Here is a 72,089-nt window from a genome sequence, read left to right as displayed (position 1 = left end):
AAAGGTTCTGCACCACAAGATCCACATCCAAATTGGAAAGGCTTATCAAAGACCGAGGTGAGTGGATAGAAGGAGGTACAGACTGCAGGAGTGGAGACTTATGCACTTTAGATACCGGTTCCAAAACCGGGGACTGGCTCTGAAAGGATAAGATGGTCGGCTCCGAGGTCTGTGGAACCGATGTCGAAGATTTTTTTTTTCAATAATAATTCTTTATTACTTTTACAATTGTTCATATACATATTTCAGTGTGATATACACAGGTAGTTTCCAAACAATACTACAAAAAACTATCCTACAACATATGTACACTATATACATGAATGCTTTCATTTTAACACAAGAAAAGACATCTGAAGAGTCTAGACAATAGGTATTATATCTTATAATAATTTGATTACTATTAAAGTTTACTTTATAGTATTAATATCCAAGGGTTATCCTGGGTTCCACACATTAAGCCAATATAATGTTAAAAATTTGTTCCCAGATCTTCCGATTATTTATATGTTTGGTATGATCAGTGATTAGTAATTTGTGGGCTAGTATGTGCTTTATCGCTAGATTCTTAAAGTTGTCCCATGAAGTTTGCGATGTATTCAACCAATTAGTTGCTATATAGAGTTTTACTAACAAAAAGATATTCATAAGTATGGTCAATTGGGATCTAGTTAGATCATTTGGGGGATTATGTAATATAGTAAATTCCCAGGAAAGCGTGGAAGTTTGATAACCCACCTTCTGCAGTTGTAATTTCAAGGAATTCCATAGTTTATATATACACTTACAGCTCCAGAACATATGAAGGAGATCTGCAGTTTCATTTTTACAGTATGGGCATTTAGGAGAATTTTTAGAGTTAAATTTATGCAAGCTAAGACGCGTATAATAAGCATTATTGAGTATCATAAGTTGAGTAAAAGTTAACTTTTGGAGGGAAATTGATTTAATAGTTAAGATGATTGCTTTTAATATTTTACTATTTTCAATCAAGGGTATTTTTTTCTTTCCAATAATTTGATAAAAGGACTTGATCTTGATATTTAATTTCTTTTATTAGTTTATATGCAGATGTTATATACTTATTATCTTGTAGGAAGGCTTGCCATAAATTTGTACATTTCGTTAAATCCTCATCATTAATTTTTAAATCTTTAAAGTAACTTATAGATAAATCTTTGATCTGTCTCAATATTATTAAGTATGATTTTGGAAGGTTCCATTTCTGTCTTACTTCATGAGCCGAATATTTCAAATAAGGGTATATATCCCGTAATGTTAAATTAATAATAAGTGGGAAATTTTTTAGGTCTATTAATTGATTATTAATTCTCAGGTTTGGATTCCTATGAAAAGGTTGTAGGATCATAAGGTGTTGGGTAAGATTTAATGAAGTGAGGAGATTTTGTAATAATGTGATATATATTTTAATATGCTCCATTAAAGCCAGTGACTTAAACGTATCTTTCCTTAGGAAAGGTAAAGATTGAGGATTAATTTTCAGACTCTCTACATGTTTATGATTCAATCTTAACCAATTTGGGGACCAATTCTTGCTATGTGTATCATAATTAGCAATTCTTAAAATTCTACTGGCATTTATAATGAAGTAATATTTTTCAAAATTGGGTAATTCTAAACCCTCTCTGCCTTTTGGGGTCATCAATTTATCATATGAAATTCTAGTTTTCCTTGGTTCCCATACAAATTTAGCAGATTCCGTATGGATTTGTTTGAAGAACTTTTTTGGGATTAAAACCTGAGCAGATCTGAAGATATATAATAATCTGGGTAATACATTCATTTTAATAATTGAAACATTTGCTAATGGTGGTAATTTTAGTTTATTCCATCTCCTTAGGCCAGATAAAATGTGATCCCAAATTAATTTGACATTATTAATATAAAAGTCCTTATTATCTGTGGAAAATGTGATACCTAAATATTTAATCTTTTCTTCTGATTTTACTTGCCCTACCAATTGTAAAAGCAAAAAGGGTTTCAGAGTTTTTAATGGAAATATCTTGTTTTTTTTTAAGGTTTATTTTATAGTTAGATATTACTGCAAAGTTTTCGACAGCTGTTAATAATTTCTTGGTATCTGTAACTGGTGTTATACTATATACATTAAGATCATCTGCAAAAGCTGCCATAGAAATCTTGGTACCATAAAGTATTGGGGCGTTATGATATACATTTTGTTTAATATGTAAAAATAAAGGTTCCAAATATAAATTAAATAATAAAAGGGATAGAGGACAGCCTTGCCGGGTTCCATTTTTAATTTGTATTCTTTTGGAGAAAATCTTGTTGATATATAAGGTACTGTATGGATTATTGTATAATATTTGTAATGTCCTGATGAATTCTTGCGGTATGTTAAAAAATGGTAAAATATGAAATAAAAATTTTATGTTCACTCTATCAAAGGCTTTTTGTGCATCAATAATGAGTGCATACAAATTTAAATTCTTTTGATTGGCATAAGAAATTAACGTATGCAGAGTTAAAGTATTGTCACTAGTTTGCCTAGAAGTTAAGAAACCCGTTTGTTCATTTGAAATTATTAAATTCATTATCTTCTTCAGTCTATTAGCTAAAATAGTAGTCATAATTTTAGTATCAATATTTAAGAGTGAAATAGGTCTATAATTATCCGGGTTTTGGTGATCCGAATTTTCCTTTGGTATTAAAATAGTTTTGGATGCATTAAAATGAGGGTCGTTAATTTTATTGTTAATAATATAGTTAAAAGTATATGATAGTATTTCAACAATCGTACCACTAAATGTTTTGTAAAACTCAGGAGTAAGACCATCTGGGCCCGCCGCTTTGTGTGATTTCAGCTTATTGATTGTTGTTGTTATTTCTTCGGTGGAAATTGGTTTGATTAAATCTTTTTGCAAATTGTCAACTAATTTCGGAAAATTAATTTTTTGAATAAAATTATTGTTAGTCTCATTTATACGTGACTCATCTAACTCACCATAAATTTGAGAGTAAATCGATTAGCATATCTTGCAAGCATTTTGGTTTCATGAAATGCTAATCTATTATTTTGGCTCAGGAAAAGATCTTTCTGACATTTAAGTAATTCCGTTTCTGTTTGTGTGTTATGATTTTGCCTTAATTCCTGATCTAATGATTTAATTTTAGCCTCTAAGATTTGTTCTTCTTTGAGCTGAATTTTTTTATAATAAGAGGCTTTTTGAAGGAAACCCCCCTTACTTGAGATTTAGTTGCCACCCATTCAATATCAGGTATGTGTTGTTGTTTGACTAATCTAACCAGTGAGGAAGTTAGAATTTCTTGAATTTCCTTATTTATTTATTTATTTTTATTTAACAAGTTTGGATTTAAGGACCAATTATAACTCCTGTGTATTCGACTATTTCTAAGGTCTTTAGCAAAACTTAATGAAATTTTAGAGTGATCTGATAAATAGTGAGCATGTATAGATACTACGTTATCATAATTAATCAATGTTTCTGAAATTTAAAAAAAAGTCTATTCTAGACCACATTTTGTGACAAGTTGAGTAAAATGTAAAACTATTTGTGTTAAAAAGATTGTTTACATATTTAAAAGGATCATATAATTTAAAGTCAAGTTTGAGCTCACTTAATGTTGATACTACTTGATTATTAAATTACCTTTGTGGGCTTGATTTATCTAACTTAGGGTTCTGATAAGCATTCCAATCTCCCCCTATAATTATATAATGACTAGTATATTTATTTAAAATAGGATAAAGTGATGCTAAGAATGACTATTGATTCTTACATGGTGCATATATGTTGAGAAGTATGATAGGTTTATCATAAAGAGTAGAAGAGAGAATCACATAGCACCACCTTCCTTCTTTATCCATTTTAGAATCTAAAATTTTATCTCGATATTGATTTTTTATAATTATCGCAACTCCCGCACTATTAGTTTTACCTTCCGAGGCAATAATTTCTCTTATCCACTTTTTCTTCTTTATTTCAGTCCATTAGTCATTGGTCAAATTAGTTTCCTGAAGTAATATAAAACACGCCTTAGCCTGCAGAAATAAACGAAGCAGCAATTTCCTCTTTTTCAAGTTCTGGAGCCCCTTAATATTCCATGAATCTATTACCCACATTCCAATAAATTTCTTTTATGTTGGTATTCTAGAACTCGTAAATAGTGTATTAAAAGCAACTGAGTGTTAAACAGATATATTTTATGAAAGCATTCTTGAGATCTCGTCCCATACCAGTGCCTACCCACTATACCCCTGGACCATGAATAGTATAGGTCTTTAACAAAGTTAAAATTTTTTAAAATTAGTGGTATTAACAGGTAAATATTACAGAACTTTACATATAAAAAGAATACAACATGGAATGGACCTATACACAGAACAACTATGTCTACAAAGCCTAATCTACCCACTCCCTTTAAAACACCACTATTCCTCTAAACCTCTTGTCATTACAGTTAAAATAAGAGAGACAGAGCAAAACTGAACAACAAGATATACAATTATTGTCCTTTGCCTCCATAGGAACACCCTCATTTATCTAACAATAATACTTGAGACATTATTTAAACATTTGTTCTCAGATAAATGAAACCATAGTGATCCTGAAATAACTAATGAGTTTGTTTTACCTTCGTTTATATGTTTCATAGTTTCATAGTTTCATAGTTTAGTACTAGGCTATCTGCCCTGAGGCATTTGCAAGCTGAGCCCTAGAGATGTGGCTTTCACCACCCCATGTAGTGGTACTAAGGTGTATAGAATAAATTTAGAATACTGTGTCTTTGTCTAGTAGTGACACATTGAAGACCCCCTTACTTATTAAAATTAGTTTACTGTGCCCCTATTAAGTAGCAATACAGGGGTGACCACCGGGGTAAACCTACGATCTCCCATCCACTCATCAAGACTTCTCTTGAAGAGAGTCAGTGAGGGGCTCTGCCTAACATGGACTGGGATTTTGTTCCAGAGTATGGGAAGCCTCTGAGTTATGAATCTGTCCCTCCAGCATGTTCTATTCATGTTTGTACTGAGGTTTAAATCTTTGGCTCTCGTGGTTCTTATGGATTTTGATTTTTTGAGGTGGAGCATGTCCATCAATTCCTGGTTGGACATGGCCTAGTATGTCAGGCACAGATCACCTCTGAGCAGGCAGTATGCTACTGAATAGAGCTGGAGTTTCTTTAGCCTGGCAGCATATGACATATGTTGGAAACCCTTGATCCTCTTGATGAGGTACTTCTGGGGTCTCTCCAGCTGTTGTAAGTGCCGGGTGAGGTACATACCAAATGGGGCATTGTACTCAATCATGGGCCTGATAAGGGAGGAGTACAGGGGCACAATGACCTCCTTTGATCTGGATGTGAACCCCTACATGATAAGGTGGGCAAGGTAGAAAGTCTTTCTAACCACTTTGGCAACGTGGGTGTCAAATGAGAGGTCACTATCAACTTGGGTCCCCAGGTCTCTGATTACTTTTTCGGTACTCAGTGGGTTACTGTCTATGTGATAATTTGTGGGTATTTTGTTTTTCCCAAAGGGATGACTATACATTTCTTGGCATTCAGTTTAAGGCCGTGATTCTGGCATCAGTTGTCCGTTTCAGTGAGGCCTTTCTGTAGGATGTATGTGTCAGCTGGTGTATCGACTATGGCTCCTAGTTTGCAGTCATCTGCGAACTTTGTCAGCCACAACCCTCCCATGTTTGCTTTCACATCTGAGAAGTAAATGCCGAACAAAAGGGGTCCCAGGACAGAGCCTTGTGGGACACCACTTGTGACTGGCTTTGAGTCTGATATGGCTCCCGCAATCTTGACTTTATGGGTTCTGTTCTTTAACTAGTTTGCAACCCATCTTGTGACATATGGATTTACCTTTAAGCTGTTTAGCTTTTCTATGATCCCCGAGTGGGGTATTGTGTCGAAGGCTTTAGCCAAGTCCAGGTAGGCTGTATGGACTGCCTTGCTCTCATTAATGGCTCTTGTGACTGTTTCGAAAAAGTCAACCAGGTTCAAAAGGCAGGATCTGCCTTTTACAAAGCCAAACTGGGTGGGATCAAGTGTCTGTAGGTCCCCAATGTTGTTGTTTATGAGTTCCATAATAATTCTTTCCATAGCTTTGCAAACCAGGCTGGTCAAGCTTATGAGGCGGTAGTTCCCAGGGTCTGTAGTGGAGCCTCCCTTGTGGAGTGGTACCACTGTTGCTGTACGCCAGTGTTCAGGTACATATCCTGTAGTAAGGCTAAGGTTAAATAACATTTTTATATGCGGGTTTAGCTCCTCTTGGAGTTCACGTATCACGCAGCCGGGGATACCATCAGGTCCCATAGATGCTGTGTTTTTTGCTTTGTTGAGGGCGTTTCTTACCTGGACATCAGAGATGACAGGGAGGTTACATTCAGCTGGGATGAGTATTTCTTCTTTTGGAAGTGAGGGAGGGGAGAAATTTGCACTGAACCTGTCTGCCAGAATGTTGGCAATATCTGTGGGTTCGGTAAATTTTTTGTCGTTGTGTACTAATTCTGAGCATATCTGAGTGTTTCCACCCAGGTTTTTAACATAACTGAAGAATGCCTTGTGGTTATCTTTAGTGTCCTTGGCGATTTTTCTCTCAAAGTTGGCCTTGGATATTTTAATGAGAGAACGTAGCTTTCTACTAGTGCTGATCAGAGATGCCTTCCCTTTATGGGATTTTGCTCTGTCTTGCAGTAGCTTCCTTCTTTTGTTATACAATTTGTTTATGGCTGGGCTACACCAGACAGGATGCTTTCCTTTGGTGGAGAGGGTCTTGGTTTTATTTGGGATTGCACGATCCATGCATTCTTGGAGATGTCCGTAGAAAGAATTTGTGTAGGATTCAGCATTGTGGGATGTGGTTTCCATTGGCCCTGAGGGCTTAAATGATACCGTCTCAGTCTTGAGAAGTGTAAAGTCGGCTTTTGAGAAGTTTCTCACTGTAGTCTTTTGTGTTGGGGGTGGAGGTGGTAAATGTATATCCAGGGTGATTAGTTTGTGGTCAGATCTCACCAGTGAGGGCAATACTTCCGGTGTGGAGCATTTTGTCCCCATGTTTGTGATGATCAGGTCTAGTATATTATCCCCCCTTGTGGGAGAGGTGACTAGCTGTTCCATTGCATTTGAGTTTATGAATTCCAGGATCCTTCGGGCTAGGGTGTTAGGGCTAGAATAGTGCACCCAGTCTATGTTAGGGTAGTTGAAGTCTCCCAATATGATGGTATTTGGTGAGACATTCATATATTCCAATGTCTTCAGGAAGGCTGAGTGGGGTTCTTGAGATTGGGAAGGTGGTCTGTAACATGCAACAAGTTGCATAGCAGTTTTGCCTATGGTTAGCTGCACCTGGATGATCTCCGATGCTTCATGAGTTGTCACTAACCTAGAGGTGTGGGTATCCTTGATGAATATGGACACTCCCCCTCCCTTTGTGGTTCGGCCTGGGTTTTGGGGCCGAAAAGCATGATACGAGGTAAAGCCTGGTAGCACTGGGGTGCTCTCAGGAGCCTTGAACCAGGTCTCGGTTACAGCGCAGACATCGATGTTCTCCATACTGAGGAGTGCTTCGAGAGCCTGCATCTTGAGATTTAGACTTCTGGCATTGAGCAGCATTACCCTTAATTTTTTTACATTTTTGTTTTCTAAGGAGGTGGGTTCATCTTTTGAGCCTTGCCTAAAGAAGGCACTATGGGGGTGGCAAGAGCCTTAGCCAATATCCGGAAGCCCAGTGGTGACAGGTGCAAGCCGTCCCTTGTGAAGAAGCGTGGCTTGTCCAGCATGTCATCCCAAGCAGACAGACATTGGATCCCCCTAGAATGACACCAGTAATTGAGCCAATTATTAAAGCTGATCATCTTGTCTTTGTATTGTGGCATCATTCTTGGTGAGGGCAGGATGCTGCTCAGGGTCAGGGTCATACCAGCCTGGGCTACATAATCAAAGAGCTCCTCAATGTCTCTTTTCATGTAGTCCAAGGAGGTACATCTCAGGTCATTCACGCCGGCATGGACAATGACGGAGTCATATTTGTACGTGCTTTTGAGTGACCTGAGTGCATGTGTTATATGGCAGATCCTAGCCCCCATTAGGCAGCTTACCGTTACCCTCTCCTTTCTCAGCCTGGTAAGTGGGACGTCAGTGTGTCTGACTATAGAGTCACCTATCACTAGTGTATCAGGCGTAGTGTTTGGCCTTAAGGGCTGTGATTTATTGACACACCGATTTATTGAAGTATGTGTTGCATGTGTTATGTTTTGAGGTGGTGGATTTTTGGGTGTCTGCTTTGGGAGCCTCTGTTGTTTTGGTAAGTTTTTTAATAGAGCCTCCGAGTATGTTTTTGTGTTATTATGTGCTTGATTTGCAGTTGGGGTAGGTCTATGTGTGACTGGGTTTGTTGTGTTTGTGGTTACCTTCTCCTCCTGTCTGGTCTTGCCAGTCCTGAGTTGAGAGAGTTCAGCATCCAGTTTGGCTATATAGTTGCATCTCTCACATGTATTTGTGTTTGTGTTTGTTGGGAGGAGGAGAGGGTTGTCTGTGTACATGAGACAATTATAACATTGTCTCAAGATTCCCAGATTAACCAGCTGAGCAGGAGAAGATGCTAGCAATCTACCACTCGACATGCTAGAATATTATAAGAGAGTGCTGTGCCTTTAAGGGAAGTGGTTGGGGTGGTAGGTGGATGTAGTGCTACTTGAGTTTGAGAATGCTTGCTTAGAAGAGTAGCTTAGAGAACAAGTGCTATGCTTATAATATAACGAGTAGACTGGTTATTCTAAGAGTAGAGCTTTCTAAGGGAAAATTTGAAGAGCAGACTTGGCGGAGCCAGGAAAAGTTTAACCCTGTTTAACTGGTGCTGCGCTATGCGCACAATCGCGCAAAGCCGCGCTAATGCGGATTTTAAACAGGGAACTTGAAAAGAGCTAGAAATGGTCCAAAATAACCAATTACTACAGCTCTTGTGCTGAGGTCACTTCCTTCAGGGACAGATAGGCTGCTCAAGGCTCCCCACTCCCACTGGTGAGCAAAGAAACTTCCTTCTTATCCAAGTAAGGTAATGGACAACACAGGAACCACACCACAGCCCAGAATACAGCAAAGCCTGTAAACTGGTCTAAACCAGTCGAGGAGAGGTGGGAAAACAAGGATTATTATTATTTTTTTTTTTTTTAACATCAGATATTTGACACTAAACAACTTAGTTCACATTAGGAAAAACTTTCTACCACCTGTAAAAAAAATCTTAGCAATTTTAGTAAATTTGAAGTAGTGCAAATAGACAAACATTTAAATATTTAGTAAGATAGGCTGAATGGTCCTGACAGTTATCCTAAACCTGAATAAGTAACTCTTCAGAAGGTGTTTTTAAACTTAATATCAGCTATACGAATGAAACATTTTATCAAATATCTATATGCCTGTTTTAACATCTAGCAATTTTAAGTTTACCTTTATACTTTAATCTACTAATAAGGTAGAAATGTTACCACAGGGAATTGCCAAACATCCCAAAATATAAGCCCACTATTAAGTAGTACATTTAAGATATATTCCTATAACAAGGTCAATAGCAAGGATTATATATAAGGGAGATTAAACCTATATGTGTAAAATATATATGTATACTGGTTAAAATAAAATATGTGATAACACCTTGGTAGATTAATATAATTAGTTCCCTAACCCCTCATTACTAAAAGTCTTGCAATCTCAGATCTGTTTTATATGTATAGTTATGCCATTTGTATGTTTGAACAAGTTACGTATTTAACTTGGTGTTTACTAAACACTGGGAATAATAAGGGGCTACTGTTGTGTGTATTAAGGTATTACCTGTACTAAAGATGTTTATTATAAATAATTTTCACATTTTAACAGTCCTGGAGCCTCTTTGTTGAATTTGCGACACTCCAGAGTGACTGACAGCTTCGCGAAGGGGGACCCTTTATCCCGACGGACTTCCGGAAGTGCCACATCAATAATACGCCCTCTGAAGCAGCAAAACCATTTCAGCTCTATTCATGGGACATTTCGACATCGTGGAGGCAGTAAAACTTCGGAAATGCCACAGCGCGAGTAAATAACACCGAAAGAAGATCGTACCTGTTGTAGAAAATGGCCTAGAGCAATAAAAGGACAAACAAAGCAAAGATAAGACCTCGACATGCAGTACAATGTGGATCCAACCTCGGATGCCCTGCCAGGCCCATTGGAAGTTCACTCTAGGTCTCTGAAGCAGGTAAGCTTTTAAAAATCGCCAGAAAAGTCATTTTTGCTTCTTTTTTTGTTGTAACTGAATGTCTAGTCCCATTTAATGTAAATATTAATGTATTTGGGTATTTCATTTGGAATTTTATTTGTTTTTCAATAAAAAACTTGCAATAGGGAGATAATAGCTGTCTGGCTTGCCTAATCTGCAAAGGCAGGTCCTGAGCCAAAGAAATTCTGTTGTTTTGCCACATAATAGAGCCCCCATTTTTTTTAACAGTTAGTAATATCTTATTGATATCTTGAAAGTTAAGAATTTTAGCATAAACAGGTCTTGGTATGTTAGAAGCTTGTGATTCCCTCAGGGCTCTGTGGGCTCACTCTATTGTTATTTGTTGTGCAGTTACCGAGTCACTGAATAATGATGTGAATATTTGCATGATTGATGGAATTAAATCATTGTATTGTACAGATTCCTCTGATGATTATATTGTTTCTCCTAGACCTTGCCTCTAGGTCAATGATTTTAGCTTGCATAGAATGAATGTCCTGCTCATGTGCTTCAGATTTTTTGGCTAGCAGTGCTATTTTATCTTCATTCTCAGTAATTCTTGCATCATTTTTATCCATTCTTTCCAGAATTTGACTGCAAGAAATTCCAAATGATTGCACTTGATTAGATAGTTCTTTTATTGCTTCTTGCATGGGAAGTAGAGCTGTTTTAATATCCTCCATGTTTGCCATTTGCTCCGGTTTATTTTTATTCCCTAGTTTTAAATGCTCCTGTTGATTTGTGATTTTCTGTCTTTTCAAATTTAAATCTTTCTCCGGTGAAGGAAGTACAGAAAGTTTAGTTTTTGAAGTTGTTGTGTCCTTATGTTTTCCTTCTTTCGACATCATAGATCAACAAAGAAACTTGATGGTAAGATCAGTGTAGATAGGCCAATATTCCTGAGCACACGGTTCCTTTGTTTGAGACTCTCTATGTTATAATCCTGTCTGATTAGTTCGTTTTTCAGTTATGATCACCACCTGTATGATATCTGGTTGAAGTTATAGTTGTTTTTCCTTAGATTTGCTGTAAAAAAGAACGTTATATATATATCCTCAGGGTTAGATTTTCCTCTGATTGTATGGAGAGCTGTAGATTAGTAGTGTTCACAGAATGGCAGCCATCTTTGAACCCCCCGATGTCGAAGATTTTTTTTGATTTCTTTACCTCAGAAGAAGTAGAAGCCTTAGAAGACTTTGAAGATTTGCTGGACTCGTCCTGGTCACTCAAAGCTTCTTGAAAGGAAGGTTTAATTAAATATCTGTCAATTAACTTTTGCTTTCTCTCCTGGTGAACCCTAGAAGAGAAAGAATGACAGATGGAGCAGCTTTCCTGGAGATGCAATGCTCCCAAACAATAAACCCAATTCACATGACTGTCAGTAACAGACATTTTTTGCCCACATTTAGGACATTTCTTAAACCCTGATTTAGGGTGTTTATCTTTCTCATGGCCAGTCATACTGTAATACACAATGTCAATAGAGTGCTGTAAAAAACTAGACACACCCAAACAAGAAATACCAAACAAGCCCTTTTAAAACTATGGGCTAAAATAGTAATCAGCACATACAAGCACTATACTATTTATCTACTGCCTAAAGAGTAAATATATCAAAGTTGTGACAGGAAAGTCACTATACAAAGGCACACAAATACACTATAAACTAGTATTACACACACTCTAAACTGTTTATCTAAACTCTAAGACTAATTATACCTAAGCTGAGAAAGTCACTATTCAAAACTCTAAGGACTGAATATAACAAGGTGTGACAGAAAGTCACTATTCTAAGCACACACTACAATCTAAAGTACTATAAAACATTTTAACAAGGCCTAAAATAAAATGAGGCCAAGAGAGCTATTAAAAGTTTAGAAAAAAAGGCACACCAAGGGAAGGGAAACTACAAAATAAGCTAATCTAAGCATCTAAAGATAAATTTTTATCAGTAAGATAATATATTTGCAAGAAAAAAAGGTTTTACTGGCCCAAGCTAGCGAGAACCTCCAATTTATTGCAGCGGCAAACTAGAACTGAGGTAACTCTAGGTGCATCATGGGATAGGGACTTGGCCTTGATCTATCTGAACACCTCGAGCTTTGTAGCAGGCCGACTCAGAGCCGAGGATTGGCTCCGAACCCCATCTGTAAGAATGATCGGCAAGATAGAGCAACTTCACAAGTACTGTTTTTCTGTATATGTGTGACTCTATCCATCAGTGTCATTTTTAATATTTCCTGTGACTGAAACTCTGGTGTTTGGAATAATTCCTATTTATGGTATTACCTGGTGTACAGAGTTGATTTTGATTTTGAAGGCGATGGCTTTATGGTTGGACCTTATTAGGGAGGGCAAATCATGAGGTGGTGCAACATCCTTGCATATTTTTGAATATGAGGTCCAATATGTTGAAGCCATTAGTAGGCATTTTCACTATTTGGTCAAGGGTCTTTGTATTTACAAAGTCTAGGAATCTCTATGTCTGTTTATTTGAGGCTGTGTAAGATTTCCAGTCTATACTGGGGTAATTAAAGTGTCCCATGAGTAGGGTATTGCATTGGATGGTACATGTCTCCAGTAGGTCCAAGTATGTATTGTGAGCTCCTTTGGACATGGAGGATGACCTATAGGTAGCTAGGATATAGTGCAGGATTTTGTCTATGGAGATCTGCATGTTGAGTAACTCCAGTATGTCATCCTGCTTGACTAACCTAAAACTGTGCTTGTTACTGATGTATATTGAGACATTTCCACCTTTAACCCTTGTCTGTGCAGCTGCTGGTGAAAAAAATGTGGAAAGCACTAAAACCTTGCACATCTGAGGTACTCTCAGTTGCTTTAAGACATGTTTTCATAACTACAGAGAAATCTATATTCTCAAATGTGAAGAGGTCTTTGAGGGATTGCAGTTTTTTTTTTATTTAGGCTCCTGGATTGAGCAGTAATACCTTGAGGTTCAATTAAGTTGATTTGGTTATGTTGGTAGGTTTGTCAATTTGGAATTGCCTAAAAAAAGGCAGTATGGGGGTGGATAAACGTTTTGCCAGTACTGAAAAGCCTGGAAGTGACAGGGGCAGCCCATCCTTGGTATGACAATGTGGTTTGTTAACTGTGTCATCCCAAGCTGATAAATATTTGATCCCCTTAGAATGACAGCAGAAAGATAGCCAATTGTTGAAATCAATCATTTTTCACTCATATTGGGACATCATCCTCAGTGATGGCAATATGCTGCTTATTGAACCATCCTGGCACATGGTCTGAATGCTCCATAATGTCTCTCTTCACATAGGCCAGGGAGGGGGTCTATATTAGAACATCAAAGTTTCACAACTTCGAATGTCCTAATATCGATCCCTATTCAGCAAACGCTGAAAATAGTGAAGCTGCAGCACATCAAATGTCTTCCTAGGGAAGGAATTTGGTTGGCCGTTCCTCTGGCTTCACTATTTCCAGCACTGTGGTGGAAAATTACGGGTCAGGATCAGGTAAGTGTGCGATTGTGTGTACGTGAGGGTTAGGGCGGAGTAGGTAAGTTAGGGTTAGGGCGCGGGTGAGGTGAGTGTGTGATAGTGACAGACCTTAGGGTTAGGGTTTGGGTTAAGGTAAGTGGATAGCTAGTGGTGTATGTACAGTTTAGTTTAGGGTTAGATGTAGGATTTTAGGTGTATGTGTGTGGATTGCTGTTTGTTTGGTGTGCTTGTGTTGTGTGTATGTGTGTTGGAACAGCAAATTTTTTCCTCAGGAAAAAATTTGCTGTTCTGCATGCTCGATATTATCAGTATTTGCTGAATAGGGGTCAATATTAGAACATTCAACGTTTTAAAAAGTCAGTGTTCTAATATAGACACCCAGGGAGGTACATCTCTGGTTATTTACACCTACATGGACTATGATGGAATCATACTGGTACCTGTGGTGTAATGACTTGAGTGCATGTGTGATTTGGCAGGTCCTGGCTCCAGCTTGGCAACTAACTGTTATCTTCTCCTTGTTCACCCTAGTTAGAGGAGCATCAGTATGTATTAAACTGGAGTCCCCTGTGATAAGAGCCCTGGGAAGTGTGTTTGCTTGCCTTAGGGGCTTAGTGTTTGGGGCTTCATTGAGTATGACTGTATATTTGGTGCTAGGTGTTCTTCTTTTCTAAGTGTCTTTGGGCATGTTGAGGTATATCTTTGACAACATGATGGACAGGGGCATTGGGTGCTGATTTGTCTAAACATGGGCTAAACTCTTGGCTATGTTTATAAGGACCTCAGGACCAATAGCCTACTAACTGCCGATGATCCTAAGTATATACCTGTAAGAAAAAGCACAGGATATATGTATAGGACAGATGTTGATATACAGTCTAAACATTGCCTTGTAGCCCTTTGATGTTTACTAATATATTTGTGCCATGCAGTCAGCCTTGAGTGTTCTATTGTACTAATAAAGTAAGCATCTGAGTATTCATCTACATTTAAAGTTTAAATTGTTTTGTAAGAGAGATTTATGTGTCTTGTATTGTATTGTGATGTAAAGTAGTTCTTCTGCCAAAGTCTACACATGTTCTTGAGGATAAATGGGCACTTTGGAAAATTTGTTGGAGTACCAGAAATCACAAACACAAAAGTTCTATTGTGCAATAAATGAATATGGCCGGGATTCACTAATCCTCCGTGTAAGACTAACTAAGTCTTACATGGAAACTGCAGGTTAAGAGTATGATGTCAGCACATCATGCATATTCATGAGTGCGTGCTGACTCAACTCTAAGGCTAACACGGAGCAAGCACGAGTGCAGGGAGCGTGTCAGACTGCCGAGCAGTCCAAATATCCACACCCCTGCAAGTGCCTAAACTGCAAATGTCAACTGAAATGAGCGATTCCGCTCAAATGTCTACATACCCAACACTACACTCCCCCACATTCTAAATCCCTGTACAAGTTTAAAATGTAAAGCTTTCCTTTTTTTTTAATTATTCCCGATATAGCTGCCCGTATTTGCGTGTGTATGCGTGGGTTTGCCCATTGCTTAGCTACAGTTAGCAGTGTAGACATCAAAGAGGAAAATAAACTACTGATATGCAAATTAAGACAAATAGCAATAGCATAGTGGTAGAGCCCTCGCACAAAAAGGAGGCATTCCCGGTTCGAGTCCCGCCACTCCCCTTCCTATTTTCTGTAGGAAATGTGTGCATAAAAAGAATTCCTGACATTTACCATTTAAATTACAGTAAAATGCATTGAAATGGCCTATGTGGTAGTGAAGGATATTATATATATATATATATATATATATATATATATATATATATATATATATATATATATGTATATATATAAGAAGGTGGAATGGTCATGTATACTGATAAATGCATAAGTAACGTATCTTAAGCAATGTGAAGCACTGCTAAACAAAGTTTATTAGTATTAAGCACAGTAAAGTATAATTGCTCATAGCTTAGCACTGCTTTAACTAGTGCAATAGTTTTGCGTGGAGCTGCGCATCGCGCCAACTAACGCAAACATAACATGTTAGCGTGGAGCTGCGCATCACACTAACTAGCGCAAACATAACATGTTTGTGCAGAGCTGCGCACCGCGCTAACTAGCACAACGTTGGGCAATGTTGGGCAGCGTAGAGCAACTGCTCATAGCTTAGCACTGCTTTAACTAGCGCAATAGTTTTGTGCGGAGCTGCGCACCGTGCTAACTAGCGCACCATTGGGCAACATCGGGCAATGTCGGGCAGCATAGTGCAACGTAGAGCAATGTCGAGCAACGTTGGGCAAAGTTGAGCAAAGTTGGCTAAACACAGCCACACCTCCTATCCGGTCTGGCCAGTAGTAAAATAAAAAGCAATGACAGGCCTCGAACCCGGGATACTGTGCACCATAATCACAGTACTAAACCACTAAGTCATGACAGCTTTAAATATGGATGTATTTCCAACACACTCATATATATCAATGGAAGTTTACCCATTGCTAAGCATGTTTACTCTTAGCTGAGATTTTTCAAAACTGGCCAATCACAAATAAGTGCAGGAAATGAGGCATATTTAAGCTCCATAGGCGGGAATAATTGCCATAAATGGTTGTAGCTCCCATCTGCAGACAGTATGGCCAGTGTTGGAGAGCGCTCTCATTTTCGAGCGCAACAGTGGGGCATTGAGGAGTCAAAAGTTATGGTTTGGCTCCTCATCCATCATCATGATGCAATACTCCTGCAGGGCCAGTTTCAGGGCACTGAGTACAAAGCAGAAGCCTGGAACCATTTAGCACATGATCTCACCAGTGCCACAGGCGTCCCTCGAACTGGTGAGCAGGTCATACACCACTACTCAGACCTGAAGAGATGCAAGGAGGACCAACTGAACCAGTAGATACAGGACACCCGTGGAATGGAAAATGCTCCACTACTGAGTATGTAGCCATGGAATGAAGTATGTAAGAATTGCTATTGTAGTCTATATTATGGATAGGTATGTCTCAATATCCCTTCATTTACTTCACAGCTGCAGGTGTCCGTGCTGCGAATCACCAAGCCTATGCAGATAGGCTGCTAAGGCTGCGCCACCAGGCAGGTTAGTAATTATTCTGCATGTGTGGTCATATAAAAGAAGTGAGAGAACCTGAAAAAGAGTGTTGTAACCCATTAATAAAGGTATAATAAGTGTTGAATAACTTCTCTGCATGTATTGTTATATAAAATAAGTGAGAGCGTGAAAAGGTGTTGTAACCCATTAATAAAGGTATAATATGTCTTGAATAAAAGACCTCTGCATGCACTGATATATCAAATGAATGAGAGAGCCACTAGAAAAGTGTGTAATGTAATTAATAAAGGTATAATTCCTGGAATGTGTCCATGTCACTTTCTTCGATATGTTATTGTACCCTTGCATTATAGAAATAGTACTGTTGTATTAAGCGCAGTCAACCCACACATGGCTAGGCCCATATAAAGTGGATGAAGGGAGTGCCAGTAGCTGTTAAGCATATATACAGTCCTCAACTGTCGGTTCATGGCTGGCATGTACAGGTTAATCTGGCACATGAGTAGGTTGTTATTGTGTTCCCCAGAAATGTCAGCGTGCTGCTAGAAATGTAGGGGGCTGTTAACATACACCTGATAATGTCACCTGAACACATCCAGATATGTAGATATATAAATATAAATGAAATATATAAATATGTAGCAGTAACATCTTCATCCAGGATAGTTTGTATGTCAGATACAGGTCAGGTATATCAAAAACTAGCAAAACCCATTTCACAATTTAATGGACATTGTCTAGTGTAATAATACATGTAGGGGATATATAACTGCAGTCAATAGGAATGTAGTGTAAACTATAAGTATATATAAGTTGTTAATGGAGGTATCTTTTTACACCCTACTGTATGTGCATAAACAATGTAATTCCACACCTCAATGGGTATGTCTAATCTCATAACATTTGTTGGGACACATGTCCTATTGGTTTATAAATATCTGCATTTACTTCAATGCATGTGCCCTGTTCAGATACCACAATCTTGGTGGCCTGTTGCCACCAATCAATCCTGCATGCTGTTGGAATGTCCACTGTTTTTCTATATATGCATGTGTTATGCTTGCTGTTCAACTGTTGGAACTCTGGTGTGTTGGGTTAATGGGAATACTACTGTATGCTGTTACAACTAAATTGGAATGCTGTTGGCTATTACTAAATCCATATTGTCATTAAATCCTCCTAAACATAGAACGTATGGGAAGGCCGGTTCCAGCAGACCCACCTGTCCCACCTCAGCTGGTGATGGCACCTGGCACCAGCAGTTCCGGTGCCCAGCCCGGGACCTCCTCCTCCATTGGTCCTGTGCCACCTTTGGGTGGAAGCACTGCAGGGGATGGGGCTCATCCCCCTGCTGCAAGCGTGGCCGGAGGAGGGCCACCTATCACCCTCCGAACGGTCCGGGCTGTGGTGCGTAGGGAGATCGAACGTTCAGTTGCTGATCCTCTATGCCAGCTCGAGGCAAGAGGGGCACAACTCATGGATGAGCCTGCCCCTCCTATGCAGCCCCCAGCACAGCCACCCTCCGGGCTGTGAAGGTGCAGTGGTGACTGCCCATGTGTGGGGATCTCAGTTCCACTGTTGCCATCTGTGGGCTCATGGGCTTGTGATTTCCAAACACCCTTCCCCGTCAATGGTGTTCACCCACCCCATGTGTCATACTCCACCCCTGTATGCTTCTTGTTTACCTCCCCAACCTACCTCCCAAAATATACCTACTTCCCCTACCCCACATTCCACTCTCACCTGAAAATAAAATGGGCAATCTGCTCCCACAAAAAAATTACGCCCCATACATAGCTGCCCATTTTGCACACATGTACGCTGGACACATAAACTGAAATTTAATTGGCAGTACTTTGCTGTCCTCACCCCTCTCCCAGGGATGGAAGGTTTCAAATTTCCCTTCAAATTACTAGTATATGCACAGCTCTTACTTTTAAAGAAATGGGCAGCTATGGACCTTCCCTACACCCGTCCTGCACATCCCGAGCTGTTATCCCTACTGTCTTTCCCTCTTTGTGCCCCTTTTTTACCACTTTCCTATCGCCCCATTTTCTTTTCTTTCAAAGAAATGAGTGCGAGGGTTAGCGGGAGTAAGCACTTTTAAGCAGTAGTTAGCGGGTTTGTGCGAGAGTGCGCCTGTGTGCGCTTAGCTAAGTGTTGTTAAGTGTCACGCAAATCTGCTTACAACTGCTTAAAAGTGCCTTAGTCACCCTGCATGTGAGGGGCCTTGTTCTGCTCAGCAGCAAAATAAAACACCAATGTCAGTCTCGTACCCCAGGCTTTGGACACACTAGACTGCATGAAGTACTACTAAGCCACAGTAGATATACAGCAGGCTGTTGCTGAAATATATATATCATGCATCAGAATGAGTGAATGTAAAGGTAAGATAGGAATGCCATAACACAAAACCTGTTCTGTGGAACTTTACCAGCAGTTGTTGTGGAATAGCATTACATGACTGTGATAACAGAACCAGCCATTTTAGCAGTAAATAATGTTACAGCAGCACTTTACAACCCCCACACAAAAATGTACAAAATACCTGTGTGTTCAAGGTCCAGCAAGGATGTAGGTAGGAATACTCAGTACTGGAATTGTCCAGTTATCATGAGCATCCTGTGCTAATGTCAACCAAAAAAAACACAAACTGTGCAGAAGTGAGTACATTAATATCCACAGTATAGCAGTTCACAAACAGTTCATGTGCCAAATGGAAACATCTCAATAACTACGTATGTATGGCAGCTAATTGCATAAGTAGAAAATAAACTACATACTCCCATGTATCTTGTGTTAGCATTTGTAGGGGTGAGTACAATTCTACACTGACAACTGTGTACTGGAAGTGGCAACATTCAGGTCTGAGTACAACATTCAAATCACTAGCTACACCCCTAGCATCAGATACAAGAAGTACACCAACCTTCTGACTTACACAACGGTGTCCACAGCAAACAAGCATGGTTCCCACTTTGGAAAGCTGAAGGGCTACGCCTACCTGACCTAGCAATTTATAGCATTTGGTTGCTATGATAGTGAGTACTACAAGTACCACAAAGCAGGCTGCATGCAATTGCCAAATGGTGGCCAACAATTGGTACAGAGGCCATAACATGCACATGTGCAGATACCTATAAAAGCAGGCTGTACTAGCTGCCCACACATGCATCATTTCATTGCAGGAACGGAGAGAGGGGGAGAAAGAGAGAGAGAGAGTTGACACAGAGAGACACAGACCACAGCAACAGCAACAGGAAACAAAAAAGATATAACAGAAAATATATTTTAAAAAAATATATATATTGAAAAAAAAAAAACTATATTGAAAAAAATATATCTTGAAAAATATATATATTGAAAAAAATATATTGAAAAAATATATATACTGAAAAAAATATATATTGAAAACAAAAATATATTGAAAAAAGAAAATATATTGAAATAAAAAATATATTGAAAAAAAATATATTGAAAAAAATATATATTGCAAATAAACTATATATAGCAAATAAATATTCACTGAAAAAAATATATATAGTAAAAATATAATATATTGAAAAATATAATATATTGAAAAAAAAATATTTAGAAAAAAATATATATAAACAAAACCAAGTGTACAAAACACACGGAACAGGCTACTACAAACACATACAAAGGAAGGTATGTAACAGATATGTATTTACTGGCATGTAGTAGATGTTTTTGAAGAGTACTCTACATAGTTTGAATCATCTATATGTGGCAGCAGTACGTATCTATGCACAGATGCCCTGCATAACTACTGCCATGGAGAAATCAGTGTGCAGCTGTGTGCAGAGGGATATGTCTGTGACATATGTAGTTCAGCATTAAATGTCAAACATCTGATCCATGTTATCTGTCTTCTGTACAGTAGTGTGTACAATGTCTGTTTGGGGGAGTAGCACATACAGTTATGTAAACATGGATGTGACAGAGTAACAAATGTATGATAGTCATATTAATGTGTAGCTTAGCATTGGCAACAGCTGTACCAGGCTAGTATGGTAATTTAGCATTTGCAGCTATATATACGCCCTCTAATATTACTGTGTGCTCACATGTGACCCTGTTCATGTTGCAGCAAGGCCCAACAGGTCAGCCATGAGGTACATGGACTTACAACAGTGTGGTCCTTGTGTGTGTATGGCACACACATACGGAGAGATCTGTCTGTGTCAGATATATTAGCATCTGTACATGTGCATAGAGCAAGGGACATACTGCAACTGTTTGTGAAAGGTGGATATATATATATATATATATATATATATATATATATATACATATATATATATATATATATATATATATATATATATATATATATATTGTTGAAGGTTGTTATGTGCATATTTCTATGTAGGTTGTAGTGTGTGGCAAACCAGACAGCATACAATGCTGGTATATGACATGTGTGGTTGAATGCTGTGGGTATGATTTGTCAGGTTTGCAGTGTTGCAGCCAGTGAGGCCTACTAAAGCTACATGGGCTGAGAACACCTTCAATGCATTCCGCACAACACTGTGCAATATCATGACATAACTGTATACCTCACAACCTTCCCATACTTGATATTCCCACCATGAAAGGTGGACTGTATATGTGCCTATATGTATATCTATATGTACACCAATGGATGTTTATATGTATGTGTGTATATATATATATATATATATATATATATATATATATATATATAGAGAGAGAGAGAGAGAGAGAGACAGGGGCATATTTACTGCAATAGATGCCTGGTGACAAAGCCATGGACTCAAGCTCAATGTTGACACTGCATTGGCATCCCTCCTTGCAAAAACTCAGTACCCATTAACTACCACATAGATGGTAGTCTACTTAACACCGAAGGTGTGATAAGAGACCATGGGACACAGGTGGACAGTAGCCTCCCCTTTGATAGTTACAGTGCCACACTAGTCATGTAATCTGTCTACGTGGCACACGTCATCACAAAAGGTGTGTCATCCAGGGAAATATAGGTCAGTGTTTCCCTCTACTCCACACACATAAAACCCATTATAGAGTACAATGCCCCATGTGGTATGTACCTTACAAGGCATCTACAGCAACTGGAAAGGACACAGACATACCTCACAAAGAGTAATAGTGGCCTCAAATAGATGCCCTATGCAGACCGTCTCACAAAACCACAGCTAGACTGTGTCGCATACCGTCTACCCAGAGGCGACCACTGCCTAACATGCAAAGCTATGTGAAGCCCAGAGCTGTTGGACATGCTCCACATAAACAGATCACAATCCCTATGAACAACACGCTCTAGGGACCTAAACCTTGTCACCTCAATAAACAGCACATGCTGGAGGGATAGAGCCCTATCTCAGAGACATCCCATACTCTGGAGCAAACCACCTATCAATAGCAAACAAAGCTCCTAATTAGCAGTCATCATATATAAACCTGATGATTGTATCTGAGATAGGAAATACACCCCGGGAATCACCTCTGTGGCTCTGCTTGAAAGGGGCATGTGAAATGAAATTACCTGTGTGTCAAAGGCCAGGGTAGCGTATGGCTAGACATCTATAGGTCCTAGGGCCAATAGCCTATAACCTACCTATGAACCGATACACACGCATATGTACTTGTTGCAATAATTGCTTTGTGAGGTTGACTGTGTTGGTGAATGTGTCAGAGTTCTGTATATGTGTGATAGCTAAGTGGGAAACTGTTTCTGTCATGGTATTATGTATCCTATTTGTGATCCCAGCAAAAGATGTGTATGCTATTGCTAGGCAGAAAAAGCAGTATGCCAGATGGTCTGACGTAGTATGTTGGTGTCGACTGGGGTGTCCCATTGTAGGCTACAGCAGTACATGTATGCTTATTGAGTGTTACTGCTGGTGAATCCAACCCCTGAATGAACTGTAGTACTACCTGAAGCTGTATGCCTAAACAGCACAGTATGGTGTATGTCCACATGGCCTGGAACCACTGTTTTGTTTGTTCCCCGTAGTCCTCAAAGATGACATACCTCAGGCATAAGGTCTTGTAACTACTGACACACAGCACTGTATGGCACATAGGTAAAGGTCATGTGGGTTGCATATCTTTGTGTCTGGTATGTATGTCTGATGTGTGTGTGTGTATGCCTGTACCATGGCCTCGGTCAAATGTGTGTTACAGGATATAGGTGCGTATCTAGCAACATGTATAGTCTAGTACAGCAGTATGCCACCTATATTGATGAATGAGCACATATGTTAGGCAGGGGTTTGCCATCAATGACTAGTGTGGTATACTGGTAATACTGTGACTGGACTTTACAATCATTGCAATGGATTACATGTTACGTTATGCATTAGCTTGATATATAACCCCTGTGTCTAGGTGGTGCATTGTGTCGCATACAGTGTGCCATGTACTGTTGTATAGTCTTACATACTGGTTTATCTTTGTAGCTGTGCAAAACATGGTTTGATATATAGAGTGTGCCAGGCACTGTCAGGCAGTTGTGGCTTGAGCACTGATATGTGGTATTGAAAGTGTGTATCCTTTGACAGCCAATAGGTTGTTATATATGGCAGTTAAATGATATCTGTACTATAGAATGGTGTGTGCCACTTGACTTGCTCACCCATATTGTTTCATTGTCTTCCAGGGTCATGGCCCACCATCGTAATCCCTCATACAACCCAGCAGAGGAGGAAGTTATTACATCCACCATGGTTCAGCACTACACCCTGCTTTTCTCAAGAACCAGCCAGGACCAGCATGAGCGGACTGCACTGTGGCAAGATCTTGTCCATAGGGTAAATGACATAGGCATGCATAACTGGATATATAAGCAGGTACGCCATCACTGCAGTGATTTAATTAGACATGTCCGTCAGCATGCGTCTGATATCCATAGACAACAGCTTGCCACAGGTGGTGGGGTAGCCATCCACCCCCCCTTACCAGAGTGGAGGAGCTGCTCCTGAGCCAGGTAGCTCCTGGCCAACAACAGCAACAACAACAACTAACATGCATCATCATGGAGACCGTACCCACCCAGCAAGTTGACATGGAGCATGCAGGTAACATGGCATAGCTGTACACTACTGTTACCTCTATTGGTAGATCATGCTTAAGTGAGATGTGTAGTATGTAGTTACAAGATTTGGTGCCTAGTGTTGTGCAATAATAATAATGATTCAGAATATAATATGCAGGCCTGTGACTGTCAACAGTCGTATTTGGTGCCTAGTGTTGTGCAATAATAATAATGATTCAGAATATAATATGCAGGCCTGTGACTGTCAACAGTCATACTACTTTAAGATTGCAAACACACAGTAGCAATGCCACAGTTGTTGCCACTGACAAACTGTCTCATATCCTTGTAGGTCCCTCTGGTGTGACAGCAAGGCAGCAGACCCATGTTGGTGAGTGTGTTCTACATTTAATATTGCTAATTAAATGTGCATGTCATAGGTGAGGTGTAGGCCATGTACACGTCACACACCAGCGCATTATGCATGCTGTGCATTTTGCTTTGAGACTGTGCACATCTCAGTAACATGAGTAGCTGACTCAAACACATGCAGTACACAGAGCATCCCACACAATTATAACAATACTAGTGGACATTGGATAGGCAGAGTCGATACACATGCAAACAACCCACACAACTGTGTCATACGCAGTACATGTTAACATGCTACATATGACGTATTCAGACACCCGCTGTAAGTTCACACTTCAGTATCCCAAATGTCATCCATACAGCACATATAATATACCTGAGGGGTAGGGGCCTCTCATGTGGCTGTGTGACACTCTTCAACACATAACACATTCATATTAGGCAATGCCCCCTATTGGGCACCTTACGAACCCATGTAACAACTTGCCATGAAATGGTGAATGTAGCCATGGTACTGCAGTTCAGGTACAGCATGCTATGTGCCGGTCTGGCACACATTAGTAGCCTTGAGTGACCACATGATGCTGCATGATGATGTCTCATGGTACTACACCCCATCCAGTTACAGTGGCCACAGTACTACACATATCATTAATTGCTATGCACCTCAATGTTGTTTGTGTGCAAACATATGCACCTATACACAATATGCATAGCAATCACCATTTGTACAACGTGACACACATGTCTTGTAATGCTATTGAGTGTATAGGTCACATGACACACATTGTGTATGAGTGATGCTTAATGTTGCAGTTGTGTGGCAGCATGCCATGTCACGGATGGCACTGGCATGTCCACAATATGTCCTACACTCACCATAACCACTGTACAATGGCTATGTTGAGCAATGGTATTCCATCAGGTATACATGCACCACTCATCCTGTGTGTATACATAGCATGCATGTGCTAAACCTGTGTCCACAATTATCTGCTAAAGACACAGATGCTATAATCAGAAATGGATATCTATGTGACACACTGATACACATCGAGCCATGGTATGTATACCTGTGAGTGATGGTGTACAGGACATTGCAGAGCTTTTAATACTTGCACAGCAATGTCATGTCCATGTACACATTGCGTTCAATGGTGAGACCAATCACTGAACAAAACACACATGCATCAAAGCCATGTATACTGTTATTAGCAAGGGCTGTCTACACTCACACTGCATGCTGTTGAGCAACACACGTCCTGCAAGCTGTCACGTTTGATATAAATGTTTGGCTTGTGATACTGTACCTCACCATCACACACTATTGAGTATGTTCTTGATTGCTGGTGGTGTGTGTGTGTGTGTGTGTGTGTGTGTGTGTGTGTGTGTGTCTGTGTCTGTTGTAGTGAGGAGTGTATTTGTGTGCATGTGTTCATGTGTTCATGTGTGCATGTGTGCATGTGTGCAGACATCATGTACAGGTCGTAAAGTGTGTTTCCTGTCTCCCTCTCACAGGTGCTGATTTTGGGCTGGTTCACTGCAGCAGGGAAACTAATGTCACTGAGCATGATAGTGATAATGATAATAGGTGTGTTGAGCCACAGGCATGTTTGCCAGGGTCTGTCGTTGGGCCAACAATCGACAGTACACAAGTGTCCACCCCATCCATGCACACAGTCATACTGCCAATACATCCATCACCAATGCCCTTAGCTGAGGGACAGCATACAGCCGACATTGGCCAGGACAGTGTGGTATCTATGGCACATGCATCCCAACACAGCAGCCATACCCAGATGTCTGGAAGGGTACCACATAGGCAGATGTCTAGGGGTTCTCGTCAGAGCACTGCTGCTCATCATGCCACTGGCAGACGTGCCACATGTCTTACAACCTCACGCATGTTCCAGGCTGTCATGGAGGCACAGGCACGTATGGAATGGTACACCATACAGGGACTAAGGGCACAGAGGGCACATAACACTACTGTAATCGACAGTATCCATGACCTAGCAGGTGCCATCCATCATTACACTGTGGTCACTGATAGACGTTGGGGTGAGACATTAGATGTCCTCTGCAATGTCATGTCCATATGTCAGGACAGTGCGGGACGGTTGAGTCGTCGACATGGACGAATGCCAGCAACATCAGCAGCTGGCAGTCACCGCGGATGTCCCTCAAGTCACAGCCACTCCTGTAGTGCCAGTACCAGCCCCAGCAATGTTGGGGTTGCACTGTCCATAGACCGTCTTAGAAGACCACATGCACGTGGCTCTGGACAGTCCCAGCAGGGACCTGGGTCCAGTGTACATCCATCTACCTGTGGGGATAGTACCCAGTCAGGCTTACTACCCGATAGTGTCTGTAGCACCCATGCCAGGCACAGGTACCGTATCCGTGGCCAGAGATGGTGATCTGTAAAGCCTGGCAGGTACTGTCTGTGGCTGTCCCACAAATACCCGTATATGGCAGCCACATGGTGGAACTGTGTGCATGCAGACACACACACACACACACACACACACACACACACACACACACACACACACACACACATAAACAAGACACCTAGGGCTACCACATACACGCACACATTACATCAACATTGGCCCATAGCAGTACTCTTGGCCCTCACACACACACACACACACACACACACACACACACACACACACACACACACACACACACATACATGTCGATTGTATGGCTCACTGTAGACCTCTGGCAAACCAACAACACACCTTGTGCATATGATGAATCCTGTGCCACTTACTGTCATCTGTAACATCGATGCAGGAACAGGCTACAATGGTGCTGATGCACAGGGTGACTTTATAGCAGTATAGCAATGTTAGCATGTTGTCAGCAGTAGAGTGTAATGATATGCTTGAAGGTGTAACTGAGCAGGCATGATGCATGTAAGCATTCCAATAGTGTATTGTTTGCCCACGTGCCACTTGGCTGATGTGTGTAGTATTGGCAGCATGTGTTAGAGAGTTGACAGTATGTGTGGGATGTGTGTGGCACAGATTTGCAGGTGTACATTTGTGAACATGGTGGAGGTGCACTGTCTGCATGTACGTGCATAGTGGACACATGGGCAGGGTGACATGCCCTGTATTACACAGTAACACTCCATAGTCTCGATTGGTGGCCAGTATGCATTGTACTACACACATTTCGGAACCTGACTACACATGTGTGTATGACATGGTTTGACACTGTGCTGTGGGTGATACTGTTACTATCTGTCATTGTTTTGCATTCTGGTAGTATACACAACTTCAACAGTCTGACCATAACCAATCATTAGATGATGTCTTGACAACTGACACACAGATGTAGGACACACAGTAACATTTGGACACTTCAGGTACTATACTATGCCAATAACCAGTGGTATTCACCTGCACCCATTACTGAGACCACTCCTGTTTGGCATATAGCTCTCTTAGGTACAAGCAATCACAGTAGGGATATGTCCATCCACGTGTGGTAATGCATACTGTGGCCTATTATGCATTCTCCAGATGACACACACATCCTCCACAAGGGTATCACACAGACAGATCCCTGTTGTCAAACCCATGCTGTAAAGCTATAAGCCAACCAAAGCATAGTCATCCACCTTTACGGAACATAGTATCTCCACAGTACCACATAGGTAGTAGCCACCAACATGAAGAACAGGTACCGATGTGTACATGCAACCAAGTGGTACGTCATTTCTCCTTTGATAATCACATTTCCAAAGGTATGTTTAAATCCCTCGGTGGATCACATAAGCAATAAGGGGTCTGCATGCATATCCACAAAGGTTGTTGTACACCTATAATGAATAGCCATCATTGATAGACCCTGCTGCATTTGAACAGGTCTGACATATAACTCGGCCATAAACCCTCACTCACACAATTCTATAGAAACCGTAATGAGAGTGTGTGACACAGTTGACCTAGGCCAGGGATCACTGCAGTGGCTGGCCTTGTCACAAGCATACAGATGTGACCATAGGTCTGGAAAGCAGCAGCACACTCTTGAAAAGATGACAGCTGTGTTCTTGGAGAAAGCAGGGTTCCCACACATGCAATAATTGAGGTCACATGTACGTATATGTATTTGCCACACAGCTAACTCACATGTGCAATGCACATACTGGTGTCATAGTGATATGTCATACAGTAGTAAAAGCAAAACCCACAACCCATTGACCGACAGTGTCACACACATAGAGCACACACTCACCAGGTGCAGGATTCAAACCCCTATCTAACTACTTCATGATACGAGAGGAGTATATATTAACATGACACGCTATACACATTACTGTGAGTTTTCTTTTCCACAGGTATATTTGTAGGATGGTGACATCATCAGACCTGACAAAGATTAGTATACCACTTTTAAGGTGTTTGAGAACTCTCCAAAAATGTTGCTCTTCTCCAAGGAGATCACACACACACACTTGTCAAGTGCAAGATTCAAACCCCTACCTAACTGGTTTATGATATTACAGGAGTACACATTTGCACGGCGCGCTATACACATTACTGTGAGTTCTCTTTTCCACAGGTATATTTGTAGGATGGTGACATCATCAGACCTGACAACGATTAGTATACCACTTTTAAGGTGTTTGAGTACTCTCCACAAAGGTTGCTCCTCTCCAAGGAGATCACACACAAACAGACACACACACACTTGTCAAGTGCAGGATTCAAACCCCTACCTAACTGGTTTATGATACTACAGGTGTAAGCATTTACACGATGCGCTATACACATTACTGTGAGTTCTACTTTCCACAGGTATATTTGTAGGATGGTGACATCATCAGACTAGACAAAGTGAGTTACATTAGGTGACATTGGGTGGGCTACATAGAAGGAATGTCTAAACACTTTGGCCATGTGATAATCAAAGGAGAGTTTACTATCTAACTGTGTCCCCAGGGCCTTCATGACTTTCTCCATACATACTGGAGTACCACCTATGTGGTAATTTGTTTGCACTTTGTTTTAGCCAAAGGGGATGACTATGCATTCTTTGGCATTCTTCTTGGGGCATTGTTTTGACTCCAGGTATCTGTCTCTGTAAGCCCCTTCTGGAGGATGTGTGTGTCAGCCATAGAGCCGATTATGGACCACAGTTAGCAGTCATCTGCAAACTTGTTCAGCCATACTCCTCCCGTGCTTGCCTGTACCTCTGAGCAGTGTCTACTAAACAGGTGGGGTCCCAGGACCAAGACCTGTGGGATGCCATTTGTGACTGTCTTAGAGTCGGATATGGCACCTGCAACTCTGAACATGTGTGTTTGATCTGAGAGCCACTTGGCCACACATCCTGTGACATAGCTGTTGATGTTCAGGCTGGTAAGCGTGTCCATGATGACAGAGTGGGGAATGGTGTAAAAAGTCCTTATTGAGGTCCAGGTGGGCTGTGTGGACTACTTTCCCCTCCATCTATGTCCTCGGTAACTGTTTGAAGTAAGTCAACTATGTTTAAGAGGCAGGATCTGCCTTTAACAAGGTGAGGTTGTGTAGAGTCCAGTGTCTGGAGGGCCCCAATGTCTCTGTTTATGGGTTCCATGACTATTTGCTCAATAGTTTTGTAGACCAGGCTGATTAGACATATAGGGCAATGGTTTCCAGGGTCTGTTGTGGCACCCCCTTTGTGAAGCTGGATGACTGTTAGTGTATGCCATTCTTTGGGTACATGCCCTGTGGTACGATTGAGTCTGGGCAGTGAATGTAGGTGAGGGTGTAGTTCTTTTTGGGCCTAGTGTAAAACGCAGCCTGGGACAACATCCAGTCCCATTGATGCTGTGTTCTTGGCTTTGGAGAGGGCTGTCTTTACCTGCATGTCCATGATGTCTGGGGCTCTGCATCCTTCTGTGATGGACACAGGCCCTTTTGGGGGTGATGGGGGAAGTTTACACTGAACTTGTCCCCCTGGATTTGGGCAATGAAAGTTGGTTCAGTGTATTCCTTGCCATTTGTCAGTAGCTGACAGCATATTTGGAAGTTGACACCTACATGTCTGGTATAGCTACCGCAGGCTTTGTGGTTGTTATTCTTACAGTCCTTGGCAATTTGTCTTTTGAAAGTGTCCTTGAATTATTTTATGAGCGATCATTGCTTCTTCCTAATGATGATCAGTGATGCCTTTCCTTTAGTGAAGTTGGCTCTATCAGGTGTTAGTTTCCTCCTTTTGTTGTCTAGCTTATTTATGGCCAACGACCACCAGATTGTTTTCTTATTTTTGGTGGAGTGCATCTTGGTTTTATTTGTAATGTCTCGATCCATGCATCCCTGTAGATGCTCATAGGATGCACTTGCAACTGATTTGGCAGATTGTATACCATTCTCCTATAGCAAGAGGTCTTTGGAACTTTCCACTTTTGTCTTGGGACGTGTGCAGTTTGCTTTTGAAAATGTCTTCACGGTGGTTTCATTGACTTGGGGGGGATGTGGATGTCCAGTGTGATTAATTTATGATCTGATATTACCAGCGAGGGTTTTATCTCTGTTGCGGAACACTGGTACCCCATGTTGGTGATGATCATGTCCAGTATGGTGTCAGCTCTAGTGGGCATGGTGACCAGCTGTTCCAGGGCGTTAGAGCTTTTAAACTCTAGGAAACATTGGGCAAAGGACGTTGTACACAAGTAATTCTCCCACTCAATGTTTGGGTAGTTGTAATCACCTTATATAATGGTGTTTGATAGCACCTTTATATTTTCCACTGTTCTCAGGAATACTGAGTGAGGTTCCTGTGACAAGGTAGGTGATCTGTAACAGGCTACAATCTGATGAGCAGCTTTGCCCAATGTTAGTTGCATTTGCATGATCTTCAAGGCCTCATGCTGTGCCACTAACCTGAAGGTGTGGGCATCCATAAGGTAAATGGGTACACCCCTTCTTTTTGTATTTCACTTGTGGTTTTGGGTCCGAAGGTCAGAGGGATTGTGAGTGTTTTACATGGAGCATGTCCAACAGCTCTGCATTTGACATAGCTTTGTACGTTAGGCAGTGAACACATCTGAGTAGGCGATATGCAAGGGAGTACTGATGGAGCATTTTGAGATGGTATGTGTATGGCATGTATTTCAGGCTGCTAATGCTCTTTGTGAGGTATTGCTGCAGGCTTTACAGTTGTTGTAGTTGTCTTGTGAGGTACATAGCAAAAGTGACGTTGTACTCTATTATAGTTCTAGTGAGTGATGAGTAGTGGGGAACAATGTCCTCTTCTATTCTGCATGAGATACATTTTTTGATGAGGTGTGCCACATAGCATGGTTTTCTGACTACTGTGGGGATGTGATTATCACAGTTGTGTCCAGTGTCCACCTGTGACCCAAGGTCTCTTGACACATTTTCAGTGTTAAGTATACTACCGCCTATGTTGTCGTTCTTGGCTACAGAGTTTTTAACAAAGGGGATGACAATGCACCTTTTGACATTGAGCTAGAGCCCATGGCTTTGACAACAGCCATCTGTCTCAGTGAGGCCCTTTTGGAGGATGTCCACATCTTTAGTGTTTACAATTATGGCTCCTAGTTTGCAGTCCTCTGGAAACTTCAGTAGCCACAGACCTTCCATGTTGAAGTTTACTTCAGGAAAGTAAATACTAAACAGGACAAGACCCAGGACTGGACCTTGTGGTACTGCACTCATCACTGGTCCAAAGTCATACTTGGAGTCTGCTACTTGCACAGTGTGTGTTCTGTCAGTAAGCTTGTTGGCAGCACATCTTGTGACATAGCAATTTATACCTAGTTTAGTGGGTTTATCTATATTTCCAGAGTGTGCGGTGGTGTTGTAAGCCAGTGCAGGATCAACATAGGTTGTGTGAACCACCTTACCCTTGTTGACGGTTCAATGTCATCTATCAGGTTTAGGTGACATGATCTGCATTTTACAAACCCAACATGGTTGTGGTCCAGGGTTTGGGGATTACAAATGTAATTTTTTATATGTTGTATGATGATACATTCCATGGCCTTGAAGAGCGGGCTCGTCAGGCTAATGGGGTGCTAGTTCCTGGGGTCCGTGGTGTCTCCACCCTTGTGTAGTGGGATAACCATCACTGTGCACCATTTAACAGGCACAAAGCATGAGGTGAGGCTATGACTGCACATGGTATGTCAGTGTGGTGCCTGTTCGTTCTGTGGTTTGTGTGGAACACAGCCTGTGAAGTTATCTGGTCCCATGTCTGCTGGGATACTGGCTTTGGAGAGTGTTTTTTACCTGCGCAGCCATGATGACAGCAACTTTGCAGTCTTCCATTATAGAGATGTGCTCTTTCATGGGTGAGACGGGGGGGGGGTACAGTTAACACTGATCCTATCTGCCAGGATGTTGGCAATATCAGTTGGGTCTGTATATTTAGTGCCATTGAGCTGTAACTCAGAGTGTAGCCATGACATGGACCTGTCTGTTGGGCAGAGATCTCCTGAGTAGGCAGTATGCAACAGAGTACAGATTGGGTTACATTCAGTCTTGTTGCATGGGGCAACTGTTTGAGGCCAGTAATCCTTTTGTTAGGGTACTTCAGTGGTCTTTCTGCCTGCTGAACGTGCCTAGTCAGATTCATTGCAAGTGTGTTGTGGTACTCTCTGATGGGTCTGATGACTGATGAGTATTGGGAACCTTCTTTGACCTACATGCACAGACCTTGGCAGTTTGTGTGAACACATAGCATGATTTTATGACAACTTTGTGAATGTGTTTCTGGAAGTAGAGATGTCTATCCACATTTATCCATAGATCCCTTATTATCACCTCCGTATTCGGCATGTGTGTGAGCATGCCCAGTATGACCTTTCAGTATGTTGTTGCCTGACATTTGCTTCATTTTTTAAGTGTGTGAGCATGCCCAGTATGACCTTTTTGTGTGATGCTGAATGAAATCCACTACATCTGTTGGAGTGTGTGAGCACGCCCAGTATAGACATTTATACTATATGTGTATGGAAAATCAAGTTGTATTTTTACAGCAGGCCTCACCTTTGTGTCATAGATCAACAGGGATCATGCTGTGCCTGCAGGGCTTCCATGAGACACTTTGCATAGACTTATCAACATTTCTACATACATGGGGAGAGCTATTCTTTGTACATTTCTACCCAGGGGCACACTTGATTGTTACTGTGGGTGTACATACGATGAGGGGTTCACCTGACACTTATACACATTTGCTATGCCTGCACTGCTATGTACGGTACACCATTTCAGTCTGTACTGTTGCCTATTGTACTGCCTTGAGGCATACTACTGTACTACACTTCTTAGCGTCCAATGACACATATATTAGATTGCAGCTTCATAACCTACACAACCCACATCACACCGTCTGGCCTAATGTTCTCTGTCTGCATAGGCTTGTGGGGGAGGTTACCCATATGCATCTTTAGGGGCATGTTACAGCATTTCTTTGTGTTTGTATTACTGTACAATTGTCCTGCTGTGTCTGTGCTACTGCATTGCTATCATGGCTTAGTGGTTCAGTACTGTGACTATAGTGCACAGTATCCTGGGTTCGAGCCCTGTCACTGCTTTTTATTTTCATGCTGGGCAGACCAGACTGCTTAAGGGACAGTAAAGCTAATATGAGCATGTTTACCTGTCTTTGCTCAACTTTGCACGACTTTGCCCGACCTTGCCCAACATTGCTCAACGTTGCCCAACATTGCGCTAGTTGGCACGGGCAATTTTGTTTACATATACTAAATATTGGTAAATGCTGTTTAGCACTGCTTTATATTGCTTAAAACATGGCAACCATGCCTCCGGTGGTGCTGCAGAGCTGCCTATGTCGGATGCACATACTACACTCCCTATACATGTTTGGAAACAGGTAGTGTCAAGTTAGGCATCCCTTTTATTTTATGTGCGAGTCAGAGAGAGGTATCATTTCCAGGGTTCCTACTGAGCCAGTGTATGTGCTATGCGTTGCCTCTTTGCCAAGGCCAAGGCATACTAGGCATGCCTCCTTCTGCCTACTGGGGCAGGCTCAGGTTGTTCCTCCTCCAAGTCACGCTGTGCCTGTGCAGGCCTTGGCAATGGTGGGGGGCTGTTTGGCCCTGCCCTATGATGTTCCTGCTGCAGCTGTTTTCGCAGGATCATATTGTGTAGCATGGCACATACCATGATAATTTGGGTACATGTAGTTGGTGAGTACTGCAAGGCTCCACCAGATGTGTCCAGCCACCGGAACCATGACTTGAGCATCCCAAACACACGCTCAATTACATTTCGTGTTTGTGCATGTGCCTCATTATGGAGTTCTTGTTCAGGTGTGTGTGCATTTCTGATGGGTGTCATCAGCCACGGCTCCAGTGCATATCCAGCATCCCCCACTAGGTGACCATCAGGGATGTCCCCATTGGCAAATGTCTGGTACAGCTGCGTCAGATGCCAGATATGGGAGTCGTGGTAGCTTCCAGGGCAGCCAGCACACACATTCAGTATTATGCCCTGGGCATTGCACACGACCTGGCAGTTGATGGAGTGGAAGCCCTTGTGGTTGATGTAGGCTCTACCCCGCTCACCGGCTGGTGCTTTGATGTGTATGTGCGTGCAGTCAATTGCACCCACTACCTCAGGGTATTCCGCTATTTGCTGGAAGAGATGCATATTGCTGGCCAATACCTCACGGGAATTGGGGAAATATACATGATCACCGACATGTGCTGACATGGCATTCAGGAACTGGTGCAGTACCCTGGATGCTGATGCCTGTGAAATCCCCATCATATCACCAGTTGGTCTCTTAGTATTCTTAGGCCAACACATACCTTGGTTTCCACTGGGATGGGTTCCCCTCTCTTGGTTCTGTGTATGAGGCATGGTCTGCACAGCTCAACAATTTGCTGCAGGAGCTCTCTGTTCACTCTGTAGAGCTCCACTATCTCCAGCTCATGTAGCCCCTGGTAGGTTACCCTGGGTCTGTACACTCTTCTTCGTCTCCTCACTGTGGTTTGCTCAGCAACATTCGCAATGGCACCACCCACAGCATCTTGCACATGTTGCCTTATAATAGCAATGGCTGCCCCTAACATTTTTTGTCTCAGTTAAGCTTTTTAAGTTTTCACTTCTCTTTGTATACTGCAGTGTTGCAGTGTTTCTGAGTAAAACATGGGGGAATGTTGTTGGCAGAGTTTTAAGTGCTGTGATGGGCTGGGCTAGCGTACTGCCTGTGTAATTGGCTGATTCTGACTGATTTCACCAGGCAGCTCTGCTAGTTCTCCTTGGTTAACTTCCTACTATTACTTTTCCTTCCTTTTCCCTTTCTGTTTCCACAGGGGGCAGTGCCGCGCAAAAAAGCACAAACACGTGCACACAAGGGCACATGCACGCACACAGCCTTACACAGGCGTAGGCGAGTGCACATCTGCGCACACAGGCTTACACAGCCTTACACAGGCTTACACGGGTGCACACACAGACTTAGATGGGTTTACAGGCTCGCACACGCACACAAACAGTGTAAGCATCTTTGCAAGAAACTTTGGTGGTAGCCACGGCGTACGCCTTCAGTTTCTGGGTTTCAGTTCAGACAACTGTAGACACATCTCTTCCATTCCTGAGTAACTCACAGTAAACACATGCCACTCTGGGTAGGAAGAGCAAAGTATTAAGAGACACATAACTAGTCATGCTTAGTACAGGGGCATAACCACTGTGTTCTGAGGAACACTTTCAATTTGTTTTTGAAGCACGATAGAGAGGAAAGTGAGGAGAGTTCACTGGGGAGGAGATTCCAGGCTTTTCCAACAATATTAGAAAAGAGGGAGTCACCAACCTTGTTGTTTGGTTTAGTGGTATGTACTAGAAGTCTCTGAGAAGACCTTAAGCATTTCAGGTTTTTATAGGGAGTGATGAGTGTGGCTAGAATAGGAGTTTGGGAAGGTTTGTAAAGAGTGTTGTGGGCTATAGATAGTTGATGGAATTTAATCAGATTTTGTAGTTCAAGCCATCCCAGCTGCTTTAAATTAATGCAATGGTGGGTTCTAAATGGGTTGCCTGTAGCAAATCTGGCAATGTTATTGTAGGACGTTTCCAATTTGCTAAGATTAGTTTTAAGTTTTATATAACCCTTTATTGAACTTTCAGTGACTGCAGTAGACTGTATCATGAGCAAATTTCATCTGCAAACCATAAAATCAGCCATTTACACAGTCACTTTCGTAGCACAGACCACTAAGGAAAGGGATATTTAGTAATTGGATTCCAGTGGCAGTTGCAGAGCCCAGTCTTGTGTACAGAGATCTGAACGTCGTCCCATACATTTCACCCAATGGTACACCTATATCCAATAGGTACAACTCACAAGGTATTGCCACTGTGAATTCATATCAGGAACATGAATGTATTTATAATATTTGTTGTTGCATTTTTGGGTAGTACTTGCTGTACAAGGAAGGGACTTGATATAAATTTCTTGTCTAGAATAGGAATACCCACCAGCTTAAGAGTAATGCTCAAATGCACATCACTGCACCTGATAATTGCTCTACTTTTTCTGCTTTGCCCCAACAATTACTAAGTTTAAAATATTTTGAAAATGTATGTCTACAATTTTCAGCTGTGTCTTTGTTGCAGGTTAACTGCCTTTATGGCTAATCTGGATATGTTGTATGTAATCTGTATGGAGTGTAAAAATAAGTGTTTAGAAATATCTTCACAAACACCGACCTGTGTGGAGATTTGTTGAATTGATTGGTACAAGAGAAAATAAAGCTATTTCAAATTCATTAACATCCCTAATGTATTCCAGAATAAATGATAAAGGGTGGCACTTATACTAAAAATGACCATGGTTCCAAGGAGCTTTTAATAGCTTACCTTTGGGTAGGCCAGATCAAGTTGTAGCTGAATGAAAAGTACATAAAGTCTTCTGTTTGATATGAAAATCTTTCTCCCCCTAAATGTTTTTCCCACATTATTTGTGAGAAGCCATTCATAGAAGTGAACGAGGCACTCAAAATGTCTATGCACACACAATTCAAATGTTTGTCACACAAGCCATAGACAGTACTTATCCAATATGAAATGTAAGTTTGCACATGCCCAGAAAATCAATGTCACCCTCCACAGTCAACCTAGACATGATTCAGCCTTGTATCTGTGAAAAGTAGGGAGCTAAGACAGGAGATATGCACCAGTAAGTGGAACAGAGACTAATGCCCATAGAAACCAGTACATCTCGGGGGCAGGAGAGACATTTTTGTCTCTGCCTCACTTCTGTGTTTATTCAAATTCCTGTTGTTCATGATGAGAGTTTTTTTCAAACTTTTACAGAATATAGATGGCCTCTTCATGTCTCACAAAGTGTTGTGTCCTTCTGTTCATCATGATTTGAAGTCTTTTCAGGTAAAGTAAGTCACTATTTCTTTTCTACTGCAGAAGTTACATCAGTGGCAGCTTGCTTTCCCTCTTTTCAGCAGTGCCAATGAAAAGACATTGTCATTTATGATATTAAAGCTTTGCTAAGTGCATCTTGAACCATGCTGTCTTTAAAATGGTTTGCATACTTTTGCAGTGCAACAATTTGCAAATGATCACCTTAAGGCAGACCCTTGAAGAAGTAGGTTTAGGGAGCTTGGTTGTGTAGGCTATTTCCAGACTTGGAGAAGTCCTTACTACCTTGGACAAATGTTGGTTGAAAACTAATTTACTATTTACACAAGTTTCCAGATTCCTTACTAGTGAATCAACTTTTAGGAGTGTTTTGTTCGTGATGAGGGTGGGTTTGGCACAATGGTTAAGGTCTTCATCTCATAGACACAAGGTACAGTGTTTGATTCTGACTTTAGGTTATTAGCTAGGTTTAAAATGGCCCATCAAGGCAGTTAGCCCAGTGTTCACGTATAAACCTATGAATGTAGTTACCAAGTGTGGATGACTTCAAAAAAGAGAATTCTTGGCATTTAGTTTTAAGTCATGACTTTTGCACCAAGTGTTTGTTTGTGTTAAATCTACCAGAAGAGTGTTCTCATCTTGGAGGGATTTAATGACTGATCCCAGTTTGCAGTCATCTGCCAACTTAGTCAGCCAGAGACTTTTGATATTGGCTTTGTCCACCGAGAAGTAGATGCCATAGAGGAGTGGTCACAGTACAGAACCCTTAGGGGCTCTACTGGAGAACAGCCTCTTTGGTGAGGTGGCCTTATTGATCCTAATCTTTTGGGTCCTATTCATGGGCCAGCTAGCTATCCAGTGTGTTCTTAAGTGCTTTCTGCCTAGTTCCCTAAGTTTGTTGACAATACCCTAGTGAAGTACTGAATCAAATGCTTTAGCCAGATCTAGGTAGGCAGTATGTACCACTTTCCACTCATTACCTTGGTGACCTTATCAAAAAAGCTCACTAGGTTCAGTAAGCATGACCTTCCTTTGATAAAGCCAAACTGGGATGGATCCAATGACTGGAGGTTGCCTACATAATTCTTGATAAGTTCCTGATAATTCTTTCCATGGCAAATAAGACTAGTCCGGCTAATGGATCTGTAGATTCCAAAATCTGCTGAAGGTCCTCCCTTATGAAGGGAGATGACCATTGCAGTCCTCCATTCCCATAGCACAAAGCCTGTTTCAGTACTATAGTTAAAAAGAAACTCCAGGGGGTCCTGTTAAGTGGTATTTTAGATTGTTCAGGAGGCCTCTTGGGATGTTGCTGGGGCCCACTGAGGCTGTGTTTTTGGCTTTAGCAAGTGCAGCCAGTACGATTACCCTAGTTATAGTTGTGAGAGGTTATGTTTGAGGGTATTTCATGGTGGATGGTTGAGGTTGATAGAGGGACAAAGTTGGAACTGAATTTGTACACTATATCAACAGGCTGACTGAATGTGGCACCATTAGCCACTGGTTTATCACACTGCTGTGTACTGAACATGAACTTTCTGACATAGCTGAAGAATGCCTTATGGTATTTTAACCTGGGAGGCTACATTAACCTCAAAGCTGGCTCTGTTTGTCCTAAGTATTTGTCTTAGTTGCCTATTTGGTTTGATGAGTCTTTGTCTTTAAGGGAAGTACTCTTTCTGAGTTTTGCTATTTTTTTTTCTTTTGTTGCATATCCTGATTAATGTGGAATTCCAGGGAAGCCTCTTTCCAGGGCTAGTTTTGGGCTTACGTCTGGTAGGTGCTGTGATGATATGAGGTATTGCCAGCTATGCTAAGAGAAGTAGGGCAGTGGATGTGTAACATATGCCAGCATAGCCATCTGGAGTTTTGTAAAGAATGATATGTCATTTATATAGCAAACTGATTTGTAGAAGTGCTTGTGCTGAAAATGTATTTGTAAAGCTGCTTCTGTTAAAAAATATACCAACAGTGGGTCCTGCTGGGCAGAAAAGAACTACAGCTGGATGTTGGGCTGTATTGTAACTGTTGAAATTAATATATATTAACAGAGGATAATGGAAGAGAAGAGGTTAATTTCAGTCCAGCTAACTTTGAAAAATATTCTGAAATTAGATTGCCTGCTTGAGGTCATAAAGATTGTATCTCACAGTTCTGACTGCAGCCATAGACAAAATGTCTGTGAAACCCAGGACTAGGAACCCTACTGTACTGTCCTTGTGGTGAATTAATTGCTAACTTGGAAGGGTGGAAGTTTTTGAAATGGTTTTATAGCTTCCAGATGCTATAACACATCTTAGCAAAGTTCTAGATGTGTGTGTATTACAACACATATGTGCTGGATTCTGCTTCAGTTTCTTGTAAAGGGGGTAGTATGGGAACCAGAGTCAGGTGAACAGATGTGTGTGATGTCATTCTGTAATCCACCACTGAAATGATGTTTTAATACTAGATGTGACAGAAGTCTAACAAAAGTCTATTCTTGAATCCTGACAAAGAAAGACCACTCACCTACTTCATCTTGCTTCCTTTAGTATGTAACCAGGGAGTAGTTATTCTTTAGATCAGTCAGGAAAATATAGTGAGATTAGTTAAGTACAGTTTTTTTGTATCTGTGCAAATCTCATCACAAAAAGGATTCTCTTCTAGAAAAAAGGAGGTAATTGTTCCTCTCTACTCATCCCTCATCAGACCCATTATAGAATACAATGCCCCATTTGGAATGTATCTCACAAGACACCTACAATTGGAAAGGCCACAGAAATATCTCACTAAGAGGATTATCGGCCTGAAATAGATGCCATACGCAGCCCGTCTCAAGAAACTCTAGCTCTACTCCATTGCATATTGCCTACTTAGAGGCGATCTCTGCCTAACATGCAAAGATATGTCAAACCCAGAGCTGTTGGACATGCTGCACTTAAAGAAATCACAATCTCTCTGAAACACACACTCCAGTGACCTAAACCTTGTCACCACAATAAACAGAACATGCTGGAGGGATAGATTCCTGTCCCAGAGACTTCCCATACTGTGGAACAAACTACACATTCATGTCAAGCAAAGCTCCTCACTGGCCCTCTTTAAGAAAAATCTTGACGATTGGATGGGAAATAGAAAATTCACCCCGTGGATCACTTCTGTGGCTCTGCTTGACAGGGGCACAGGAAAATATTTTTTTTTGGGTGGTGAAAGCCAGGGAACCTTTTTGGCTAGGCTTATATAGGTCCCAGGGCTGATAGCCTACTACCTACCTATGAACCTATGAACCTAATCTATTCATTGGTGTTATTTTTAATATTTCCTGAGGCTGAAACTCTGGCATTTTTTGTAAATGAATATTTAGTATTTTCATGTTTTTAGTTAATATTATTAAATATATTTAAACTTTTCATTATGGTTGGTCTTTTAGAGAACATTTTAACTTTTGAGAGCACTTATATTTACTTGGTGACAGTGTGGCACACTGCAGCATTGCTCAAACACTACCATTTTATTAGTATTAATTTTACTCAGTTTAATTATGTACCCTTGTTAGAGCCTTAGAGTAGCTGGCTTTGGAATGTTCTGGTGACAGCATCTACCTTATAGTCTGGCCAGATGGGGCATTTCAGGTAAATCTGTGCCAGCCTTTCCCAGGTGTATGTATATGTGTGTGAAAATCAAATCTCAAAGAGTGTGTGTCTATGTCAGCTACTTGGAGCAGGGACACAGCGCACTGGTTTCACAAAGAGGGTGGTGGAGGACTTGGCTTGGGACACTTGGCTGAGGACTCAAATCTACAGCTGTGTCAGTGGGGAGTCTTATTTGGGTGGCTTGGAGAGAGGGAGGGGGACCCAGTCCCAGGACTGAGTGTGCTCCTTTTGTGCTCTTAAGGGAAATTGTGCTTGGTGCAGAGAATGGCATCTGAAAATACAGTGTGTATCCAATTTTGTTCCCAGTGAACATTCCTCACTGGTGTCTGTGGTGAAGATTGAGACTCCTTGATCACTGGCCAAGAGGTGGGGCATCATATACTGGTGAGCAGTGGTGTGGATATTAATTGAACTTCTGTAGCCTGTAGACAGTTGTCACTGAAGGTGTGTGTACTCTCAGCAGCCACAAGGTAAACAAACAGAGTTTCATTTTTGACAACAGTTTTATTTATTTTTTTAGTTTATTTTTGTCAGGGAAAGCAGGCAAAGATGTCAGCAGAGTATAATGGCAAGCTGACAAAGAACCAATTGGCCAAGCTGTGTTAAGCCAAAGGACTGGTGCATGCCAGCCTAACTAAAGAGGAAATTATTTCAGCCTTAATTGCAGCTGTAGCCAGACCAGCAACCAGGAGGATAACCAGTCTGGTGATGGGGGTTTGCCACTCACAGAAACAGGACAGTTCTTTTCCGCAGAGGACTTAAAAATCCATCTGGAGTTAAACAGACTTGAACAGGAAGCCAAAAGTTTGGAATTGGAATCAGCTGAGAGACTGCAAAACAGATGGAATTAGAATTGGTAAAGAGTCTGTGGCATTTGGAGGTCAAAGAAAATGAGAGATTGAAGTGTTTGGAGGCTGAAGAAAAGGAGAAGCAGCATCAACATGAGATGGAGATACTGATGCCTTGTCAGGGTGGGGAAAGGAATAACTGAACCCCATAAGTAATAAAGGTCAATAAATTTCTTTCACAGTTTACAGGGGGTGATAATTTTGATAGTTTTATTCATATATTTGAAAGTGTGTAAACAGTATAATGTTGACTAAGGGCTCTGGGTACGGTTCTTGAACCCCTTACTCCATGGTAAAGCTGTAACTGCTGTTTCCAAATTGCCTGATACTGATTGTTTAAACTATGATAAAGTTAAACAATATTTACTGGAATGTTTTAAGTTAACACCTGAAGCTTACACAAAAAAATTTTTTGAGCATACTCGCAAGGCACATGAAAGTGTATGTGATTATATTGCTGAATTAAGCACTTATTTTCATGTAGTTGAGTGAGTGTTAGGTCAGGTCACAACTGTTCAAATGCTGGCAGACATTTTGGTGAGGGAATAAGCCCTTAGCACTTTGCTTGAGGACATGAGAATCTGGTTGGCAGACCAGGAGTGTAACTCTGCAGATGAGATGGGGAGAAAAGGGGATCTCTACTTATCAAGCAGGCCATCACTGAACAAGAAGGGAATGCACAGTGCTGCATATGGATATAAGGGAGCCCATGGTGAGCAGCCTAAACCACCTCAACAGAGTCCACCAGTAACAGGGGAAGCCACTAGTTCAGGTACATGGCCAGGATCAAGGGTTAGATGCTTTAAATGCAACCAGTGGGGCCATGTAGCATGCAGATGTCCATGAAATCAAGGTGGGGAACAAAAGGTGGGGAGCCAGCCAGTGGGAATAACAGTATGCCAGTGGTAAGCTGTCTGGAGACAACAGAGGTACCAAACTATCACCGGAGTTTGTATCCTATCTTAGTGGATAGAAAACAGACCACTTCTAAGAGAGACACAACCTCTGACATCACCATTGTGAAGCCTGCAGTGGTTAATGAGGAGCAGTACTTGCTTGGGCAGTCCACTCCAGTCAGAGCTTTTGGATGTACCTCATTCCAAATGCCTTTTAACAGGGTTCACCTTGACTGGGAAGGTGGAAAAAGATGCAAGCAAGTAGGTGTGTTTGAGGATATTCCTGCAGATGTCCTGATAGGGAATGATTTTGATAATGCAGTATCTTGTGTGCATGCAGTTACACACAATCATACTTGGAGACAAGGGTGTGGAGCTGGTAGCCTCACTGAGACCCAGAGAGACCACACACCTGAAGCCAGGGCTGGTGTGGCAGCTATTTCAGCTGTAGCAGTGAGCCTGAAGGTGAACCACAGCTGCTTGTAGGTACTGATGTTCCCTTGGACTGGGTGACTGCAAGGGCAGAGGTGAGTGGTAGTACCCAGGCAGACAGTGAGGCACTGCTGTCAGAGGATACCAGACTTTCCATGGAAGGGGAGCTGTTAAGGGTCACAAAGATAGCGTTGAGACAGGTTCATCTTTTGGACCCTACATTACGAGGCTTGAGTAAGGTAGCTAGGGAGGCACCTGATTCTCAAGGAAAAGGGGAGTATGTATACCGGAACAAAGGGTTCCTGTATAGAGAGTGGATCCCTGAGGGAGGGCTAGAGGGTGAGGTAATACAGCAGTTGATAGTGCTCAGAGCCTGCCATCTTGCCCTTCTAGCCATATTCCATGACATTTATTTTGCAGGTCATATGGGCATAAAGCAAACCAAAATACATATTATGCAGAACTTGTATTGGCCTGGGATTGCAAGTGATGTAACAGGGTACTGCAGAACCTATGAGCAGTGCCAAAGGGTAGTCAAGGCAGGAGACAAGTTTCAAATTTCCTTTGTTGCCTTTGCCTGTGATTGAGCCGCTATTTCAGAGGGTAGGTATGAATATTGCGGGGCCCCTATTTACCCCAAGTTTCACTGGGAAGAAGTATATCCTGGTGGTAGTAGATTATGCTACTAGATACCCTTAGGCAGTGGCTCTGTCCTCCATTGAGGCAGAGAAGGTGGCAAATGCTTTGTTAGAGATTTTCAGCAGGGTAGGTTTCCTGAGAGAAATACTGGCTGACAGAGGTGCCAGTTTCATGTCAAACCTGCTGGCTTGTCTGTGGAAGTGCTGTGGGATAAAGTACCTAAAGACCATCTCTAGCACCCATAAACTAATGATCATGTGGAGAGGTTAAACTCTATTCAAAAGTCCATGCTATGGGCATTTGCAGGCCAGTTTAAGATATAGTGGGACAAATATTTGCCCCATCTGCTATTTGCATAAAGAGAGGTACCCAGAAATCCCAATTTTTTTCACGTTTTGAATTGCTGCATGGGCATAAGGTAAGGGCGTCTTTAGATTTGATTCATGGTGAGTGGGAGGGTGAGTGTGAATCTCACAAGGAGTCCATTGTGGCATATGTCCTAAACCTCAGAACAAGGCTTAGGGAGTTTATGGACTTGGCCCAGCAGAACCTGGCAGGGGCCCAACAGCAGAAAAAGGTCTGGTATGACAGGAATGCTTGAGCCCAAGAGTATGCTGTGAGACAGCAGGTTATGGTACTCATTTCTGTCAGACACAATAAACTGCAGGCAGCTTGGGAGGGACCCTTCAAAGTGATAAAGAAGGTCAGTGATGTTAACTACATGGTAAATCTGCTAAGCAAGAGTCAGGAGCACAAATTGTACCATGTTAACATGATGAAGCCTTGCCATGATAGGGAGGCCATTGTGCTAAGTATTTGTAGTGGGTGGCAGAAGGATTCTGAGGGAGGTCTGTGGCTATATCGAGCCAGCCAGCAAAATTCCAAGTTAAGAAGGTAGAGCCTAAAGTTGCAGGCTTATGACATTACAGGGTAGCACCATAGTGAGGTCAACAATACCAATGCAGATGGAATCTCAAGACAGGGTATGGGTTTATGTATTCCCCAGACAGGCTTATTCCTCTCAAGCAACATTTCTCAAGGGTCACTTGAAAAACTCGCTTGAGTCTTCAAAGGGGGGACAGATGTGATGATGTTAGGTATTGCCAGCTATGCCAGGTGGATGTGTAACATATGCCAACATAGCTAGCTGGAGTTTTGCAAAGAATTATATGTCATTTGTATATCAAACTTATTAGTACAGGTGCTTTTGTTGAAAATGTATTTGTAAAGCTGCTTGTGTTAAAAAAATGTACCAACAGTGGGTTCTGCTGGACAAAAAATAAATACACTTGTATGTCAGATTGTATTGTAACAGTTGAAATGAATATATATATATATATATATATATTAACAGAGGATAATGGAAAAGAAGAGGTTTATCTCAATCCAGCTAACTTTGAAAATTAGTCTGAAATTAAATTACCTGCTTGAGGCCATAAAGATTGTATCTCATAGTTCTGACTGCAGCCAGAGATGAAATGTCTGTGGAAACCAGGGCTAAGAATCCTACTGTACTATCCTTGGGGTGAACTATTTGCTACCCTGGAAGGGTGGAAGTTTTTGAAATGGTTTTATAGCTTCCAGATGCTATAACACATCTTAGCAAACTCTATGTTTGTGCATTATAGCACATATGCACTAGATTATGGTTCAGTTTCTAGTTAAGGGGTAGTTTGGGAACCAGAGTCAGATGACTAGATATATGTGATGTCATTCTGTAATCCATCACTGAAACAATGTTTTAATACTAGATGTTACAGAAGTCTCATGGCAGTCTGTTTTTGAAACCTGACAAAGAAAGACCACTCACCTACATCATCTTGCCTTCCTTTAATAAGTAACCAGGGAATAGTAATTCTTTAGATCAGTCAGGAAAATATAGTGAGCTTACTTAAAACGAAGTTATGTACTTCCATAACATTCCATGTGAGTTGTTCATCTCACCTTCATTCTTACAGATGGGGGTTCGAAGCCGATCCCCGGCTCCGAGTCAGCCTACTACAAAGTTCAAGGCCTTCAGATAGCTTGAGGCCAAGTCCCTATCCCATAATGCACCTAGAGTTACCTCAGATCTTGTTTGCTGTGTATAATAATACCATGTGTCATTCTATCACTCTGTAAGAGAAAGCTATAGAAGGGTTGAGCAACCAGGAAGAATCCAGCATCTCGGTCTTTGAAAAAACCCTGGAGGAGGTAGGAGGGTGGGAAGTAAGAATGAAGGTGAGATGAACAACTCACATGGAACGTTATGGTAAGTACATAACTTCTTTATGTGAAGTTGCTCTATCTCGCTGTTCATTCTTACAGATGGGTAACTTCCCAAACACCATCTATCTCGGGTGTCTCACGGGACTCAGGAGTATGTTTTTCAGGACAGTAGACGCAAAGGAGGCCCTGTCAACTTTGTAATGAGTGATAAAGGTATGAGGTCTTGACCAAGTGGCTGCTGCACAAATGTTATCTACAGGAAATCTAGCACAAAAGTCAGAGGATGTAGACACTGCTCTGGTAGAATGAGCCTTATTTTTTTTTGTAAGGGTATATTAGCAGCTGAATGAGCAAATGTGATACAATTGGTTAATCACTTAGACAGAGTTGTTTTTGCCACTGGCATACCATTTCTGGAATCTGAAAAGGAAACAAAAAGCTGTTTTGATTTTCTAAAGTCTTTTGTCCTAGCCAAGTACAATCTGAGCTGCCTATGAACATCAACCTTGTGCAACATATACTCTAAGTTGTTGGAGTGATTGGGGAAGAACACTGGCAAATCAATAATTTGGTTAAGGTTAGCTTCAGTACAAAATTTAGGCAAAAAGGAGGGGTTAGTTCAAAGTGAGACTCTGTCAGCATGGAAAGTCAAATAAGGAGGCTCAATGGACAAGGCTTGAAGCTCTGACACTCTGTGGGCAGAAGTAATAGCTACTAAAAAGATGATCTTCCATGACAAATATTTGATGTCACATGAGAAAGCTGGTTCAATGGAGGGAAAATAAAGCGATAAAGCATAACATTTAGATTCCATGGGGTATAGGGAGATTTCACAGGTGGTCTGCGATGAAAGGTCCCTTTGAGAAAGGCTTTGGATAGTTTGTGTGGCATTATGTTCAATCCTTCAAATCCAAGGTGAAAATTAGAGATAGCAGCAAGTTGAACCCAAACTGTTGCTGCTGCAACTCCTTTATTGAAAATCATGGTCAAGAACTCTAGTATAGAGGCCATAGGGGCTAGGTAGGGATCAATGTTGTTTTGAGATGCCCATATAGACATTTTTTTTTCCATTTGCTAGGGTATAGCTTCCTCATAGAGGATTTATGAGAAGATATTAGAATTTGCTGCATCTCATTAGAAAGGTAATGGAACCTGGCTATGACGGGAATTGGAGCAGCCAAGCTGTCAGCTTCAGGAACTGAAGAGAGAGATGAAGTTCCCCCGATGAGTGCATCAGAAGATCTGGAACTGGGTCCAGAATCCAGGGGTCCTCCAATTGATGAAGTCGAAAGAAGGGATGTAGGCCAGCAACACCAACAGCTGGCGGTCGATGTGGACATGCAAGGACACCAAGCCGCTCCCATAGTGGCAGTACCAGCCCCAGCACTGCAGGTGGAGCTGTCCACACCACACCACAGCAGGCCATGTGCACATGGCCCTGCCACAACCCAGGAGGGACCTGGTTCCAACGGACATATGTCATCATCAGGGGAGAGTAGCATATTGAGGCCTGTACATGGACGTGCCCATGGAACACCTGGGCAGGCACAGTCTGCATGTCCATGGCTGGATGCTGTGAATGGCACACCCTGATAGATATGGTCTGCAGCTGTCCAGGAAACACCTGTATAGGGCAGCCACATGGCAGAACTGTGTGCATGCATACCCACACACTATACAAACACACCTAGGGCAACCACATACCTACACACACCACATCACCATGCCCATCTCAATGAATTACACCCATCACCCACACACATGGTGTCAAACGTATGTCCCACTCTCGGTCTCTGGCAAACCAACAACACATCCTGTGCATATGATGATACCTGTGCCCCATCCCTGTCATCCATAACATCGATGCAGGGACAGGCTAATATGGTTCTGATGCACACGGTGACTGTAATATGTTGTCAGGTAGTGTAGCTGTCCAGCCATGATGCATTATAGCTGTTAGTAACACTGAGTGATTGTGGTCTCCATAATGTTATCCATTTGTGTTGTAGGTGTACATGTGTCAGCAGGAGGATGGTTTGCAGTCATATCTGACAAGGGATATGGCACTGTGGTGACACCATGGCTGTGACATATCCTAGGTACAGTTGAACACATGTTAGAAGTCTGTATAACAGTTACTGCCTGTGCCATATGGACAGGTGACCACCTGGGACATGCATAATCAGCAACCTGAAGTAGATCCCTCCACATACACGCACACACTTACTTGGCAACACTGGGACTAGACCCCTACTTAGGTATGTAGTCCTACTGATGTGTGTGACTTTCATTGCACACACCACACATTGTTTAGGATTAAGTGTTTTCCAGGTTAGATGTTACATACAGAACACCCCTAGGCATGTACAGTATGTACTTTATGTACTAGCTGCTAGCAACTCTAATCTGCAACCAAGTGCATTATCTGGTATCCCCTTGCTTATTTACATCTCTTCACATTCACTGTTCACTTCTTCTTGTATGTTTTTTGATGGTCTGAAGAAGTTGGCTTACCATTTGCCAACGTAAGCGTTTACCAATAAAGGAGTTTAGTTCTACAAATCCACTCTCTTTTTTGTTTTCACTAGTTTTGTTTTTTTGTCAGTACGTAAACTATCATATATCCAGCAATTGACTATCCACAACTTAATCTACAAACCCACTGCTTTCCCTGTCCAGGATAAGTTTGTCAAATAATTTGTACCTAGCAGATCACTGAGATCAGAAGACAAAAACCTGCTAGAATCCTCCAAACCTTCTAAAAAACCAGGTCAGTGTCTTTTCTCATACTCTGTTTCTAAACTATGGAATTCTCTCCCTTCAAACACAGAGCAACCCCTAGCCTTCCACTCTTTAAAGCCTTTCTAAAATTGCACCTAAATAAGTCATGGCTCTGCACATTCTTAACTCCAGGTTAATCCCCCTCTACTTTCTCCTTACTCTGTCCATGTTTCTTGTTCTCTGCAGTCTCCACCGTAGACTTACAAAACCTCACCAAGAATTCTCCTTCCTTCCCCCTAACCTTAGTTTGCATTCTTCTTTCTGTCTCTCTAAACCCCTCTAAATTTATAACTTCTCAAATCTTCTATGCTATCTCTCCCCTTCTGTAAGTAAAGCTGTTTTATATAATCTAGTGGAAACCTATTTTTATGTGAACACAATGCTAAGTACATCAACTATTATCTTCTCAAATAATCTATTGTTAATACATGGTAATATTTTAGAAGTAATATTTTAAAAATTAAGACAAATTTTAAGCAAAACTCTAAGCAACTTGACACTTTTTTCATCTGCTTGTAATGTAGTATGTAAAGTTTTAAATAACATTATGTTGTTTTAAAAATGGTATTCTATTTGTGTATATACCCAAATGCATTGTGTCAAGTCTTAACTAACATTATTGTCAGTCTTAACTAACATTATTGTAAAAATTGCTGTCTAGCTGTGTATGTAGCTAAATATCTAAATGTGGAGCTTTTTTTGCCTGGCATCCGTTGAAAATGGGTTATGTGACCCAGTCAGACTATCTCACTGAAAAAGTGTCAAATAAATAGTAAATAAATAAACATATAGTAGTGGACATTCTATTTCTTAATCTTTTGGAACTTTCATGTTGTGTGCCTTTGCCAAGTCTTAATGCGTAGTTATCACATTTGCAGTACGGTAGCTATGTGTATATGTTTTGGTGATGGTCGTACTTTGAAAAGGCTGCTGAAATAGTTGCACAGTAGAGAAAACTGCATATAAACTGAACTTAACATTTCCTGTTGACTTATAGAGTGCATCAGAGTAATTTTATCCTGGAAATGTCTTGGTGTTCTCTCAGACTGCAAGATAACTTCCTAGTCTTATATTTATGTCACAGATGGACAAGTTCAAAAACCAGGGTGCATTATATGGAGTTAGGAAACACCTGAAAACCACAAAACATGAAATTTTAACAGGGTCCTTTTTCTTCCTTAAGATTTGCATAGAGCCACTGTATTAAAATTCCCAGCAGTACATGTGCCAATTATTTATTTAAGATTGTTAAGCAAGTTAGTGAACTGCTTTGAAGACCTTTTCAACCATAACATCAGTCAAAGGCACAAGACACAAAGATGAACAGTGTAAATGTGCAAGAGTTGTGCTGCAATACAAAACAGATGCAAAGGCAGTGCAAGACAAGTAATGAATGCATAAGACATGCATGACAATAAATGCGCATGAAAAGTGAAATAGTCATTTACACTTTGGAGCAGCCATTGTCCATGAACTGCAGAAAAAAGGTATAGGTTATTATTAAGGCTTATTGCTTGCGTAAATAAAGACTGAATAGCATGATAGATATTTAGTAGTAGTTGCCAGCAGAGTGGCCGGCTAAAAAACTATTTAGGGCTTGGCAGGTAAGGTGAAAACCAGTAAGATGTTAAGGAGAGAAACAGTTTTATTTTGCAGAAACAGAGCAGTGAGGAAACAGGTCTGATACAAAGGAGATACCGGCAGATAGTGATCTAGTGAGAGACAATGTAAAAATCATTGGAAGTTCAAGGCAACTGAGTCTTGTGACCATTACACCGTGCCATTTCCCATGCTAGTTTGTACCTCCCTTCTGGAGGAGGAGTATATTAAACATGCTCAGGGTGAATTTATGAATACCGTTATCCAGGTCTTGTCTTTATCTGCAGAGCAAGTGTATTCCACAGGCGAAGAAAATGCTGAGCAATGTCTCTGCATTTTACCATGTTTTATTGATTTTCTAAAGCATGTTTAGAGGTCTTATTTTAGTGTTCGTTGGCCTGTTTGGTTTATGAAGGTATAAGAGGTCCTGGAGTACTATGTTCCTTGATTGCTCAGAAGATGAGGTATAGGTCTCCACTGAGAAGCATATTAAACATACAAAAGAGGGATGCTGCTTCTAATTGTTTTAAGTAGATTAGGAGCTCTAAGCCTATGATCCCCTTTATTAGGAACATCGGGTGTCTTTCTAACTTTTAACATATCTGCTGAGGCATGTCTCAAACTGGGCATTATTTTCTATAATTGGTCTAATCAGTGTTAAATACAAGGGGACAGTAACCTCTTTTTTTCTGATCTCGGCGATCACCTAGGTGCTTTTGACAACTGTTGCTACATGATAGTCAAAGGAAAGAGACAGGATTACCCAACCAGGTTGTCAGATCTCTAGTGACATTTTTATTTTGAAGTGGATTGCCAGTGCTATATGCTGGGGGGGGTAATTTATTGCCAAATGCAACAATGTTGCATTTTGAAGTACAAAAAAGAGCCTGTCCGGAAAATAAAAAAACAAGTAATCCACTATCCAGAGAAACGAAAAGGTGCCACCACAAGTCGCTGGAAACTCAGTAAGTTTATTTTAATGCCACAATTGAAATAATCCACGCATTTTCATCCAAGTAACCTTCAGACTTCATTAAGTAAGTATGTACTCTATGGTTTTAAATGTTTAATTGTTTTTTTTTAATCATTAATGAGTGTATATATATATATTAGACAATTGGTATCTCAGTGTTTGTTTTGATGAAGTCTGAGGATTACTTGGACAAAAACGTGTGGATTATTTTAAGTGTGGCGCTAAAATAAACTTATTGAGTTTCCAGCGACTTGTGGTGGCACCTTCCGTTTATCCAAACAATGTTGCATTTTGTAGTATTTAATTTAAGCCAATTTTCAATATACCAGGCATTTATAAGTTCTTTCTAAAGGATTTCTATATCAGAGGGGGATTTAATAATGATTCCCAGTTTGCAGTCATCTACAAAGCTGGCTAGCCATGGATCTTGTTTTTTGTCTGTATGTCAGAGAAGTAAATACTGAACAAGAGTGGTCCAAGCACAAGTAGTTCACCATCATTATGAGGTGATTTCTCATGCAGCTTTACTAAAAGGTTACAAACAGAAATAAGAGAAATAAGATTTACTTTATACAAGCAAATGTCAAATACTCATGTTTATCCTACTAACTGGCAGTTGCTCAACTCGTATATTTGTGATCAGTATGAAGTTTCCCCCTGCATTCCCTGACATAGGTAACTCTCCATTACACTCCCTGACATGGGTGTTGTGCACTCAAGTCTCCATTGCACTCCCTGACATGGGTGTTGTGCACCCAAGTCTCCATTGCACTCCCTGACAAGGGTGCTGTGCACCCAACTCCATTACTATAAATATAATGCTTTCAAGGTCACACAAATTAGCAAGAAGTAAACTTGCAGGCAGGTCCTATGTGTTTGAATGTCTCACACTAGAATGCACAAACTAGTGTTTAGATGCAATCAAATGAAATGCGAGCACCTGAACAGTGCATAAGGAGATAATGGCAGAAATAAGTCTAAAATGAAAATTGGATAGATCGATTGGAGGAAAAGTGTCCAAAGTGGATCTAATGATGGGAAAACCCATGTGTACGCATATATATATATATATATATATATATATATATATATATATATATATATATATATACACATACACATATAAAGTAACTTTTTAAAAAAAATAGTAACTACATAAAAATTAAGATATTTATGGTTTATTTATTTATTTTATTTATATTTGTTAACCAGGGAAGAACACTGATCAGAATGGACCAGTTTCAGGTTCAGCCTGTCTGATTACAGATTAAAAGTGTAAGCAAGCATAACATCTGTGAGCTGGATTGCCTTGATCCTAAGTACAAGCTTGCCTTTGTAGTGCATTTGTACCGTTTAACTGCAAATCCTTTAACCGCAAATGTAATACCAGCTTTCAAAAGCCGGTATTGCATTAAAGAAAGATCGTTGTGCGGTTATTCTGTTTTTCCCTCTCCACCCAGCATAGCTACGGTCCTGACACAGGCAGGGGAAACATTTATACAATTTATGAAACAAAAAAAAAACATCTATGGAAACTGGGAGAATCTTGTCTCACTAAGTAAGCACTGAGAGATCGGGTCTTGCAATTAGACGATGCCATGCCTCAACTGTGCAGATTTCCATCTCACATTCTGAGTCCGTTCCACTTCCTCATAATGTGTGCTTCATCCGAGATGCTCACCAACTCTGGAATAACTGTACTCACCTAGCATTGATTTTCAGTTAAATAAATCACAGCAAGAAACGGATGCAGCTGTTTTGCATTAAAAACGTTTTTTTTTTTTTAACTTTTAACTGTAGCAAACTGCTTGTTACAATGTAACAAGCAGATGCTACAGTTTAGACCACACACAGAGTGCAACAGCGCTCAGGTTTTACAGCAAATGTAGTACCGGTGTTTAAAAGCTGATATTGCATTAAAAAAGATCATGATTGGATGATTGCATTTTCCCTGTACACCCACCCTAGTTGCACTACTGACACAGGCAGGGGAAACATTTATAAACTGTAAGGAAAAAAAAAACACCTCTGGAAATTGTGAGCATCTAGCCTCACCAGGTAAGCCTTGGGATTGGCTAGTGCAAATTGTCAATGCCTCTCAACTGTCCAGATTTTCGTCTCATATTTTGAGTCTGTTCCTCAGAAAATTTGAAGTTTTCTGAAAATTTTTTTTGTGACAAATCAATAAGTATTACATTTACTAAATGACAAGCATTTGAGTTCCAGACTACATATCCTTCAGAAAAAATGCATGGTAACCAGACCTTTTTATTGTAGCAATTTTCTAAGTATCTAAGAGCAATATTTAAAATGAGTCCTTATTTTATTTATTTATTTATTTGTTGGGGGGGGGGTGTTATGCCGTTATTTTTGTCTGTTCAAAAAACAAGGCAGAAAAAAGTATAGTGCACTGTGTGAAGCAGGGAACACTAGCACTGAGTGTGTTATTCCAGAGGGAAGTAAAACAGGACTGGAATACAGGTTTGTGTACCTTTTTAAAAAAACATAATGCCGTGTGTGGGATTGTTAGACGTCATTACTGATGTCACAAACAGGGAGGTGATTAGTTAAGTGGGTGGCAATGTTTTCAGCTTCGGTTCGAGGTAGAAATGCAATTTTAGTCATGGGACAGTGCCCCTTTGTCTGCTTTATAGTAGCTGCTGAGCTACTGAAATCAGCAGGAGTATTTCCCTGTATAAGACTGGCAGCAGTATCTGACAGATTTTTCTGTGTCTATGATATGTCATGCAGGCAAAGACAAATTCCTATCCAAATTATGTGAAATGTTAAGCTTAAAAAAAGTGCTAGGCTTTCCCTTCCTCTGATTCCTAGGCAAAGAAATGAAAGCTTTATTAAGTAAAACAGGTTTCCAGTACCTACACAATACTGGAACCATATTATAGGAAAAACACAACCTAAGGGTTGAGTTAAATTGACGGGGAATCTGGAGTTGGAGAGTATTTGAAGAGAATCTGGAGTTTCGTTTAAGGTGAATGAGAAAATAAGAAAGTAGTTATAACTCCAAAAAGTAACGCCTACCCCTTAGAAACAACTGACAACTCATTCTCTGCCATCAAATAACTGCTTCTGTTCTAACCATCTCCTTTAATGGTGCACATCTAGATGCTGGAATATCAGAAAGCTGTAGCTTCTGTTTTCTATTCCATACACCAAGTATTTGAATTCATTTTCCAATACTCACACTGCAGTGCAACATAACGGGTGTACTGCACACCAAGACTGGAAAAAACAACTGAAAAGGTATCTCAATGTAAGATTAAGTTGTAAAAGTAGGAAAAGGGTAGAAATTCCCAGGAAGACACTTTCAGTAGCTAGATGGATATGTTATCTAATGAAATAACAAAGGAGAGCATTCAGTGTAACAGAATGGATGATCTATTAGCTAAGCAAACAACCAGACAACCAAGAAATGCACAATATGAGCTATTTTGAGCTATGGTTTAATGTAAAAAAGTAGGAAAATGTAAAATCACAGGGAAATGCACATTGATTAACCTGAAGGGTCTGCAGACACTTAAACAAAGCCAGACAACTCTTCAAGACAAAAGGCAGCCAGTTTAATAAAACTATAAACAAGTTATAAAATACAATTAAATAAGGAAATAAGTATGAAAATAACCAAATGAATATACCTGCTGTAATTTAAAATAATTTCTTGTATATTTTGTGAAGTTGTAGCTTGCAAAACACCAAAAAAAAATCCTGTCTCAGTATTTGTGCTTTGGCTCTCAGTCCTGGATGACTTGGGCAGACACAGAAAAATGAATTCCAGTACTGTTAAACTGAATTTAAATTTAAAAGAAGCAGTAATAAAGCAGTTAGATGTCCAGAAAATAATGTCTACCCCTCAGAAACAGCAGCAAATTATTCCCTGCTACTCTTGCTCCATTTAAACATACTAGAAAACCAACCAATAACTGTAATTTAATGCAAAATTAGGTTGTTAAAGTAGAAAAAGTGTGGAAAGTCACAGGGTAAGCACTTTTATTAGCTAGATGGAGATGCTATGTAACAGATTAATAAAATAATCAACAAGCTGATGCAGAATTTTAAAACTACTATATATATCGCTATTTACTGCTTCAGACATTTCCCAAGTCATAATAACAAACAATAACATCTTACAAATTATTACTTTTCACACACTTTCATGATTGTAGCCAGAATCAAAATGGGAAATTGTAAATGTTAATAAAACGGTTCTACATACAGAGCCACAGAGGCTAAGGTATGCATTGTTTTCAATACTCCAAATAATGTGCATTTATTTAATAAAAGGATGAAACATATATTACTGAAAAGTAATCAGAAATACAGTATGGGTAAAAAACAAAAACTGATATCTCACATTTATGAGACACCATCTGTTACTTACTTATTTCTATAGATCAGAGGCATAGCTAGGGCAGGATGAAGAGGGTAGCTGCCATAGGTATAAGATGTTAGGAGGTATGATCAGCACTCCAGTACTAGCATTCACAAATGAAGGTTGATACTGTATCTGCAATCATGGATAATGTGCTGAAGTGCTTTGTGTGTGCCATTCAAACTGTAACAAGCCACTGTTTACATTTGCAGCAAGTAGTTTGCTACAGGTTCAGCAGAAGGCCTTTTTTGGTCCTCAACTGGTCATCTGGGGGGAGACTTTTTTTTCTTGTCCTTCATCTTTGAGTTGAGGGAAACACTAGATTAGGGAAGTGTGCCAGGTACCAGACATGGTAGATACAGTTCTAATATAGACCAGTTTGGTTCCAAATACATATTGCATGGAAATAGAGTCAATGGCTCAATAGATACCAAACTTTTCTTTAGTGCTGGAAGATCAGTGATAAATAAATAAATACAAATCATCGGTATGTATTCTTATAAGACAGTGATTCCCTTTTAAATGAACTAATTCTGTGTGATCTAGACAAACTCAAGACAAGATAAATATGTCAAATTAAAAGGCAATATGAAACCATTTCCATTTAATGGTACTCATCTGGATGACAATAAAAGTAATTTAATAGCATTAAATGAGCCTTCTGCACAAGTAGTGCGTCACATTTACTTTCCCATCATTACAGCTGAAGTAATTCCTTGCATTTGTGCAAAATTTACAGCAAAAGTTTAAATATTAAGTAAACTGTTAGGGCTCCTCTACTTAACCAGTTATCTTATTATTTTTGCCCTTTATATAGAACCTATGTATTTGGTCGGCACTGGGCTGCACTGCTTTGACAGGTAAATATATTTTCATTATTTGCAGATGATGTTTCTGTTTGTTTAGCAAATGTTGACCACAGAACACTGAACAGAAGAATTATAAATTCTAAGTTAATTTCTCAAATATTAACATATATAGTGCAAATTAATTATAAGTTACATCCTTGGGAGGAGCTCAGTCATCCTATGCTCTTTAACGGGATTTGCCCTTTTACGTAAAACTGCGGTCTGCTAGCAGCTAGTGCCTCATACTACTGCATCAGATTTTGAAACTGATGGCAACCACCTGTCTTTTAATTTATATCTTAATTATTTAATCCTAATCATCAGCTCTTTTCAACAGAGGTCTTTCACCAAGGCCAGTAACTCACCACATGGTGGAGAACCTTTAGCCACACATACTCCATTAACTGCCTTCTTAACCACCAGTAATAAAGAAGGTCTACACCTATTTAGATTTTACAGTCATGCTAAAATAAAACAATTAGAATGAGGAATGACCTAACTTAGTTCATCTTGCCATATAGATTCTCAAAAGACTGCAAAGCAGATGAAGCTATCTATCCCTTTACAAGACAAGAATATGTTTCTAATCAACTTAAAGTCATTTTGGCATCTTCAACATGTATGATACACACCTGGAAACATTCTTTTTTAAACAGTGCAGATTATAGAGGTATTTATCAATTAATATATGCATTTATTTATTTGTTTTATTACAGTTGTTAACAGTATGTATAGTGGTTATGGTAAAAGGATTATATATATTTTTGTTGTCATAATATGTCTTTGTAATATTTCATTCAAGTTTTACATGCAGTAAAAGTACACTTACCTAATAAAACAGATACTAACATGAGTGTCTACAGCAATTTTTATTATATACATTACAATGGTTCATTGAACAATCAGTATGAACTAATCATAAAATATAGGTTAGTGTATCTCTAATAATAAGTTCATCTTTATCCAATAATTGTATTTTGTGGTTATTTTGATTTTTTTCATCTTAACAGACATTTATATTAGTCACACAACAGTGACATTATTTAAAAATTCCGCAAATGAAGGTTTAACCTTGTTTTTCCATTTATTTTAGTCATTTGGGCAATCACTTCAGAGCTCCAGAGCTCCAGATAAATGAGACTTGGGTACACATCTGGGAAATGGAGCATTTAACAACATTCAGGTCACAGTGCTTACAGGAAACTGTTTTTTTTCCCAAAAAATGTAGACTATTGCAATCAGAATCATATGCTGACAGTCTGCTTTAACTAATGAGTTATACAATAAAATAATTATGTTTTTGTATATAATTTCAATTCTATGTGGAGTGATACATGATCTATGTAAAAATGTCACGGAGAATAATCTCCAGACTAAGCACGGTATAGTTTTTTCTGTATATTAAATTATTTTTATCTATTATAGTTGAATCAGAGCAGCTCATTTGGGAACATAATTTATAATTCTTAACTATTTTATATATCTCGGAAAAATATACCCCCCGGAGTCACTATCCTTCTGTGTAGGTCTAACTTAGTCCTGCATGGAAGCGGCCATTTAGGAGCAGGATGGCAGCGTGCCATGCATATTAAAGAAGGCACACTGCCTGAGCTCCTAAATGGACACAGAGCATGTACGAGTGCAGGGGGCGTGTCGGAGAGCAGAGCTCTCAGAATCTACACATCCCTGCAATCAAGAACAGCAGTGTATGAATAAGAATGAGTGAGACCGCTCATAGGTGTTCACATACCCCTAGCAACATCCCCAAAGTGTACAAGAGCAATAGTTAAAACATTAAATATAAAGAAGTGTTTTTTTTTTTTAATTTAACCATAGGTGCATGGGTTTGCCCATCACTTAGCTATAGTTAATGCAACTTAAGTGGCACAAGAGGATAAAAATCAAGATATATGCCAATGAAGCAGTACAGCAATAATGTAGTGGGCAGAGCATTTGCCTTATGAGCAGTCATTCCCGGTTCGAGTCCCACTCCAGTATATTCCATTTTCCATGTCAAATCACTTTATGACCAATTTTTTGTTGCATAACCTACTAAATAACATATATTTCTGAACTGGAATACTGCATTAAATGCAGATGTGAGGTGTCATTGTCATAATGTTGTAAAGTCCACAGAAAATCACATGTCCCGTACAGTATATGTACACAGGAATCAGGAATACAAATGGAAGGTAAAATGTGTAATGAATGCTAAATCCATACAGTTTCCAAATCCACCACCTTCCCAAGAACCATTAGACATTACTGTCCCACCACAGCTGGCCATGGCACTGGGCACCAGCAAGTCTGGGGCCAAATCCAGGACCTCCTTGTCCATTGGTCTTGTACCACCTTCGGGTGGAACTGCCTCAGGGGATGGGGCTCACCCCCCCCCCCCGGGGAGCGGGCACAGACAGGAACCTGTCACCCGTCGCCAGGTCCGGGTCATGGTGTGTAGGAGCTCCACAGGGAGTTTGTTGATCTGCTACGCCAGCTTGAGGTCCATGTGTCACACCTAGAGGGTCGGACTGGCCCTGCTACTCAGCCCCCAGCACAGCAACCTTTGGGGCTGTAAAGGTCCAGTGGTGACTGCCCATGGATGGGGACCTCAGTCCCACTGTTTCTACTAGGGGGAATCATGGGCTTCTGATTTCCAAACACCCCTCTCCATCAGGATGTTTACCCCCCACATGTGTCATGTACTGCCCCTGTATGCATCTTGTTTGTCTTGTCTGTTAACCTACCCAACCTACCTCCCCAAATATACCTACTATCCCTCCCCAACATCCCACACTCACCTGAAAAAAAAGGGCAATCTGTTCCCCCCAAAAAAATCTTGCCCCATACATAGCTGTCCACTTCACACACCGGTCCACTGGACACATGTAAGCAGGGGTATGAGTGTCCAAATATATCTCCAAATTTAGTGTATATGCACAGCCGTTGCTGTAGAAGAAATGAGCAGCTATGGACCTTCCCTACACCCTTCCTGTGCATCCCTAGCTATCTTTCCTACTGTTTTTCCCTCTTTGTGCCCCTTTGTCACCACTTTCCTATCAACACTTTTTCATTTTTTCATTTATTTTAAAGAAATTAGCACGGGGGAAAGCGGGAGCAAGCACTTTTAAGCAGCAGTAAACGGGTTTAAGCTTGTTTGTATGGGGGTAAGCAATGCCAACACAGGTTAAGGAATTGAGAAGCTAAATCAGTATAAGAAACTGCAACCAGATGTTAGCAGTGCTTACCGCCTCGAAAACCTGCGCAAACCCGTTTACAACTGCTTAAAAGTGCCTTAATCACTCTGTATCCTACGGCCCTTGTTCTGCCCATCAACAAAATAAACAGCCTCTCTGTAAGGCTCAAACCCAGGACCCTACACACCATAGCCAATGTTATTTTCCACTAAGCCATGTCAAATATGCATAACCCTGACGTTTTCACAAACATATCATCCAGCACAGTCATTCAACAGTACAGGAAATGTATTTAAACATGTAGATGTATGTGTGTGTGTGTGTGTGTGTGTGTGTGTGTGTGTATATTTCTATCTAAATATATATATATATATATATATATATATATATATATACACACACACATAATATGTATACATATACATACATCTATAGATATATATGTCTACATATATATGTGTATATATATATATATATATATATATATATATATATATATATATATATATATATATGCATAGCATATATATATATATATATATATATATACATATATATATATATATATATATATATATATATATATATATATATATATATACACATACACACAGATATATATTATAGATATAAAAGAGAACATGACAAATACATAGATGACCACAGGCACCGTTAATGGGAGTGAGGGCCCCAAGCTACATACGTTTTGTACATATTGATATTACCCCCCCTAACAGCCAAACAGGTCTGCCCTGCAATACAATACCAACTGTTGCAAGTCCTCTAACCAGGACGCAACACAACATGGGCACAAGATGTTAACAGTAATCCATCTCACCTGTATGATGTCAGGCTGGTATCAATAGCATATCATGCAGTGCAGTCTGGCTATGATATGGAATGTACAATGTGGAAGCAATAAACATTCCTAAGATACATAGACACACACACACACACACACACACACACACACACACACACACACATATATGCAGATACATACATACATATATATATATATATATATATATATATATATATATATATATATATATATATATATATATATAGACATATATGTAACTACACATACACACACACACAGATATGTATAGGAAGATACATATTTAGAAGGTGCACACAATACGGAACAGCCAGTATTCCTACAGTTGCCACCTTATCAAATGGACAGTGTATGAGTCACCCATACAAAATAAAATTGTTGCCTGAAACATATACCCACAGAGAGGTCAGATGATATAACATCACACAGAGGTTTGCATACATGAGAAAGCTTTATTTGTGTACTATTGTGGTTGTATATGCCATGTCATATAGCTGTTTAGACTTTGAAATACATACAAACAGATTAATGCAACTCTCAAAAAGATCATTTAATACAGTATTCTGAAAACCATAACATATGTTGCTGTCCAGGCCAAGGCCTTCAAGTAGTACAACAGTAAAGACAGGATAACAATCAATCAACAGTAAGTAATGCAGATTGTATAGTTCAGCAGCCTCTAAGTACACCCTGTCCACAATCCCTCAGTGAAAAGACTTCAGTTGACACAATGGGATGTATCTGTTACATAACAAGGCATAACTGAAACCATCAAAATCACACTGACAAACAGAACAGTCTGTATGTCAGGAAGCAGTAGGCCAGCATTTTCCCAAGCTGGTGAATCTGGGAATCTTGAATCTTGAATCTGGCAATGTTACAACTGCCTCATGTACACAGACAACCCTCTCCTCCTCCCAACAAATTCCAACACATGTGAGAGATGCAACCATATAGCTAAACTGGAGGCTAAGCTCTCTCAACTCAGTACTGGCGTAACCAGTCAGGAGGAGAAGGAAACCACACTCACTACAATTCCAGTCTCACATAGACCTACCACGACAGCAAACCAAACACATAAACACACAAAAACATACTCGGAGGCTCTAAATAAAAATCTGCCTAAGCAGCAGAGACCTCCAAAGCAGACACCCAAGCAATGGCTACCCCAAAACAAAACACGTGCAACACATAGCTCACAAAGCCAGTTTGCCGAACAGTCACAGCCCTTAAGGCTAAACAATACACCTGATACACTTGTAATAGGTGACTCTATTATCAGGCACACTGACGTCCCACTCACCAGGCTGAACAAGGAGAAGGTCACGGTGAGCTGCCTGTCAGGCGCTAGGATCCGCCACATAACACAAGCACTCAGGTCACTCCAAGGCAAGTACAAATATGACTCAGTCATTGTCCATGCTGGTGTGAATGACCTGAGATGTACCTCCCTGGACTACATGAATAGATACATAGAGGAGCTCTCTGAGCATGTAGCCCAGGCCGGTATGACCCTGACCTTGAGTAGCATCTTACCCTCACCAAGAATGATGCCACAATATGAAGACAAGATAATCAATTTCAACAATTGGCTTAAGTATTGGTGTCATTCAAAGGGGATCCAATGCCTGTCAGCCTGGGATGACATGCTCGACAAGCCACAATGCTTCGCTAGGGACGGCTTGCACCTGTCAACCCTGGGCTTTTGGATATTGGCAAAGGCTCTTGCTACCCCCATAGTGCCTTTTTTAGGCAAGGCTCAAAAGACAAACCCACCTCCATAGGTATCAGAAGGGATAAGAAACTAAGAGTAATGCTACTCAATGCCAGAAGTCTAAACCTCAAGATGCACGCACTCAGAACTCTCCTTAGCATAGAGAACATCAATATCGGTGCAGTAACAGAAACCTGGTTCAAGGCTCCTGAGAGCACCCCAGCACTACTAGGTTATACCTCATACCATGCTTTTCGGCCCCAAAACTTGGACTGAACTACAAAAGGAGGGGGAGAATATTCGTCAAAGATACCCACACCTCCAGGTTGGTGGCACAGCACGAAGCATCAGAGACTATCCATGTGCAACTAACAGTGGGTAAAACTGTCTTCCAGTTTATAGCCTGCTACAGACCACCCTCCCAAACCCAGGACTCCACTCGGCCTTCCTGAGAACACTGGAAAATATGAAGGGCTCTCCAAACACCATTATATTGGGCGACTTCAACTACCAAAACATAGACTGGGAGCATTACTCTAGCTCCAAAACCCAAAGCCCAAAGGTTCCTAGAATTTATAAACTCAAATGCTATGGAACAACTTGTTACCACTCCCACAAGAGGGGAAAACATACTGGACCTGATCATCACCAACATGGGGACTCTATGCTCCAGACGAGAAGTGTATCCCTCACTGGTAAGATCAGACCATAAACTAATCTCACTGGATATTCACATCCCGACCCCACCCTCTGCCCAGAAAACCACAGTGAAAAACTTCTCTAAAGCAAATTTCACACTCCTCAAAACCGCGGTGGAATCCTTCAAAGCCCCCGGGTCTGTGGAAAGTACGGCCCAGACCGTAGAATCCTTTATAAACACATTCTGTGAACACCTTCAGGAATGCATGGATCATGCAATCCCAAATAAAACCAAGACCCAATCCTCCAAAGGCAGACGTCCCATCTGGTGGACCCCAGCCATCAACAAACTATACTATAGAAGGTGGAAGCTACTACATGACAGAGTAAAATCCCAAAAAGGGAAGGCATCTCTGATCAGTATTAGCAAAAAACTACGGGCACTCATAAAATCGTCTAAGGCCAGCAAAAGAAAATACTCCTACAAGGATAATGTCCAAAACAGACCTCATTCCACAACAGGTATGTAAAATACATATGCAAGTAATTGTAGTACATGGTCCATAATAATAAGATAGATGGTGTGGAATGATTTATATTTGCCATCAGGTGTTGTTGTAATGATGTTCATATGAACAACTGCTATGGACAATAGTCTTTCCCTGCGTGTAATGGGCCATACCCATCATCTGTGCAGAGCAGGACTGACTGACAACATGTAAGTCATCATAGTGTGTTGTGTAATGGAAAGCATGTATATTACTGTGGCTAGCAGCATGCATCCTCCCCATTTAATCAATGCTTTGCCTGAACAGGAATTTAAAAGAATTTTGAGAAACACTTCTGATCCCAATTTATGGGATGAGACATTAGATGAAGTGGTTCATAGACTTATGAGTAGAGGGTATTCAACAGAAATTCTGTCAGGTTTAAAAAATAGATTGTGTGGTGGAAAGAAAGTAAGAAGTGAATTTAGCACATGTCACACAGTTGCTGATAAGGAGGAGAAATTATTTTTGTTTCTAGATATTCAGATTTTTCTCAAACCATAGAGAAGATTGTTAGACAGTTTTGGAGTGTGGTTTGTGATGATATGATTGTGGGAAGTTTGTTTCCTACTCATATTAGTTTTTCTTATAGAAGATTTGGTAACTTGAAGTAGTTATTAAATAAAAAACTAGAACATTCTGCTGATGGAGAAATGTTGGTATGGAGAAATGTGGTAGGTGTTCTGTATGTCATTTGGTTAGAAATTTAGATGGAATGAAAATCAATGGGAAGAGATATAGGGCGTTTGAAAAATTCAATTGTTTATCACAAGGGGTGGTTTATGTTTTAGGGTGTAATTGTGTTCAACCATTATGGTATATTGGTCAAACTACCAGAACGATTAAGGTTCGCATTTTGGAACATTTGGGGGATGTGAGAAGGGAGAATTTGGATAGTCCTGTGGCCTTCCATTTTGTTAAAGTTCATAATGGCAACACTGAAGGATTTATTTTCAGTGTTTTAGCCAGACCACATTTTGATGGTGGAAATTTTAAGACAGAACTTAACAAGTTAGAAAATAAGTTGATTCTCAATTATCACACTTTACATCCGGGGGGCTTGAATTTAGATGTAGGTTTATCTGTTTTTTGAATTGTTTTGCTTTATGAGAAAGTTTTGCATTTTGATATTTTGCATTTGATATTTTGCATTTAAAATATTTGAAATATTTAAAACATTTAAAACATTTAATATTATTTAATGCTGTTTTTTGTATAACATCAAATGTTTGGAGTAGTCTTACCATTTATTTATTTATGTATTTATATTTATATTTATTTATTTATGTAATATTGTATAATCTAAATGTTGGATAAAGTGAATTATTGATAAACGTATCTAAATAGTACATTTATGGGTATTTCTATGGAAAATGGTATTAAATGTTTTGTAAAGTAATTAAGCAAAAAGGAGGGAAAAAAGTTTCTATCAATTCGTTGATAGAATAATGAGTTTGATGTGTTTGTATTTAAGGAGATGGGTTTCATTTGATGTATTGTTCCACTGAAGGCGAATTGCCGAGGTACCAGGACATGTGAATAAAGTGTTGTGGCTTTCCATCTTTGTGGTTGGCGTTTACTTTCTGCTATGTGTTGGAGTTTTTGAGTCTTACAGTCCCAGACTGCAATACAGTATATTCCCCTGGGGTGCAAGGTAGGTGTGCTAGGTGTTCATGCCAGTACTTTCTGCCAGTATTGATTCAGTGGTGTGGATGCTGGCAGGGTGCTGCTTACAGCTAGGGACACACCTGCATGGGACACCTGCTCTGCATGCTGCATTCTTTCGCTATTGCCATACACAGGTGGGGGTCATATTGTACTCATTCCCAACAGCAGGGATAAGACCGGAGAGATACTTGTGGGTGGTGGTTGTGTGAGCTGGGTGCATGTGTGCTGTGGAAACTACTTGCATCTGGCTCACAGATATGGATGGGGCATTCCACTTATGCTGGCTTGTGCAGGGACATTAGCTGTTTCTGAATACATCATTCCTATGACCTTTGTGGTCTGCCAGTGTTTGGTCAGACAACATCAGTATTCCCTACTACAAGCCCAGATAATGTGCTGCAAACCTGTATGTACAATTCCAAGGGTGTGTCCATTTGACAGTTACATACTATACACTGTCTGTCTTGGGTACTTCCCCCTGTGTACTGCTTGTTTATCTGGCCCGACAGTCATGCCATGTCCAGCTTTCAGATGGTGACACATATTACTTCCAAACATTTACAATGGCTTACTGCTAGAATGTGTTATACTGGGAAGCATTGTGTTTGGCACTGCAGTTGTGAGGACTTGGCCATGTCATCGGCAGTACTGGGCAATAGCCACAAGGACAAACCTCACCATGCATACATACTGGCACTCTCACACAATATACAACATGCACCAACCTAACACACGCAGATCTGCATATTGTATGCATGCTACAATCTATCCTGCTACCTCGGCCAGCTCAGGTAATCTGTGCTCCACTGTTATTATATCTACACATACTTGTTACTACATTTCTACATAGGATTGGGGGGGCACACCTGTGTGTTACTACATGTCTACGTAGGACTGGGGGAGTACACCTGACTGTTACTACATTTCTACATAGGATTGGGGAGGGCACACCTGACACTTGTACACATTTGCTATGACTGTACTGGCAAGTCAGGTACTCCATTTCATTCTCTATTCTAACCTATCATGCTGACTAGAGGCATATCAGTGTACTACAGGTCTTAGGTTTGATTGACCTACATATCAGTTTCTGACTTCTTACCCTTCAGAACTAACATCCCACTGCCTGACCTGTTGTAGTCTGTCTGTGTAGGCCTGGGGGGGAGGTTACCCATAGCCATCATTCAGAGGCCTTAGCACAGCACCTGTCCTAATGGCTGAGACTGTTGTTGGGTATGTGAACCTCCCTGACTGGCATGTGTGTATCATATGGGCACACATGGCCCAGCACATTTCCTGCAGTGGGTTTTGTCACCGTGTGTAGTGCTGGCTACTATGGTGACACCAGTATTTGTTACAGATCTCATGCTGCCACTATAGTTGCCTACTATCTGCTAGCATCCAATTCTGCCACCTGATTCCCTTGCATGTTCACATCCCTACCATAGATATAAGTAACAACACATACTTCTCCATTCAGCAATTGGTAGAAAGAGTGACTTACCTTGTGGCTGTGCCAGCATTGAGGATGGTGATGGAGGGCTGCCTATGTCGGATGCACATAGTACACTCCCTATACATGGTTGAGCACAGGTAGTGTCATGTTTGGCATCCCTTTTACTGTATGTGTGAGTCATAGAGAGGTGTCATTTCCTGGGTCCCTACTGTGTCAGTTTATGTGCTATGTGTTGGCTCTTTGCCAAGGCCAGGGCATACTGGGTACACCTCCTTGTGCCTACTGGGGCAGGCTCAGGTTGTTCCTCCTCTGAGTCACTCTGTGCCTGTGCAGGCCTTGGCAATGGTGGGGGGCTGTGTGGCCCTGCCTCATGCTGTTACTACTGCAGCTGTTTCCACAGGATCATATTGTGTAGCATGGCACATACAAAGACAATATGAGTACATGTAGCTGGTGAGTACTGCAAGACTCCACCAGATGTGTCCAGGCACAGGAACCGTGACCTCAGCATCCCAAACACATGCCCTATCATAATTCTGGTCTGTGCATGTGCCTCATTATGGAGTTCTTGTTCTGGTGTGTGTGTGCATTTCTGATGGTGTCATCAGCCATGGCTCCAGTGCATAACCAGCATCCCCCACTAGGTGACCGTAAGGGATGTCCCCATTGGCAAATCTATGGTACAGCTGCATCAGATGCCAGATGTGGGAGTCGTGATAACTTCCAGGGCAGCCAGCACACACATTCATTATAATGCCCTGGGTCATCACACATGACCTGGCAGTTGATGGAGGGGAAGCCCTTGTGGTTGATGTAGACCCTACCCTGCTCACCAGGTGGTGCTTTGATGCATATGTGTGTGCAGTCTATAGCATCCACTACCTCAGGGTATTCTGCTATTCGGTGTACGAGACACATATTGCTGACCAATGCCTCATGGGTGTTGGGGAAATATACGTGCTCACCGACATGTGCTGACATGGCATCCAGGAGCTAGAGGAGTACCCTGGATGCTGATGCCTGTGAGATCCCCATGATATCTCCAGTTGGTCTTTGGAAGGTACATGTGGCTAGTATTGTTAGGCCTACACATACCTTAGTATCCACTGGGAAGGGTTCCCCTCTGTTAGTTCTGTGTGTCAGGTGTGGCCAGCACAGCTCAAAAATTTGCTGTAGGAGGTCCCTGTCCACCATATAGCACTCCACTGTCTCCAGATCATGTAGTCCCTGGTAGGTTACCCTGGGTCTGTACACTCTTCTCCGTCTCCTCACTGTGGGTTGGTCAACAGCATTCTCATCCTCACCACCCTCAGCCTCCTCCACATGTTGATGTATGATAGCTGCTGCAGCCCCTATCATTTTGTTGTTTTGTTTGTTAAAATGTCCCCACTTGTATACACCGGTGGTGTAGAGTATGTGGGAAAAACCAGAGGGAAAGGTGTTTGCATAGTTTATAATAGTGTTCTGGGCTGGGCTGCTGCCTATGTAATTGGCTGATTCTGATAGATATCACCTGCCAGCTATGCTAGTTCTCCTTGATTACCTTCCTTCTGCTGTTTTCCCTTCCCATTGCTATCCTGTTTAAGCCCACGGGCACGCCGCACAAACACAGTGCTCAAATGTGCACAGAGCTGCTATTTCCTGGTTTACTTTTTTTCCTTTAAAACCTGGTGTGTGGCATGCACAACTGCTTAGGCAATGTAAAGAGTGCTAGGAAACCTCAGACACACCCCCTTGCTTAGCTCTGCTAAGCTAAGGGCAAACCCGAGCCACAGGGCTCTAATCCACTTACAATATACCTGACACACACCCCTATGATGTCAGCTACTTCTTAGGCTTGAACCATGCTATTCCTGCACTTACACTGTTGGGTGCTGTCTAGCACTGAGGGGAAATCTGGTATTCAGTATCATTCCCCACATTTGTATAGGATTTCCTGCTAATGCATAGTTACAGGTCCCACACTGAGCCTCCTCACTTAGCAACCACTATCACTGGCCATGTTGTCTTCTGCCTGCCATTGAGTATAATGGCAAAATAGTGATTTTGGTTAGAATGCTTATTTCAGGTTACTTTTTATATTTTTGACCCAATCCCATTTGCACACCAATGCCCTATGCTTAAATAGCCGCAATCGGCTAAAAAAAAATGTTATTCTTTTTTTAATTTTTGAAACTGTTTTCCATGCCAATAGCCATATATTTGGCCATTGGCATGGTTTCCACATAATATACACACTTTATTTGGAGCTGTCATGGCTCCATTTTGTAGTTTGTAGAAATGCACTCCGTTACTAACGGAGTACATTTCTGCACACTACACTAGTCCTGCACGGCCGGCCGACAGCTTCTGGATCTCAAATTCACCTCATTTGCATGGTTTTCACCCGCAAATGAGGTAACTTGTATACAGGAGCTGTCTCCATGCAGGAATAGTGCAGGAGCACTCGTGCACGTCCCTGCCACTTATTCCTGGATCACACGGCAGCCGTATTGCCTCCAGGAGCTCCTGCACTGTTCCTGCACACCATGCAGGGCTTGCTGAATCCAGGGGATAGTCTCCATACCTCACCATTTCTTCCAAGGTTTTTATAAAATTTGTTAGCGTATAGTACTATAACCATAAATCTGTCTGACATTTATTTCAGGATACATAAAAGACATGTTTCAAGAAAGAATATTCCTTAAAGTGATGATCTCTAAGACAGAAGTGTTGTTTTCCTCTCATTGAAAAGTACAAACTGTACTTGTTTTAAAAATTATGATGTATTTTATGTAAAAGTAAATAATATAATTGTCACTGCAAATTCTTTAACCAAATGTAATGTCAATAAGTTTATCAAGATGCAATATCACAAAATCATGTAGCTGTTATAAGATTAAGTTAATAACAGTTATTAAAAGTTTAGCTGATGCTGAAATTCTGTAGTTGTTAATTTCACTAGAATCATTTTCTTTAAGTATGCACTTAATGTTTTCTGCCATTATGATACTTCCCTTCAAACTGAAAGTTAAAGTTTGCAGTGGTAGTGGCACCAGGAAGGCATGAAGTAGGTTTTGGGTTTGAGATCCAAATGGCAGTTAATGTTATCTATATATACATATATATCTATATTCACTGTTATCTTTCTGACATCCATATATGAATAAATAAATAAAATATACAAATAAAATACATATAAATATAATTTTATATATATATATATATATATATATATATAAATTATATATATATATATATATATATATATATATATATATGTACACAGAAACACACACACACACACTCACACACACACACACACACACACATACAGAATTTAATACTGAAAAAAGGGAGATAATTTGAGTAAAGATGGTGTGTAAAGATAAGTGCTACATGTGAGTCAGCATTCAAAAGCTATTAGTTGTACATACATATTATAACAATTTATATCATTTATATGCTTCCACTATGAGTAGACAAAGTTCAACACATCAAGGATCAGAATCCCCAAACTGCATTTCCACAAAAACGTCCAAAAAATCCCCACAGTTATTTTGCAGGGTGCAAGCCCCCTTTACCTGGTATAGAGGGTAAGCTCTGCACACACCCTCAGCTTATATGTATACTGTGTATGTATGTATATATATATATATATATATATATATATATATATATATATATATATATATATATATAGATTAGATATATACCAACTCCCCGGTTGCACCAATATGAAGAAGAGGGGAAATTATCCCTCAGAAGGGCATCACTGCCAACACAACTTGCCAGCAATGATTTCATATTGAGAAACTCTGATCCTTGGCAGGTTGAACTTCAGGCAAATGATGCTATAGATTTCAATCTTCATCCACTCCTGGGTTACCCCACTTCAATATTTCTTTAACCAGTATGATACAATCAGAGTACTCTCAAATTTATCTAATGCTCTTTTCACACACATATCACATGCTGAACTTGCTTGCATAACCTTCTGCCATCTCACACTGTACTGTACTGTTTTCCCTTTTCTAGAGTGGAGCTTATCTTTATAAGTAAAACAGTTTCTAAACATATTGTATGACATTGAATAAATCTAATTTATAAAACAGCATGTAAAGCAAATGCACTCACAAATTTCTTCCTCTTTTTAGCTGTTTAGTTACCAATCAGGAAGCTCAGCCCCAGCAGCCCTTCCTACTATACTCTGCAAATTCAAAGTGTGAATCCATATTTTTTAACCCAAGCTTTTAAAATACTGTAAACTGAATTTTCACTTAAATAATTAAGGTAACACAATCTTATTTTATAAAAAATATTTATATTAACAGAAAACTTCATTGTTTCCACTTGAATCAGTCCTGCAATTTAATTACAGTTACAACACGTTTTGGTCAAATATGTGGGTGGTTTGGGAGATAGTAGTGATGATTTTGTGGTAGATGATACACTGCTGCTGTGTCTCAGAATCTAGCATTATTGGCTGAAGCCAAATGCTGTTTGCTTTCACTGGTTTCTTTGATTTCCCAGTTTAGTTATACTCTGCTGGGTGGCACTTGTTTGATTTCTTAATTAAAAGGCTTCAGAGAGCTGCTCTCAGAGCCCACATGCTGAAATAAGTAAAAAGTGGTGTTTTTGACTATATTTCGAAGTCAAAGCGTAGGAATGTACTTTTATACTTATGCACGTTACTACTGCCTGTTGAGTTTTGCATTTAAAATGACATGTTTATCTTTTTTTTTTTTTATCTATCATTTGCTGTAAACCTGATTTGTTGTGTGTCTGCTGTTACCTGACTGGTTTATTAGTGTTGTAGTGCTCCTTGGGGATAAATCCCCTGTTGTTTTCTATTTAAATCAGGCTGGCAATTTAATTACAGTTATAGCAAAGGTTCGGTCAAGTGTGTAGGCAGTCTGGAAGCTAGTAGTGATTATTCTGTGGCAGATGATACATTGCTGCTATTTTGTGGAATCTAGCAAAATTAGTCAAACTCTGTTATTTCATTGGTTTCTTTGATGTTTCAGTTTAGTTATACTGCACTGAGGTGTACCTCACAAGCTTGTACTCAATAGATGCAGGCATTGTCAGTTCATTTTATCCTATTAATAAGCCTATATAGTCCCATGCTCAGTGAAAAGTATTTAGATTGAATTTCTTTAGCTGCCTTTAACACAGATTAGAGCCCAGA

The sequence above is a fragment of the Protopterus annectens genome, chromosome 2.part1, assembly GCF_019279795.1.
Source record: "Protopterus annectens isolate FY-2018-M chromosome 2.part1, PAN1.0, whole genome shotgun sequence".
NCBI lineage: Eukaryota > Metazoa > Chordata > Ceratodontiformes > Protopteridae > Protopterus > Protopterus annectens.
The sequence above is the reverse complement of the archived record's forward strand: the minus strand, read 5'-3'. Positions refer to the sequence as shown.